This window comes from Cryptomeria japonica, chromosome 2 (assembly GCF_030272615.1).
Source record: "Cryptomeria japonica chromosome 2, Sugi_1.0, whole genome shotgun sequence".
In the NCBI taxonomy this organism is placed as follows: domain Eukaryota; kingdom Viridiplantae; phylum Streptophyta; class Pinopsida; order Cupressales; family Cupressaceae; genus Cryptomeria; species Cryptomeria japonica.
Window position 1 is genome coordinate 54,760,694 of NC_081406.1, and position 72,089 is coordinate 54,832,782.

The 72,089-nt window shown below is 34.6% G+C and overlaps 5 protein-coding genes and 1 long non-coding RNA gene across 6 annotated transcripts; 5 read left to right on the forward strand and 1 right to left on the reverse strand.

Moving 5' to 3' along the window:
• Positions 1-13,543: 13,543 nt before the first annotated feature.
• Positions 13,544-13,990, reverse strand: LOC131073687 (uncharacterized). The gene has a single exon (XM_058010189.2). It carries the CDS (start codon positions 13,988-13,990, stop codon positions 13,544-13,546), a length of 447 nt encoding a protein of 148 aa, XP_057866172.2.
• An 11,575-nt stretch (positions 13,991-25,565) lies between these two features.
• LOC131037203 (replication protein A 70 kDa DNA-binding subunit A-like) lies at positions 25,566-27,902 on the forward strand. Its single transcript, XM_059212674.1, has 4 exons — positions 25,566-25,610; positions 26,014-26,291; positions 26,393-27,129; positions 27,181-27,902. Exons 1-4 carry the CDS (start codon positions 25,566-25,568, stop codon positions 27,900-27,902), a joined length of 1,782 nt encoding a protein of 593 aa, XP_059068657.1.
• Positions 27,903-30,476: 2,574 nt separating this feature from the next.
• LOC131073689 (uncharacterized) lies at positions 30,477-33,623 on the forward strand. The gene has a single exon (XM_058010191.2). The coding sequence runs from the start codon at positions 30,477-30,479 to the stop codon at positions 33,621-33,623; it is 3,147 nt and encodes a 1,048-aa protein (XP_057866174.2).
• Positions 33,624-33,776: 153 nt separating this feature from the next.
• Positions 33,777-35,069, forward strand: LOC131073690 (uncharacterized). Its single transcript, XM_058010192.2, has one exon. It carries the CDS (start codon positions 33,777-33,779, stop codon positions 35,067-35,069), a length of 1,293 nt encoding a protein of 430 aa, XP_057866175.2.
• A 2,062-nt stretch (positions 35,070-37,131) lies between these two features.
• LOC131873680 (uncharacterized) lies at positions 37,132-37,915 on the forward strand. The gene is made up of 5 exons (XR_009371609.1): positions 37,132-37,190; positions 37,350-37,437; positions 37,544-37,613; positions 37,694-37,771; positions 37,878-37,915. It is a non-coding gene; the product is annotated as an uncharacterized LOC131873680 (long non-coding RNA).
• A 1,465-nt stretch (positions 37,916-39,380) lies between these two features.
• Positions 39,381-41,384, forward strand: LOC131073672 (rac-like GTP-binding protein 3). Its single transcript, XM_058010177.2, has 5 exons — positions 39,381-40,074; positions 40,298-40,385; positions 40,806-40,915; positions 41,046-41,109; positions 41,255-41,384. Exons 1-5 carry the CDS (start codon positions 39,970-39,972, stop codon positions 41,335-41,337), a joined length of 450 nt encoding a protein of 149 aa, XP_057866160.2. The 5' UTR covers positions 39,381-39,969; the 3' UTR covers positions 41,338-41,384.
• Positions 41,385-72,089: the final 30,705 nt, after the last annotated feature.

Genomic DNA, 72,089 nt, shown 5'->3' on the forward strand with positions numbered 1-72,089 from the left:
TAATTAATGAAGGATATTGACAAAATATAAAACAAAGTAAATTAATAACAAATATTTTAAACATTTGTTAATTTTATTTAAATAAGAGATAATAGTAATTAATATAATATTTAATCATAATATGACTTTTTGTTAGTCACATCATCATAATATTGATAATAAACATTCAAGACACTTGTCATTTTTATATTATATTGTAAATAAATCAATTAATACTTTCTTTGTCGATATGTAAAATGTAATGAAAAATCAACTTTATAATGTAATAGTCTTTAAGATAAATAATATTTTGATTGTTTTTCATTAAAAAATGTTTGAGTTTTATGTTTCTTCTTGGATTTATTGTTTTCTTCTTTCCTTTTGTCCTCTCTTCAACATATTACTCTTCTCTTTTCTCTTATCTTGTCCCATTTTCTTATTTTTTTCTCATTCTCATATTTAAAAATTTAAAAATTAATTATTCTATAATGAAAATTCATTATAATACTTAAACTTATTTTATAGACATTTATAATATTTTTTCTATTTTGACATCCTTATATCATAACTTTAATAATTTTAAGACTTCCAATAATTTCTCATAAATTTATCAATCTCACATGTCTCTTAACATTTATACTTATCAATTGTGGAAGGAATGCAAGGCTTTGATGTTGATCTCTCTGAAAATTTTGCTCAATTGTGGGAAAAGGGTGAGGTGAAAATTGGTGGAGTGGCCTTTAAAGTCTCTCTGGACATGAACACTATTGTTGCTAGGTCATCGCTAGAATGAATAACTTTTCCTAAAAAAGCCAAAAAGGTCCTACAAAGATGAATTCAGGAGATTCTTCAAGCTTGGAGAAGGGGTTTCGAGATTGGAGAGTGGATGTAACAGAGAAGACCTCCTTAGGGTCTAGAAGGATGCAACCTTTTTGCTCATGGAATACTTCACTTTGGATGAAAGTATAATGTCTCACCCTGGGTGGATTAATAGAATTTGCAATTGAGTAACATGCTAAACTATATTTTCCTATTTTGATGGTCTTTTAGAGATAGACAAAAGTTGTAGTTTTTTTTTTTTTGTGTGTGTGTTTGAAGTTTTGAAAGAGAATAGATTAATACTTTCTTCGAATAATAAAGAAGTAAAATAAAAACTAATTTGGAAATTACATTTGAGATTAATATTTTTATCTGATTTCTATTGAAGATGTGTACACAAATCTTCTGATAAGAGTGCTATTATAGAGCAAATTAAATCCTTAAAATCACTACCAATATACCCGATAGCTTGAGTAGTTACAAAGTTGAACTTTGGAGGTCGCATACAACCAAGGTGCACACTCAGAAAATGATTCAGAGGTATCTAAAATCTGCTTCATTTCTCTCTAAATTGTTATCAAAAGGAGGGTTGCTAAAGGCGATAGTGATGGAGTGCATAGAAGATAGTTACCCCTTGAGTTGGGTTTGTCATAAAATCCACAATCATTAGTTAGTATAGCCTAATCAAGGTCTGATTTTATAAATTTTGATACCCCTTTTAACTTCTATGCCCTTTCTAAACTTGTTTATTGTGTTGGAGATGATAGTTTGACAGTAGTGAACTAATTAAAATGAAGTTTGTGATAAAGATGATCACCCAAGGTGTTGTAGAAGAGGTCATCCTGCCAAGTAGCCAATACACTTCAGCCACTATTGTGAACTCCTCAATTGGTCCAAAAGATTCTTTAAAACTTGTTGCCTAGTCTTCAGATAAATTGTTCTCATGTGCCAATATAACTCTTTTGCAAAGATGATCCAAAAAACGTATTGCCAAGCCCTCCAAACCAAGAAAGTACGACCACACACACAAGAAAGGAGGAGGCTCCAGATTGCATACCAAAACTGATTCACCTTTATGCTCAATGGAAACCTCTGATGAATGGAGTTCCTCTTCACACCCTTGGTTTCTCTCTCACAGCTATAGATGTGCAAAACCTAAGGAGGTTTCCATCTCCAAAGTCCTCAAAACCACAAGGTCCTAAAGGGAGGTGAGAAATATCCAACATAATGCCTTGGCTTCCAAGTTTGCCTTTTTATGAATATCTAAGCCACACCCTAATTAGGGCTAAAACCCTAACACTCCAATCAAATTTTATGAATTAAATAATGATTAGGTTTTCCCACATAGCAATCTTCCCTTTAGGATAACTCACCTTATGTTATATTGTTTTTTACTTAAACCAACCTTTTATCTCTCACTTCCCCTTTCACTCTCTCATGAGGAATAAGAACCTAGGAAAGACAAAAACTTTAATATTATTATTAATGTGTTTTTAGCAACTCAAGGAGAGATTATGAAATTCAATGTGGCTTAACTAGAGCAATTAGCTTAATGCTTTAGCAAATCAAGAGAGAACCCTCCTGACACATTTTTGTGTGGACCAACCTGCTTGAGTCATCTATCCAATGTGTTAGTCTATAGACTAACCTTATAAGAAAAAATAGCTAAGGAGGGGACATTACAGTTCATTGTCACCAATATTTCTTGTCCTCAATCAATCTCAACTTAGGATGCTAGAGTATTTGATCATTCTCCCATTTGGCATCTTCTAAAGGCAAGTTTTGTCCATTTTACGAAGTATTCTCTGATGATCATCTTTTGCAAGGCGTGTTCTCTGGTATCAATGGAGGTTTTTGGTAATAAAATAATTTTTTCTTACTCTTTTAGAGGGGGAAGCTCCATAGGAGAAACAACATGGCGTCATAGTGCCTTCTTAAGTTGAGATACATGGGAAACATTATGAACTCTACTCTTTGTCGGTAGTTACAACTCATAAGCCACTTCTCCCACTTTTCGAATGATCTTGAAAGGTCCATAGTAACATTGGTTAAGTTTCTTCGCATTGCTCTTCTTGAGAGAGGACTAGCTATATGACTGCAACATCAAATGCACCATATCTCCTACCTTAAAAGAATGTTCAACTCTATGATGATAAACATACTGTTTCTGTTGATTCTAGGCTTTCTTAATGTTTTCTTTCAAGGTCTTTAGTATGTCCTGACCTTCTTGAAGAAAATCCTTGGCCTTAGGCACTCTGCTATCTCCAAGTAATAGATCCAACAATTTGGGTGCCTTGTAACTATAAAGAGATATGAATGGTGTCATTTTAATAGACATATGGTATGTGGTGTTATAACAATACTCCCCTAAAAGTAACCACTTAATCCAAGCCTTATATTGCCTAGCTATATAATTCCAAATATTACCTTCCGCCCATTTATTCATAATTTTTGTCTGACCATTTGTCTATGGGTGATAGTTGGTACTAGGAGTGAGCTCAGTGCCACTCAATTTGAACAGTTCTAGAGAAAAAGGTAGAGAAAGTGATAGAGAGAGAGGTAGAGAAAGTGGGAGAAAGATATTAGTAGAGGTGAGATAGGTAAATGTAGAGATGGAAAGAGAGAGGGGGGAGGGAGGGAGGGAGGTATAGAGAAATAGGTCTAGAGATAAGGGGAGGGAGGGATGGAGGTATAGAGAAATAGGTCTAGAGATAAGGGGAGAGAGATAGAGGGAGATATAGAGAGGTCTAGAGAGATAGAGAGATCTAGGGGTCAAGGGAGAGAGAGAGAGAGAGAGAGAGAGAGAGAGAGAGAGAGAGAGAGAGAGAGAGAGAGAGAGAGAGAGAGAGAGAGAGAGAGAGAGAGAGAGAGAGAGAGAGAGTGAGATAGAGAGAGGTCTAGAAAGATATATATATCTAAAGAGGGAGTAAGAGAGAGAGAAGGTGGGGGAGGGAGGGGAGGGAGAGGTAGAGAGATTGGTAAATTGATATATTTATACAATCTCCTCAAATAAATGATAAGTGCAATCTTCCTTATCATTAATTTTTACATTAGCATTTTTTTTTAAATTATTGTATTTGAACTAAATACAATCTAGCCTAGCTTTTTCTAATTATCCATGCATTTTATTTTATTTTGATAATTAAATAAATATTAAATAACCCTACAAGTGTGTATTACTTTAATTGCAATCACATTAATTTTCCTTATGAATGAAAATACATAAATAAAATTAGTGAATACAAACTAATAAAGTTTATTTTTTAATCTTTTCTTCTTAGAAAAATAATTGTTTAAGATCTATAAGAGAGTTCATGTTAAGTAAAGAAAATTCTTATAAGATAAAGAAGGTATATTAAAGTATCCTTGATTTTGATGATTGATAGTTTGGATGTTAAATTTTAATCAGAAATAAGCATATATGAAATTGTATAAGAAAATAGATAAGATATTAGTAAAATATGCTACATATTATCTAATTGTGATTATTTTCTTTATAGCTATAGACAAATAATTTCATGTATAATGAAGAATATATTTTTGAGTGCATAAATGATGATCAATAACTTAAGATTGGAATAGAGGGAAAAATGAAGACTACAACGGAGCCTATGCAAATGGTCCAAGCCATTTGGAGGCTTTTAACATCCAGAAAAAAATAGTAATTTCAATTTTTGTGTTTGTTCTTATCCTAATATACTTTATGCTAGGAACTAAGCAAACATTACTAGAATTAAATAATAGTAAAAGAAATCTAGATGATTTCTATTGTGTCAAGTGTTTTGTAAATAAGAGGAAGATAGAAATGTAATCATTAATATTACTAAGGAAAGGAACAATAGAGTTTTCAAAATATAGAGAAGATCTAAAGAAAGTTCATAATAGTTATCAGAAGAAGATAAATTTGTATAGAAATGAGAGACATTAAATATAATGTTAACAATTTTAAAAATGGAAGAAATAATAATATAGAAATTCTAAAAGATTATTAAAGAGATAATAATATTTGTAAAGAGAATAAGTTCACATAGAGAAATAGTCAAAGAAGAAAATGATTACTCTCATTAAAAGGGAAAGAAAAATAACACATAATTGAGAAATACCAAAGAACTTGCAAGAGTTATATAACAAGATAAATATAAAATAGCTGTAGATAATAATATGATACAAATTATACATGAATCAAAATAAAGACATATTTATTGTTTTAAATGAATATTTAAGAAGGAATTAAGACACACGTTACTGAAAGTTTTGCAAGGAACCAAAAGGGAGAGCTTTGCAAAGAAAGAGTTGTATAGTAGAAAAGTATAGAAAAGCATTAATATATTTTCATGAAATAATAGAGAGTTGTCTATTTTAAAAGAATAGAATATTGTTCAAAACAAAAAAAAAAATTGTATTTAATGTTTGTAAATATTTATTTGAAGATGGTGTTTAGAAGATCAGTTTGTGAAAAGAAAAAAGAAAAAAATAATGTTTAGATTCTATTTGTTGGGAAGATAAAGGTTGAGTTTTGATGGTTATAAGATATTTTAAATGTCAAATCTGTAAGATTGTTTTCACAATTATAATTAAGTTCAATTATTGATAACATAGAAAATAGATTTAAAATAAAATAAAAATGTTGTTTGATAAATGATTAATATAAAAAATCATAAAAGCATGCTTTTATGTATTTGAATTTGCAAATAATAATCAATAAATTAAGTTTGAAGTAAAGGAAAAAAGGACAACTACATAAGAACCTAGCATAGTGGCCCAAGCGCCTTTAAACCTGTTGAATTCTGGATAAATAATAAAAGAATTTGTGTGTTTCCTTATCCTAATAGACTTTTTGCTCTTATGATAAATTGTGGAGAAACATATCCACATTACTCCACGCCATAAGCAAATCAACACTGAGTGAGGTGCCTACGCAACGGTGGGCCTAGTACTCATTAAACACCACTGCAAAATCCCGGTTACCTGAGAAATAGTGGAGTAATAATCAGAATGCATATTTTGGAGAGGGAGAGTGCCTTCAATTTTGGACGATGTTAATTTTAAATAGCCTTCGGTCATGTGCATTGGGAATGTGTGAAGACAAATAATTACTTTGAGACCATCTTGTCATAGTCAACTGAAAAAACTGACTATTTTAAGCTTACATTAGATTTAGGTGAGATTCTTGGTTACCTGCCTGCCATGTGATGCCATGTTCAATCTCTTAAGTCGCATATAATGCCATAACCGATCGCCATAGCATACAAGGGTTTACATAGACTAGCTATTACACTCTAGTGTGTAATGGGTACGTGGAAAAGTTGAGGAAGATTAATTAGGGAAAAAATTGGTCTGTTAGTTGTATATATTTATGTAGTACATGAGTTCAATTGGTAGACCATTTAACAAATGATATATTTTGTGTAACAAAGGTCTCAATTGAGAAGTGATAACTTCAAATAGACTATGCATCCTTCTGAACATGATCTAAACAAAACTTCTAAATCTAGAAGATAATGAGACTCCACTACCAATAAGCTCATGTTATTTTTGCAATATGGAGAGAGGGATAGAGATATGGATAGAAAGAGGGAGAGATAGAGGGGGGAAGAGCTAGAGAGATAGGTGTAAAGAGATATTGGAGATATATATTGAGACCTGAAGATAGAGATGGAGATGGAGATGGAGGAGAAGGAAAGATAAAGAGAGAGGATAGATGGATAGATAGAGATGGAAGAGATAAATATATAGACAGAGAGGAAGAGAGGTATAGAGGAAGAGGAAGATATAGAGGGAAATATTAATAGAGATAAAGTGATAAAGAGATAACAACACAAGAAGATATATAGAGAGAGGGAGAGAGATAGAGAGACATATAGAGTGATAGAGATGGAGAAATAAATCAGGGGAGAGAGAAAGAGGGAGAGATTATCTCCACTACATTTGAGGATGCATTAGACACACTTAGAGGAGATATGGAGTTTTGGAGGAAAGGCGTCTCATGTGCAACACTAGAGGAGGCATTAGACACACTCAGAGGAGATGTGGAATTTTGGAGGAAATGTGTCTCATTGTGCAAGGAGGTTGGAAACACTTTATGTTCTTTCATGTTGTGTAGGTGGTTGTAGGTTCTATAGATAGGAGGTCCACTGATGTAATTAGTTTTGCGTTTCTTGGGTGATTGAGCAGGATTGGTAAAGGCATGTCATTAAAGTCTCTAGAAGGGTTGTGTTCAACCCTTGGAATATTCCACTTTTGTTTGGAATAAGGGGAGAATATTGGAACATATTACATTTATAGTTAGTTTTAGATAGGTTAATAAATAAATATTTAGTTGATAAGAGTTATTTGTTGAAAATTTATTCTCGTATGTTAGTTGTGTGCTGGAAAATAAGGCTTTATAAAGCCATTTTGAAATCAATGTAAAACCATCTCGTTGAATTCAAATATGAACTTTATGTTTTGTTTTTGATGTGTGTTCACATGGACATGGTAGAAATTGTTATCACTAGGATGCACACCCTTATTGAACCTAATTCAAACATTTAGTAAAGAATTGGAATGGACTCAAGGTGTGGGACCTTGTTATTTAAAGGCAAACCTCCAATTTTACAACCTGTTCTCTATTTGAGATAACTTCTAGGAGACAAAATAACCTATCATTCTAATGTTTATATGTAAAAGGGATAAAAATAATCTTGAAATAGAAAACTAAGTGTGAAAAGGAGGTGATACACCAAACAGTTTTACTGACCAATATTTGCTCTAGTACACATAATATGATCAAAAGGCTAACTGCTTATGTATAAATCAAGTTTTGACATTTTTATATAAATGTTTCATGGAGAGGTTTTGAAGTTTATGATATTATTTAGGAGGGATCTATCAATTATAGTTGATATTAAACATGAAATTTTAATGGAAATAAAAACTGTCAAATGTAGAAAGATCACTAGTGCATAATTTACATTAATCAAGAAAAATGAGAGAATCAATCATCCATGACATGCATAGAAATAAACTATGAGTAGGGAAAAATATGCATTTTATTGATCAAGTGGTATTTTAAAACTAAGTACAAGTTTGCTACAAAATTTTATCTCAAATGAGCTAAAAAGCTTGATAGATGATAATAATAATTTACAATGAAGTTCTTCCTTGTAAGACAATAATAATTTTCCTTTACTAGGCATACATTTTTTCCTATCAAACCAACAAGAGAGAAATTAGGGAACATATCCTTGGAATAAGACATATTTCTACTTTGAGAGTTAGTAACTTAACTTTCTTGGGCGCTTGGGAGGTCAAATTTCTTGTTTGACTACTAGAAATACTCCAAGTTGGCATTGGATGAGATTAGATGCTTGCACTTTTAACATCTTTCTTCTTTTCATACATTTTTATATTTGCTCCACAACCTCCTCAATTCTTGCATAATGATCAAACTTATGTTATAGTAGGTGCCTAAATTACTCCAAACCACTCCTTTATCTTCTCAATTGAGCTTTACTACCTTTTTACTACCACTTGTGCACAAATAGGAAATGTTTTGAATGAGTTTGAAGGAAAAGGTATCTTTTTGGACATTGAAATTTAAGTCTTCCCTGCATCACAAACCTTAAATAAATGCTAATAAATTTCTTTATCATTTTTAACTTCTCCACCACATTGGATACTTGTAGATATAAATCTAATCATGCTTTCATGTTGGTCATGCATCACTCATTAAGTTGTCCCTAAAAGGACTATCATTTGTAGACTGTTAGCATGCTTGATCATATAATCTCTTTGATAATATATCTCATAGGGTTTATAGACTAGAAATTCAATACCCTCTTCCATGAAACACTAATTTTTCTCATGATGAATAACAATACTCATTGGTCTCTAGTCATATATGTTAAATAGCATAGAAACATTTGTTAGATTGTTCCTTTTGTAGAATAGTTTCATGTATTTTATTTTCATTGTTATAGTTCCTATATTATTTGTTGACACCATTTACTATCACCAAATTCCAACAATGACTTAAATGGCATTATTATGTTGTCCATAATAGTATTTATGGCTATTACAGAGAAATGGCTATTTAGGGTATATTATTGTTCAATACATTCAAGGAATGATGATATTCTTTGTTCATTTTTATTCCTACTTGATTTTCCTATCCTTCATTTTTTATTATGTAGGTATATTTGGACTCATCTCTTTTTCTTCTTGACCCACTTATTTATTTTGAATAGTGATGATATGTTTTTTATGACTATCTTTTCTTTGAATGTGTTGCCATTTTCAAGGATTCATTTTCATTTCAAGATTCTCATATACTCACTATTTTAAACTTAAAGATTAACCTCCAATGTCTGATTTGTTTACATAATCTAATTAAGGTCTCGGATTTACTTTACCACTTATCAATATTACACACATATCAACAACATGAGTTAGTTTCTTACCTATTGACCAATATGGGTGTTTCTAGTAATCATAAACTTGAATGGGGATGAAGTGATGATTTGGTGGTCTATGATAGGATCCACATAAGAACTATTAATCCCCTACTATTTCATGATGACTAGAGTTGTGTTTTTTGTGTTTGCCTTGTTGTTGGCATGTTTTATGGGCATTTTTTTGGTCCTCATCAAGAGAGAGGGGTTTATTTGAGGGTCCCCTATTTCTCGATACTTCTAGTTCTAGGGATCTTAGAGCATCCCTCTTTTTTTTCGTAGTGGTGTTGAGCTATGGGCGGAGATAGGAATAGACTTGAGCCCCTGAATTGTGAGAAAATCAAGAAAAACAACACTATATGGAGAATTTTGGAGAGAAGCAGGGTTACGTCTTACCTTGAAAGGCTTCATGGCTGTAATCATAATCTTTCTAGGGTTTTTGCTAAAGGGTGCCAGAAAGGACAGGTTACAGTTTATGGGCATAATTTTAAACTGATAGAGGAGCTCATTGTTGAAGTTACTAGGCTGAGCATAGAGGGGAAGAAGTTTTTTAAAGACATAAAGCTTGCTGATGAAGAGGTCCAGAATTTGATCAAGGGTAAAGAGGGCAAGTGGCTAGTCAAGTACAGAGGTAGTTACAAGATTAAATCTCTAACCCTTGTGGTTTGAAGTCCTAAAGGTAATTATGCAAGTCTTTATTCTCGATGGTCGCTACTCGCTTGTGTATAACTATCATTTTTCTCTCCTCAATCATTTTAGGCATAAGGATAGGGTTTTTTTTCCCTTTTTTCCTGCTATCTTCTTTAGATTGGGCATTAGGGTACATAAAAAGGATCAAGAAAACCTAACTCTGCATGACGATTTGATCTCACGATTAATGGAGCATTTAAAAAAATTCCTTGGGGAAAGGTAAATCTATTAAAGATGGGGATTGTTCTGATCCAGAAGGTAATGATTCCCCTTTCTTCGATGGTAGTGGATGGAATACTGAGGAGTTGGATGATTTTGATGAGGGATGGGAAGAGGATAAGGGGAAGAAGGCTTGTGAAAGAAACCTTCAAGGTAGAAAGGCTTCCCTTGTTTTATTTTCACAAGATAGTTTTTATGAAGGTGAAGAGGGGACATGTATTAAGAAAAGGAAAAATAATGATGGTGCTAATAGAGATTCTTCTTTGGATTCTTCCCTTAAGGTGGGCAATCAGAAGGGTTTGAGGGTTTTAGAGTAATCTCATCTTGAGATAGGCTGTGATGGGAGACCCCCTTTCCATCATGACCTAAACCATGACTTCCCCATGTTAAATCTTGATAAAGAGCACCCTTGAGACCTCCTTATAGTGGCTATGAACGTTTTTGTTAATAATTTTTGAATGCAAAAGTTTTTATTTCATGAGATTAATGAGATTAATGTTTCTATCCGTGGGGTCAAGAATAAACTAGGTAACTTGAAGGACCCAATTCGAATTGATTGGAGAAGGAAGTAACATAGTTGTTTCTCTATCAAAAATAATTAAGGATATAGAACACATGAAGGAAGATTTCAAAGGGATAATCATGAGATTTGAGTCAAAGTATAAAAGGATCAATGATAATTTAATTATCCTAGTCAACTTCAGGTACAAGGTTATGAAGTCTAGTGTAGAGACTGTTAGAGTTATGACAGAGAAGTTTGAGAGGGGTAAAAAATTTAATTTTTCCTTCATTTAAATTGATGCTATTGAGAAAGGAAAGTAGGCTACTCAGGAGGAGGGTAGAGGCCCTTGTACTCATACTAGGGCGAGCAATAAGAAGATGGTGGATTAAGTGGTGCAAGATGTGAGAGATATGAAAAAGTTGCTCATGAAACTTTCTTATCTTGAAGTGGAAGTAGTAGAAGCTCTAAATAATTTGACTTAGTTGTTTTTTCTTGTTTTGTTGTGTTGTGTTATGTTTTAGGTTTTGTGCGAATTAGCTACCTATTTGCTAATGGTATACTAATGGTTATCTAATGGTATCTTCATGTAAATAGGGTTTTGGTTCCCTTCAAAACCTGCTTGATCCCTTTAATAAAAAACATGAGTTAGTTTCTTTATTTTTGTTTCAAGACCTATATCATTTCTTTTTCCTTTTTATAGGTCTTATAGCCTTGTAACCTACTAATTGATCACTGACCTCTTATGAATTGTCATACATGTATATGGTACAAATATCCTCCTAAGCATTGTAAAATATAATCTTGATACCTTATTATCATTGAATAATATCATGTACTTCAAATATCATCATTCAAAACCCTTAACATGAATACTTTGTAATCTTCATAGATAGTATTATGAATACACGTCTTTTAAAAATTGTGTGGAGTCTGGTTGTAAATTTTAAACTATCATTTCATGTTGATTCATTGTCGTCATTGTTTAATTTCTATCAAGTGAAATTTGAACAAGTTCTTTGTACTGTTATTCAATTTTCCATACACTTAAAACATTGTCTTATATATCCCTTTATAATTTTTTGACTATGTACTATTATCAACCTTTATCACTATTGATAAGCTCCTAGAGACATAATCATTGTTTGTTCTCTTCAATATTAAACACTTTCATGCCTAATTTAAGACTACCACCATACCCTTGAAACACTTAAAACCATTATTATCATGCATACATAGGTTGTTAGGGCTTCCAATACTGAATGGGATAAAAAATAGATATTTTTTATGTTTTAAGATAAAACTAGCATTACATGGATATAATTTTCATAATATATAGAATGAATCATCATTCCCTTCTTATAAAACTATCCATGGATTCTTAATATATCTTCCAAATTGGTTAACCAAACACCATACAATCTCTTGCATGTTTTAATGAGATTTTCGATAACATAGGTAACCAAAAGTAGTCATTTGAAATAAAATTGTTAACATTAATGTTCAAGATAACACAAAATACTATAGTCTTCACAACTAAATTGGATTTCGGTTTTTCTTGTATTATAAATGATACATATAGGCTTTCATAAACACTCAAAATATAGATGACTTGAATTTTAAACTTCAAAGAGACTTATCCTACACTAGTTTGGTCTAGGATTTCATTAAACTTGTAAATATTGAACTAAACTTTACAACTATAAACTTTGGGCAAGCTTCTGAAGAGATTCAACAATGATCAAAATTATTGAAAACACAAGAGATGTTTCAAGATATACCTAGAAAAATATATAAGAAAAATATATAAACCTTGCAACATGCGTTAAAATTATGAACAACTAAAACTCCTCCAATACCAAGCTAATGTCAAATATTTTTCTAGATCTTAAAATGTGAATGATACCAAGATAGAAAGGTGATGCTTCCATGCCAAACATGGGGACTCCTTCAATACCAACAAATTAGATTTACTAGAGGATTTCTAATGAAATATGGATAAGAAATCAAATCTTTCAAAAGAAGACAAAGCTCAAGTTTTCCCTCCCTAGATATGGGACTTAGTGCGATATTGAAGTTTAATTTGTATTTTTCATTCATTGGCAGCTATGACCTTTTCCGTTAAAGCTTTTAGAAACATGACCTAGGGCTCTAAAGCCTTAGAAAACAAACAATGATGACCTTGGTAGACCTTTTAATTCAAGATTGATGAAATAGTTAGACCAAGGTGTACAAAAATATCAACATCAAAAGTTTACAATTCACCAAATCAAATCCATGAACTACAAGATAGATATGCACAATGTGAAAGTGATGCTCAGATATGAAATTTCTCCATATAGATGAACTAAGTTTGCACAAAATATATATACAATTTACATCCCAATACTATCATTTTCCAGGATAGGTCAATCAAGACTTGACAAGAAATCAATATTAATGCTCTATCCTAAAACTAAAAACTAATTACATTGTACCTCGTACTCCTTGTGAGAGGTACCTAACTGCACTACAAACAAGGCATACATACCTTACCTCCTTGTGGAATTTGAACTTGTGACCTATCTTTCAAGAGCACAAGTTCTCCACCACTAGACCAACTCAGGCTATACGACAAATACTAAATGAAATGCTACCACTTTTAAAATGAAAATAAATAATAATATAAAAAATTCTGAAATATTATTAAAAAAAGGGTAATCTTTGGAAAGAAAATAATTATTCTAATAAGAAGAGAAAGCAAGAAAAAAAAATCCAAATTTATTGTTTTTAATGAGTTTTTAAGAAAAATACAATCTTTGGCTAATTGCAAGCTCTTTGCAAGTCATTAATATACACAAATCCAACAAATAAGACATCTGGTACCCCAGAGTTCATAACCACATTGACAGAAAGAAACCCAATTTCATAAATTGTGGAGAAACATATCCACATTACTCCACGCCATAAGCAAGCCAACACTGAGTGAGGTGCCCATGCCCATTAACACCAAACTCAAAGTAGCCAAAGCGATGCTGGGCCTCGTACTCATTAAACATGACTGCAAAATTCCGGTTGCTTGAGAAATAGTGGAGTAATAATCAGAAAGCATGTTTTTCTCCCATTCCATCCATTCTTTGGGTGGAATGTAAAAGCTTTCCTGCAACTTGAGCTCATACATTCGTCTTCTCAGAACGGACATATTTCGGTCTACCAAGTTCGGCCCTTCATTACAGTCATAATCTCCATACCATGCTTTGATGCAGCTCTCCATATACTTTTTCCTCAAATTCACTCTTTTCTTTTGGGTCTTCAAGCTCAACAAGCCACAAGCATTGGGCTTAACTACAGATACAGCTCTCATAACCTCCATAGCTATGGTGAATATATGACTTGTTCTTGGCCTAAGAAAAACAAGATTGAAAACTTTGCAGATATCAGCAGATTTGCAAACAAGGGAAAAGAAAGAACAAGTGGATTGAAGATTGTATACGTGATCATCCTGTATTTAAAGGGTGATGCCCATTAGAAAATTTCCTCGCCGACCACGCGGAAATTGTGAAAATGTCCTTGCCATTTCCGCGTCCCTTGGAGCTTCTTTACAGCCATTAATTCCATATTAAACAAATTTAATCAGACTTCTCCATTATCTCGCCTTTCGCGTTTTTTCCTTGGTCAACTGTTTCATTTGAGTTTGTATAAGAGAAATACAAGCTAAAAAGGAAATGGAGAGTAGCATTCCATGCCTTAAAACTTCGACGAATATTTTTAGTGTGATTCACCATCCAAAGGATCAGCATAAACTAGCTCACGAATCACATGAGTTTATTTATTCTTTTCTTTCAAAGTTTGAACAATATAATAATAATAATAATAATAATAATAATAATAATAAATAATTAAGAAATATATTTATTATATATTTCAGCTGCTTACTACAAACTGATAATTTGTTATTTTAATGTATTTGGTAGGTTGTTTAATGTTATTGGAGATGTTTAAGTTCATCTCTTCCATGCTATATCCATCTAGTAAATTTTTTGAAGAGTTTCATATCTAAAGAACTTGACATGTTGTTGATGAATTTTGATTGACATATTGTTGATGAATTTCAAAGCCTATATGCACTACCATAGACCTTATAAAATTTCAATACATTCATTTATAATTGTTTTCCTAATATGATAGCCATGTAAAGTTTTGTTGATCGCTATTGGACATATTTATAGATTAGAATATATTGAGCTCTCATTATATTACACATTTGCACCTTTCTACAACTTATAACCCACTATAGTAGAAAATTTATAGCCTCAAATAGGCTCCTTTATCACTATTGGTGCATATACAAGCATTATCAAATGTCTAGACTTGCCATTTACATAAACACTTCTTATTAACTATATGATGGAAACTCATTATTTCGATAAATTCACCCTCTTTTCCATATTTCTCATGACTCATAGATCTTAACAAAAATGTTTGTGAATCCCAAAGCATAGACCTTACAAGGTCTTACACGATTAAATATGAGAGAGAGATATAAGTGCTTAGTGATAGAAAACACTTAGAGAAAGAGATGAATATTTAGATATAAAAATGCTAGCAAAGAATCATATTTTGATCACTTCAACAAGAAAAATATGTTAATGTTTGAAGTGAGCATTAAAACCATTTAAAACTTTATGGTCACTCTCAATAATAAATAAAACAAATAAAACTATTTAAGCCATCAATATAAAGACACACACACGCACCTATGTGTATGTGACAAATGTCTAAATATATATCAATCTCAATAAGACCATAAAGATATACATAATCATAATATAAATTCTTGTTAGTCACATCACCATAATGTCAATAATAAACATTCAAGGCGCTTGTCATTTTTATATTATATTGTAAATAAATTAACTAATACTTTCTTAGTCTACATGTATGTTGTAATGAAAAATCAAATTTATAATGTAATAGTCTTTAAGATTTAAACAATATTTTGATTTTTTCATTTTAAAAAAATGTATTTCATTTATTCTTGGATTTTTTTCTATCTTCTTTACTTTTGTCTTCTTTTTTATCTTATCTTGTCTTATTTTCTTATTTTTTCTCATTCTCATATTTTAAGAATTTAAGATAACTATTATACTTTTATGAAAAATTATTATAATACTTCAACTTATATTATAAATATTTATAAACTACCATGCTCAAGAAAACATTTTGTATGATGTTGTATGATGTACTCTTTTCTGGTTTTCAATGAAAGGGACTACCCCATTATGGTAGGTGCTTACCAAAAAAAATATATTATAAATATTTATAATAATTAAATAATAATATTTTTTCTTCTTTAACATGCCTACATCATAAATTTTATAATTTTAAAAATCTCTATAATTTCTCATAACTCTTTTCATCTCTCAAGTCTCTTAACATTTATACTTACAATATTAGTATTGAACAACACTCCTGAGATGTCTTCTGATCCTTTCCACTCACTGCATTTTTTAAATCCTTCCTTCTAGCCCCTCCCTAGGATGATGTTCTCTAATGTAGATCTACCCCAACTTGATTTGGTGGTGGATCTTTCATCACCTAGTCTAGAGTTTTCTCTTAGCTTGATGTTGGTCTTGCAATGGTTATGGTTGGGGCTCCTTCTTTGGGGGCTCTTAAACTTGTCACTTTGATTTTTGGTCCCTTTGCCTCTCCTACAAAGTTGAGTGTCGCTACTTTGCATCGGTTCTCTATCTCTAGTCAATATTCTTCCTATGTAGATCTACTTACAAAAACACTTCATATTGCTTTTGGGGCTATGATTGCCACTTCTAGGAAAAATAAGGGTTGCGTTATGCCAACACCTTGTGTTGATACTACTCCCATGATTCCTCTGAGGAAAGTAGTGCTGGATCGTGAGGAATATTTTTTTCAAGAATGGCTTAGTTTGTATTTTTTTGTGTTTCTAGCCCTCTTTTCTTGATTTGCACCACTAGCTTTAGGAGGTTCGGTGTCCTTTGGTTGAGGGTGAAATAGAGCTTTACTCTTGTCCTAGAATTTTTTTTTGGTGGTGTGCTATGATTCTGCAGATGATAGGTAGACTATACTTGATAAAGGTCCTTGAAGGTGGGATTCTCATCCCCTCTCCATGTGAGAATGGGTCTCTTCTTTCAACCTTTTGAAAGATTCAATTATTATTTTGTCAATGGGTAAGGTTTCCTTATCTTCCTTTTCATTATTGGTGTGATGAAGCCTATGAGGCTATTGATATCCTTTTAGGAAGATTCTAAATTAGAATACTTAGATCATTAAGAGTGGGAAGGGGGGTGAATGAGTGATCTATAAAACAAGTACTTTTTGCAAGCACAATCTTATCAAGTAATAAAAACAAACATATATCTTATCACTGCATAACACCCAATAAACATACAAGAACATGTCACTCTATAAATCAGTTGAATTACACATGTACACCTTAACAAAAAATATATATGAGTGGAAAACCCTTGAAGGGTAAAACAAACCACTTTGAATAAGAACATTATTATGGGCCTCACTAGTTATAGTTTCATGGCGTCAACCCTAGGAATACTAACCCCTTACAAATTTAGGAGCACCAACCCCTTTATATAATTCAAAATAGTTATAGGGGGTTACTCTGTTTCACTGCAAATCATTGATCATATTGCCTTTGTCTACAACACAAAATTGAATAGGAAAAAAAAATTATGCAAAAATTGATACTAGTGAATACAAAATTTTCATACATACTCCTATCATATCACCTTTTTCTTTACTAAGGCTTCTCAAATGACATCATCAAAACACCAGTCAACTCCTTATCTCCACAATTAATAGATATACAACCTACATTCTACTGTATTATAATATTAACAGTCTATAAAGATCTTCATACAATCTGCAGAGGAGTGATTCTTACTTTCATTGCACATTCCAACCAACCAACCTCAAGAAAAAATTCATCAGTTTTTAGTAACTAACCGTTAGTATTTGAGACTTTGAATACTCAAATATCATACCAGGAAAACATCAACCTTCGAAATTACCATAATTATTAATATTCTTAATATTCAATACTATTCTACTTAAACCAAACCATAAAGTTTTGATTGTCATGAATATGAAGTTCCTATTTCTATAACCATTTTTTGTGATAGGTTCTTGGTGCCAAAATGATAGGATACAAAAACTACCATTGCAAGACTTTTGCTACAAGATTCAATTGTCATACCTGCACTGAGATTTCAAGAGAACACAATACTAAGGTATATAATGCAACTTGACGACCATTCATTAAATTTTATTTTGATGATGTGAAGACATTCAAAACCTAGGTAGTTGTCCAATGTAAGAAAAAGTCATATAAGGATAGGGTGGTTGATAAGCAATGTCAAAGTTCAATTTCAAATTAAGTTGTAACCTGTTTGACTCTAGCTCTACTATTTGGTTATTTGCCCCATTTTTTTGTCTGTCTTAGGTTGTTCCAGTTTTGGTTTTGATGGTTAGTGTTTAATCTATAATGGGTTGAGGCCCTTCCCCACTTAATTTAATAAGAAATATTTATACTTATCATAATATTTTACATAATTTTAATGTAAGGGCATGTGCATAGAAATGGGGGAATAAAAGGAGGTAAAAAGTGATCACTTTTTAAAAAATGAATAAAAATTGTTTTTGGATGATAAATTGATAATAACTATACTCGAATTTTGAAAATTTAAGTTTCTTGTAAGTAATTCCTTTATATATGAATCATGAACTAAACATAATCTCTATCCTTAAAAGTATTGAAAGTAATAAAAATATTTCAAAGAGTAAAATGAGGAGAAGCAAAATGTGAATCAAGCGGATAATACTTTTATTTTTCCTTTTAAAAAAGAAGCTCACTAATATTCAAGAATCTAATGATGATGTGCTTCAAAATCTATTGAATCGCAATATAATTACACTTAATCTAGTTCATCCATTAGATACTTCTAAACCACTTCTTTGATCTTTTTTCAATTACACAATCTTCTTTCATCTTTAAACGTGTGATACTTGAGATCTTATTGACAATATGATTATTTATAACATAAATCCATCAATTGCACCCCTAATAGTAGTAGATTAAAATCAAATTCGTTGCTCCAAAATCTTTCGCTGTCTTTGTCTACCACGCGGCGTCTCCAAATGAATTGTGAAAATGTCGTCGTCATTTATGCGACCCTTCTTTTTAGCCATTAATTCCAAATTAAACAAATTTAATCAGACTTTCGCATCCTCTTGTTTCTTTGGTCAACTTTTTCATTAGAGTTTGGGACAAGAGAAATACAAGTAGCGCCGCATTCCATGCCTTAAAATTTGGACCAATATTTTTAGTGTGACATATGCATAGCAAATGATTAGAAATGCACATTAACTATAGTCCACGTTCCCAGAGTGAGTACGTACGATTCTTTCCCTTAATATATGAATTTGCAAGCTCAGCATCCATGTTACTCTATGTATTGGAGCACGTGTTTAGCCAAAATAAACTAGCGCACGAATCACACGAGTTTATCTATTATTTCTTTCAAAGTTTGAACAATATTCTAATAAATAGTTAAGAGAAATATTTATTATATATTTGAGTTATTTACAAAACATAATTTATTATTTTATAAATTATCTTTTGTGGGTTGTTTAATGTTAATGGTGATGTTAAAGGCTGTCTATATATTTCAATCCTTTCATGTTATATTCGTCTAGTAAAATCTCTTAGGAAGTTCATATTTAAAGAAGTTGACAATGACTTACAAGGTCTATATGCACTACCATATACCTTATAAGGTTGGAAATGCATTCATTCTTAACAATTCTCTTATTAAGCCGATAGGCTTTTTGTATGGGGGTTTCCTTGCCGGGAAAGTGTCAGCCATCCGGAAAAGGCATCGGGAAAAAAGGCGGTTTATAGTTCACTTGTCGGAAAGTTGTCACTTGCTTGGCAATGACATTTATTTGACCGGACACACATTTATAATTACCATTTATTACTGCCAGTTGGAAACATTACTTCGCATGTTGCAAACTTGAAGGGTTTTTTGGAAACTAGCGTTGCGTTAAACGAGCTGTTGCTTTACCTTCTCCACTACTGCGTTCGTAATCTTCTGTTGGACACTTCTTTGCAGTTTGCAGGTGAGTGAGATGTTTTTCTTTGTGGGATCTAAGCCTGGTTTTTTTCCCTGTTGTTTTCTTGAGTTTTCTCATGTAATGTTTGCTGCCTGTTTCGGTTTTTGCAAGACGGTGGTGATTTCTTTGCCCTGTTTACGTTTGCTGAATCAAAGGAGAAAAGGACAGAAGCTCTGAAGATTTGTTTCAAGTTTGCAGGTGAGTTCACGTTGTGTTTGAATGACTGTAAACTCTCGAATGTCAAAGATTTGCAGAATGAACAAGGAACAAAACCCTAAGCCTTTTTCCGTCCGAATTTTAGAGCGAATTAAACCGATGTTTTTGGGTTTTCTTTAGGTTTGCTGAGTTCACGTTCTGTTTGAACGACTGTAAACTCTCGAATGTCAAAGATTTGCAGAACGAACAAAAAACAAAACCCTAAGCGTTTTTCCGTCCGAATTTTAGAGCGAATTAAACCGATGTTTTTGGGTTTTCTTTAGGTTTGCTGCAATTTCACCTAGTGATACGACATGGGTTTTAACCATAGCAAGCAGTATTTTGGAAGTGATTGTTTTTGAAGCTATTGTTGCTTGAAGTGATTAGGGTTTTCTTTGCCAGGAGAAGATTGTGAATAGAAAGAATTGTTTCGTCATAAGAAGAACCACAACGACTCTGCCAGGTTTTCCTTGTGCCATTCAAGTTTTCAAGTATTTTTAGGTATTCAGCAATTTTCATCGCAATTTAACATAACTGAAGGAAGCCGCTACGTTCATTGTCCATGTTTTGCTTTAGATTTTTCTTGTTAATTTCTGAGGGCTTTCTTTGCCAGGAGAAGATTGTGAACAGAAAGAACTGTTTCGTCATAAGAAGAACCACAACGACTCTGCCAGGGTTTTCCTTGCGCCATTCAAGTTTTCAGGTATTTTTAGGTATTCAGCAATTTTCATCGCGATTTAAGATAACTGAAGGAAGCCGCTACGTTCATTATCCATGTTTCTACTTTAGATTTTTGCTGTTAATTTCTTAGGCTTTAAATTGTTGTCAAAATAATGCAAGGAAGCAGACGCTGTCAATCTGTATTTATTTTGCCCTGGATTTGTCTATTTTTTATGAAGGGTTCATATTTAAAGATTCATCAATTGTACTAATCCCAACCTGCTCAGTCAAAGACCTATCATGAAACCCATCTGGTCCACAACCTTCAGACGCTTTGTTGACCCCCCCTCCGAACTCATTGGCATGGGCTTGGACCTGTGTAAATGCTGAGGAACTCTTATTCCATTGCTACAAGCTCTCATCCAGTCCAATGGATTTGAATTCAAATCAACACTCAAATTAAGCCCATCTTTATTATACACAAAGAATTGAAAACTACAAGACCTAGATGATTCAGACCCGTCCTCAATACGTGCACTGTATTGGGTCTTCATTGCATTAGGCTCAGACAAATTTTGCGTTAAACCTCCATTACCCAATGCAGAAATATTTGCATCAATTTTATCCATGTCACCATCTGGGGCCATCGTTACAAATCTGGTCTATTTCAAAAGGGCTAAACCAATACAGCGTAGCTAATACAAAGGTGAAGGATCAGACATTCGCAGAAGATTCGAAATACGTCAGAAAAGAAATCGGTTTTATAGAAAACTGAAAGGAGTTTTCAATAAAGAAAAAACCGATGATTGCGGGACATTTTAGGGTTTTCCAAAAAGGTTTGCAGTGCTAAAATAATGATGTTTGGATTCTTGGCAGTAGAAAATAGCAGAAATATGATGATTTTGTGGCATTCTGTTAAACAGCTCATTTGCCTTACAAAACCGTGGAGAAATACGATTGGCACTATATAAATTTTGTGAAGAAAGTGCATCATTACATTTACAGCAGCAGTGAAATAATGGTTTGCCCTCTTCTACGCCAAAATAAATTATTATATTAAGATAAAATAAATACGGATCTAAATATATTTTATAATATGTGGAATATAAAGCTAGGGATTATGGATTTAACGTCTATATTATGGAAATTATATAAATCTCTTGATTGTATTTGAAATATCTCTGATCAATCAAGAGACAAGGATCCCAATTAGTGGTGTACTTCTTCTAGGGGAAACTAGTCACTGATATTTGAAGATGATAAAGTCTTCACTCTAGACTAACTCAACAATCAGCGGAGGGTATTTAATATCAAATGGATTTTTATCGATGATAGGGTTGCAGTTAACATAGTCCCTTTAAAAATTCTTCAAACAATGGCTATAAGACTTTAAATTAAATGCTACCACACTTGAAAAAATTGTAATTCTTATCATTATTGGTCATAAGATTTTACTCATTGAGTTCTTTGTATTTGAAAGAGATCTTGGGCTACAACATGATTCTAAGACACCCACGATTTCATAGGATGAATGTATTTCCTTCCCCATAACTAAGAAATATGTTTCTGTTGCTTTGGATGAATTCATAATGGTAAAGAGAGATCTCAATCCATCCAAAGCTTACTAAGAAACATTAGAATGATAGTCCAAGTCCATACACGAACACACCACGTACATCTAGACCTAAGTCCAAAATAAAGAAAGTTGAGGTTTCTAATGAAAAATCCAATGAAACAACAACCAAAATAATTAAATATTCTTATAATGAAAAATCTAATGAAATAAAAAACAACCATAACAATTAAATATTTTTATGTATAAATGCATGAATAGCCTTGATTCTATATTCCCACTCAAGATAACTTAGACAATAGTATAGTAGAAACTTCAACCTTTGAAATCCCATCTTGTTAGGGGATCAATCAAGCTCTCCATTTTGACTAATGCTAAACTAAACAAAGGACTTGATAAGACAATTTTCTCTATTTAGGGAATGGTTATGCAAGTGTTGGTCCAAGTTATGAACCATTAAAATTGGTTGATCACATTGTTACAATACCTAACAACTAGTTCTTGTGATGTAAAATTTGTATATATACACATAAAGAAAAAAATAATGAACCTATATTCAATGCATACTACATAGCTATCTTTATATACACGAATATGTTTCTTTCTTAACATTATTTAAAGATTACATATTTATATTATCAAAATCTATGATATACCTAGATCAATCCACTAGATAGGTATTGGTAAATCTATTGATTTGAGACTAATCTCACTCTAATTTCACTTTCTCCATTAGGACTTTAGGCCTACAACCTATATAGTGAGCTTCTTAACATGTCTCCCAATATTAACTTAATATGAGTTGACATTTTCCCCTGGCAGCCATGTAAAGTTGAATTAATTAAAACCCCAAAAGTCTATTTATCAGAACCAGATTTAAATTTGAAGATTATGGCAACTTTTGTCTTGATTATTGAACCACTGAACAACATAAATCACACAATCTACAGTCTCCAAATATTTTTCCAAAACAAATTCCACAAGGTCCAAATTGTGAAGCAAATAAACTGGAAAAATCATTCACCTGGATCTCACGAAGGCCACCCTTTTCTTGTGTATAAGCCATACGGTACACTCTTTCAACATTCACAAAAATCATTTATGAAAAATCATGCGAGAATAACTAAAGAAGATCTGTAGCTTTCTTCCTTTCTGTGGGGCTTAAATCGCTGAGTTCAAAGCTCCTTAGGACTAAAAAGAATTAGTAAACTTCAAGATTGGTATGGCGGTTGCACATGGCGGGCTACAGATTTCCAGATCTGGTGACTACAAACCCTAAAGTGCAATACGTCTGATAATTACTACTACATAATTTAAGTGTTTCAGATTCAGGAAAAAGCAAAATAAAAATGCAAACGAGCGAATTAAACCGATGTTTTTGGGTTTTCTTTAGGTTTGCTGCAATTTCACCCAGTGATACGACATGGGTTTTAACCATAGCAAGCAAAATGGCATTGTGCAGTTATCTTCTCTTCTGTAAACTGCAACAAAATAACCAACAGGGATGTACCCCAATGTTATTAACAAGTTTTAATACAGGGTCTCCATGAAGGCAACAGACTTCCATGAACTATTCTATCACCCAAAAAATTAATATACTCTACTGTGATAATAAAATCTATATAGTTCTGTTTAACATCGCTGTATAAGAGGCAAATTTAAAACATGCATGTTTAGTATGTTTTTGAAGTTGCATAACTTGCAGATACCTTTGTTCTTACGGTTTTATCAATGGCTAAATCCGCCACTATTGCCCTGTGGTTTAACTTCTATGCCAATTTTCTTGTAGTTTGATTATTATTTTATTTTGTTTGACGATGGTTATCTTGATACTTATGACTGTTAAGCTCACTAAATTTTAGAGAAACACTCAGTACCACAGAACTTAAACATGATAATGGGTCACTAAGATGGTAAGATGACATCATATTTCAATTCTTCTACATTGTTTTAACATAAGCTTTTTAATGGTTATTCAAGTCGGTTACGCCCCTCTCACCTAAAAAAGTAAAGCTTGCGAGAAACCAATCTGATAAAACATCCAATGCAGAGTCAATTCATTGTTTGTGAAACCCAAAGCTCATACACAATTTTTTTTGAAATATTTGTGTATTTTTTTTTTGCAAATTGACAGTTTACATTGAGGTGGTGTATACATTTCTTACCTTACAATGTAACAGCTATTAGAAAGTGCCCTTAAGAGTGATATCTCCCTTAGTGTGCTGACAGAAACTCCCTCATCATTATTCTCGATCTTGAGCTTCTTAAGCGCAAAAAACTGACCTGTGTTAATGTCCTTCACTTTGTATACCTTATCATAAGTTCCTTCTCCAATTGCTCAATCTTCTCCAAGTTCTCGTAAACTTCCATTTTCTTTTCCTTCTTAGAAATGGCCATAACTCCGAAGATTGCAGGTTTTAAATTGTGAAAATCTGCTTAAGTTAAAGCATGAAGGAATATTTCTATAGAAGAAGAATGGACAAGGAATTAAGAGTTTTAGGATTTGCCACTTAGACCTCTGTAGTGTTGAACCGTATGTCTTCCAGTGAAAAAAAAAATACAAAATATCAAAAGACGCATTTATTGACCATTTAATTTTAAATTCGGACAGCATAGCATGTCTTAAGATTTGTGAATTAATTATACCCATCAACCGCTATGAAACTGGCCCTCCAACTAAATACTCTAAACATCGTACATTTAGGAAGCTATGAAATAAATTTAACTTTGTTCGCATTTAATGTATAGCCTTAAATAGCTCGCAAAACCAAATACAAAATTCATTCTATTTCATTAATTCCATCTAATGTAGCTTGTCACGTCGGAATATAATTGTTTTTTTCACGCATATTTAGAGAATTCACCAAATCAAAAAACACACTTAAGACAAATATGCTATACTAATGTATCATAAATAAATCACAAAATAACCAACACGGATGTAGTCAACTAAACCTAAATATTGAACATTTGTGCATATATAAGTAATTAGAAATTTACTGGAGTCTAAAAAGCATTTATTGTATCTATGCAGCACTTGTTTTATCACTGATTAGAGCGTTTTCTATTTTTCCTTTCACTAAAACTCTTTGAAAGCAGACAAAGATATTCCAAGTATTCTTGATAAGTGCTTGTATTCTAACTATACATATACATTGCTGATTGTAACTTTGAAATTTCATTGCGATCTCGTTGGACTGAAGATTTTCTCTTGATCCCAAGTGCAATATGAGTTGTGCTTACCGTTAAAATATATTCACTTGTTTTTATTGTTGTGACATAGACTCACTATTTCACCGTTCAAAACCCCATTCCTCATCTCTCAAACACAGTGGCCACCATGTCATCTTCGATGGCCTCTCCTGCTGCCTCGCAACAACCTTCTACAGAAACTTCGGTGAGCTTGTTTATACATTTGTTTTCTCTTATTCATATTATTTACAAAGATTATATCTCTATTTGTTCTTTAGTTTTCCGTAGACTTCTCATCCATCAATGCAAGTGCATATACCAACATATGTCGCTACTTGAACTATTTTTTTGCATCTGTTTACGTATTTATATATATAAATAAATTGAAACAGATGTTCTCTACATTGTCCTTGTGCATTTGTATGCTTCAATACATCAATCTATAATCTGTCCATGCACACAAAAAAAACACCTGTAAACAAAAACACACATAGCTAGTAATACAAATTGGAAGCTTAAAAAGAAAAAGGGCTGTCGTGCCCATGCCAATGCGTATGAATGTACATGACCTTGTGTATCTATTTGGTTGTCTTCTATTATCCTTGTAGGAAGTGGAACAACATCTACAATTGACCCCACATGCACTGCTCTGCATCAACGCTGGGGATGATGTCCCCTCTCCACTGCTTCAGCTTTTGTCTTTTGAAAAATTGATAGACGATGAAAATGACAATGCCCGGTATAAGGTTGTTTTGTCTGATGCCACACACATGCAATTGGCGATCCTCCCACCTGAGTATAGTGGTTTGCTGCTTTCAGAGACATTAAAGATTGGCACTATCCTATCATTGACAGCCTATGCTTGTAGAAATGTTTGGAACTCAAGGTATGGCCCTCTATATGTTATGTTGGTTTGTTCTTGCCTTTTCAAATCCCCCTTTCCACACTATCCAGATTATTCAACCTCTTATTTTGCTCATTTTACAGGACTATAATAATATTCAGCCTTGCTGTCAAATTTACCAATTCTCCATTGCTTGGGAAACCTAGATATCTGTTTAAAGAGCAAGAACAACAAATGTTGGGTCGAGACACACCTGCCACAACTAGACGATCCCTTAAATTTGGAATTCACCTCCCACCTGTGCAGCACGAATCTTCTGTTAATATCAGCTCGATTAAAGCCTTGAACCCCTTCCAAAATAAATGGACAATAAAGGGGCGTGTGACAAACAAGAGGAAGATGCATCAATACAGTACACCAAAGTCCACTGGCCAAGTATTTAGCTTTGACATGATAGATAGTGAAGGTACTGAAATTAGAATAACTTGCTTTGGCGATGTAGCAGAAATGCATTATCATAGGGTTGAACCAGGAACATATTATACTGTGTCAAAAGGTTGCGTTAAAGAAGCTAACACTAAATGGAATAAGCTTAACAACCATCTTGAGATAACTTTGGACAACAATTCAATATTGAAGCGTTGTGATGATGTTGTTGAATGTGAAGCAAATAATTCTCAATTCACACCAATCAATGAAATTACATACTGCACCAACAACACTTTAGTTGATGTTATTGGTATTGTAGTTGCTGTTGGAGAACCCTCATTAATTCGCAAGAAGGATGGAAGCGAAGTAACAAAGAGAATTGTAAAAATAAATGATGCCTCAACTTTTACTATCGATGTTAACTTATGGGGAGAAACATGGCAAGGGCTAGGTGAAGATTTGAAGAGCATGCACACAACCTAAACAGCTGTTGTCCTTGCAGTCAGAAATGCTCATGTTGGTTATTTCAATGGAAAGGTGGTCAACACAACCACAGCAACAACCCTAAATATAAACCCTTCTATACCTGAAATAGAGACACTTATGTCAAGAGGAAAGATTTCAGATGCCCTTTTACCGCTATCATGTGTTGCTGGCCAGCTTAACTCACAATACAGTAGGATGACAATCACAGCTGTTTTAGAGCGTACAAGTGTTCTCTCTGAAACAGTTGAAAGTACTATTAGGGCTGTTGTGAGAATCATTAAAACTGATTCTTTTTGCTATCCAGCCTGCCCTTTGAAATTTAATGGAAAAGAATGTAAAAAGAAATGCACCCAACAAAGTGATAATCAATGGTTTTGTTCAAGATGTCAAACTGCTGTGCCAGAATGCAATTACAAATACTTATTGCAGATGAAGCTCCAAGATCATACAAGAGCTCTTTGGGCTACTGCCTTTGATGAGGTTGGCACAAATATACTGCAAATATCTGCCAAGGAGCTTTACATGCTGCAGTACGATTTGACTACACAAAAAACCCCTCAGTCCATTATCAAGCATGTCCTTTTGTCTTCCTTTGTTTTCACACTCTCTATTACAACAGACATGTACAATTCAGAACCCAGGCTCAAAGCAATGATAACCAAAGTTGCCAAAATTGATTACCAGGCTGAAAGTGCTCTTCTGCTTGCAGAGATTGCTCGGATGACTACAACTGCATAGTTCCAAACCAATTGGATAGTGATGCTTTCCATGTGCCTTTTGATCTTCATACAATATATAGCTTGTTCCTAGTTTTTAGTGGTCATTGACAAACAGAACTAAATTATCGGTCGTTGTCTATATCAACACTATCTAAAGTGTTTTTTGGGCTGCCTAGGACTTTTGGTTTTTGACATTGCTTTTGTTCTGTCATGCTTCCAATCATACAAAAAAAAATCAAATGCAGTTTGCCTTCTTTCCAGCTTATTATCTTAGATCCTTTTGTACCTTTTTATGTTATGTAATTATTGAACAACCATGTTTTCCAAAAACACTTATTTTTTATAACTATATTTATACTATGCTGTACAAATATGATAAGAAACAAACCATACAGATTACACATTGACGCAAACATTAAAACAAGAACCAATAGCTCCAACCTATGTTGTTTTAACACATTTCCTGATCTCAAAATCATGATTTCAATATTGTACTATTTCACTACGCTTTCCCTGCCCATTTCAAATTATAATCTGCAATGTCAATATCTTGTACAATGTTGTTATATGTTTATTGTTATTATATATTCAAAGCATTTTGTTGACCTGTCTCTTTCTTTTATTGTAATATTTTGAATCCTTTTAGATACGTTTTGATACTTGGTCCAGACACACTTATGCTTCTCATTAATGTTGAACTGTAAAATAAAATGCAAGTTTTGAGCTTCCAATAGCTTTCATATTCTTCTTTGTATTCATTCAATTTATGTAAATGTTTGTTGCCTTATATGTTCTCTCCAATATTTACCGCCATGCATAAAGATAAATATCTCCATTTATGTATCGCGATATACAAAGATACCTATAGATTTCTATGTGCATTTACATATATTTCCATACACATACATGCATACATATGGTCCTCCACAGCTGCATACTCACATACATACAACCATATATGCATCTCTATACATGTACATACAAAGGAAGGCATTCACAACAGATATATATACACATGAACAATCTTATATATCTTGAAAGTTATGTGCCTGCATACATAAGTAAATCCATCTGCAACATCTTTTTTATGTGCATGTATGCACCACTGCATAAATGATTGTATGTATGTGCTTGTGCTTCTGTATAGAAATACGTACACATGTATGTGTATATCATGAAAATTGGTATATACATTTATAAAGAAAAACCATACAAGCACATTGTGACATAGCTGCAAAGTACCACACACCTATAAACATGCTCACACAAAGGAAGCCACTCACGGTACATAGATATGAACATACACAACATTGTGTCTCTTGAAAGTTATGTACCTACATATGTAAGTAACCTTGTCTCTAGCCATATTCTTTTATGTGCATACATGTCTCAATGCATGCATAGTTATCTGTATGGTCATGTGCTTAAACTTTGTGCAAAAATATTTAACATGTACAATTCAAAGATTGCATCAAACAGAAGTTTCAAATGTAACTATATAGATTACAACATAGACACTAACTTTACCGGTTGTTTCTTGCACACTCAATATCTTGTACAATGTTCTTTTATGTTTATTGTTATTATATATTCAAAGCATTTTGTTGACCTGTCTCTTTCTTTTATTGTAATATTTTGAATGCTTTTAGATACGTTTTGATACTTGGTCCAGACACACTTATGCTTCTCATTAATGTTGAACTGTAAAATAAAATGCAAGTTTTGAGCTTCCAACAGCTTTCATATTCTTCTTTGTATTCATTCAATTTATGTAAATGTTTGTTGCCTTATATGTTCTCTCCAATATTTACCGCCATGCATAAAGATAAATATCTCCATTTATGTATCGCGATATACAAAGATACCTATAGATTTCTATGTGCATTTACATATATTTCCATACACATACATGCATACATATGGTCCTCCACAGCTGCATACTCACATACATACAACCATATATGCATCTCTATACATGTACATACAAAGGAAGGCATTCACAACAGATATATATACACATGAACAATCTTATATATCTTGAAAGTTATGTGCCTGCATACATAAGTAAATCCATCTGCAACATCTTTTTTATGTGCATGTATGCACCACTGCATAAATGATTGTATGTATGTGCTTGTGCTTCTGTATAGAAATACGTACACATGTATGTGTATATCATGAAAATTGGTATATACATTTATAAAGAAAAACCATACAAGCACATTGTGACATAGCTGCAAAGTACCACACACCTATAAACATGCTCACACAAAGGAAGCCACTCACGGTACATAGATATGAACATACACAACATTGTGTCTCTTGAAAGTTATGTACCTACATATGTAAGTAACCTTGTCTCTAGCCATATTCTTTTATGTGCATACATGTCTCAATGCATGTATAGTTATCTGTATGGTCATGTGCTTAATCTTTGTGCAAAAGTATTTAACATGTGCAATTAAAAGATTGCATCAAACAGAAGTTTCAAATGTAACTATATAGATTACAACATAGAGACTATCTTTACCGGTTGTTTCTTCCACACTCAACATCTTATATGCTCTGTTCATTTAAATTCTCTTAAATATTAATGCAGAACACACCACAAGGATGCAATCTTAGGAAAGCGAAAAAAAGAGAACAAAATTGTCGCTATTATGCACAACATAGAGAACAAATCTCTAAAAAGCGTCGCCTGGAGCGAATGAAACACAAAATGCTCTTGCCTACACCTCCACCATGCGACACCCCACAGATGATCGATTCAGATTCGCCTATTTTGAATCAAAGCCTTCCTTTCTCATCTGGCCAGACCAGTATTGTATCACAGCAAATACAACAACCTTCATTGCATAGTAGCAAACTACAACAGAAACATGTAACACAAAACAGGCAACCTCTATACCATCAGACAATATTGCAGCCTACAACAACACAACAATGCACAACAAATTGTTTCTCTTCTGTGCAGTACATTCAAACATTGCAAGCCTTCCACCATTGCATTGATTCGCTGTCCATGCTTCAAACATGTAGTATTTGTAAGGAAAGATATATTGGAATGCTGCTATGTGGGAACCAACAACATATTATTTGTTCAAGATGCTTTTCTGAAAATGGTGTTCATCGTTTCTCCTTAGCAAATAACTTAGACCCAGGCGAGCAACCTGTTGTGTTAAAAAAACTTACACAAGTAGAAGAGATGATTATAGCTAGGGTTGCTCCTGTTTTGCAAGTCAGACATGGAAAAGGTGGCCAATACAAATATTCTGGTCACACAATAAGTTTTCCCCAAGATATTTCAGAAATTGCAAAGCTTTTGCCACGAAGACTAAAAGACCTTGAAGTTCTTATTGTCCACCGAAGTAATATACAAGGCACAAAATATGATTGTTATGTGAATAAATTCCATGTTATGGATGCATTGAGCTATAAAATACAACATGACCAATACTATAATGATGTTGTCATAGACTTTGATGCTGTCAACCTGCTTCCTAATACTACAACAGATATATCAAATATGCTACGCTCTTTAGAAGAACATACTGATGTAACAGGTATTCCACCAACAGAAGACCTTCTGGACAATTGCAATGAATATGATGCAAATATGTCATCATCTTTTGTTCCAAAACTGCCTACTCCACCCCGTGAACTAGATACAGTTAAGAGAACCTTGCAGTTAGATGCTAATACTAATAATAATATCCCTTGGCCTGAAATAAACTTGTCTCCGATAAATGAATATAATACAATAGGCTTGTTAAGCATGGCATTCCCAACCCTTTTCCCATCTGGAGTTGCACTTCCACTACAGCCACGTATCAAGCATGTTCATTTACATGAATATGCTCTCCACTTACTTAGATATGCTGATCAAAGATTTGGGCAGCATGTTAGATTCCGATATTATATTTACAATCTAATTATGAGACATCGTTCGCAACAATCTGCAACTATCTTCATTAAAACTAATTTGGGAGAGTCTATCCCAACCACTATCGAAGCACTCCATGGACGATTGCAAAACACTCCTGATGATCAGCTGCCTAGCCAATTGTTGCGCTTTGGTGCAACGCTTCGAGGCACCAGTGCATATTGGCGTAAATCTAGAAAAGAGCTTACTGCAATGATCTCCCAATTGGGGCCCCCAACACTGTTCTTTACATTAAGTTCAGCTGATACCAAATGGCCTGATTTGCATAGGGTTTTCTCTGAAAATGATGGCCAAACCACACAGTTTACAAGAAAACAACTTACAGACCATGTGATCTGCAATCCACATATAACAACATTATACCTTCACAACAGATTTACAATATTTCATGAAGAAATTATTCAAAAGTTGTTCCAAGCAAAGGATCATTGGTATAGGTATGAATGGCAACATCGAGGCTCAGGCCATATTCATGGCTTCTTATGGCTCCCTGGAGCACCAAATATGGAGACCATTAATTGGACAGATGATAATGAGGTGCAAATGGCAAAAACTTTCTTCGACCAATATGTTTCTGCTTGGAATCCTCGCATTGTAGCAGACCGCATGAATGCAATGCACTACTTAATACTGGATGACCCTCGCCTAGCTGATACAAAAAAAATCTTCGCCATGGATGCTGCATTGGATTATGAAGCATTGCTTAATACTTTACAGAGACACACAAAATGTACAGAACAAACATGCCTCAAGAAAAAAGGTCCCACATTTGAATGTCGTTACAAAGCTCCATGGGTTCAACAAGAGATGTCTACATTGACAGTTGACAATGACAACAACCCATGTTATAAACCTGCAAGGAATGATGATCGTTTAAATATTCATAATCCTTGGATGCTTTCACTATGGAGAGCTAATATCGATTGTCAACCAGTCACTTCAAAAAAAGTTGTCCTCCAATACATTTCAAAGTATGCTTCAAAATCAGAAAACAAATCGCAATCCTATATTGAAATGCTGAAAACAATACTAAATACAAGTAAATCTGAAGATAGCATTTTATTAACATATCAAAAATTTATGATGGGCATAGTAGTAGACCGTGATATCAGTGCACAAGAAACTTGCCATATGTTACAGAAATTGCCTCTTCTAAGTTGTAGCCGACAATTTGTCTCTCTGAATGTTGGCAGAAAAATACTGCACTGTGTCATAAAATCAGATAATGGAGCTGACCTTTCCACAACTTATATCCATGCTTATATGCAGCGCCCTTTTGAATTAAATGCAACAAATTTGCTACAATCAGCACAAGGGTTTTCCTATAATTCTCAACGCAAAAAAACAAAATGGCACATCAGGGATAAAAAAGCAATTGTGACTGTATATCCTCAGTTTACAGAGCCTCCAAATGAAGATACCAATCAGTTTGAGATTTTTTGTTTGTCTGAATTGCTGCTATACAAACCATTCCGTGACATCCCAACTGAAATAGGAGCTTCAAAGGAACAAATTATAAAAAATTGGAAAAACTTTAAAAAGACAAATTACAACCGTTTGGGAAATCAACAGATTATAGATGATTGCACCCTTCCAAATGAAGATGACAATGACAATAATGGTTCCCAACATCAAGATGATACAAATCTGTACGAGTGGGAGCAACTCTCACAAATGGGAGCTTCAAATAACTTTGTCCAGAATGATCTACAAATGCTAGGCCGTCGTGATTACGATATTAGCCACTTTTGGGAAGCAACTGTTGTGGTTGATCAACTAGACTCCACTGCCCTTTAGTTCATAGCTACAAGCAAGCTAAAATCCCAACACACTAGCATGCAAATCTCCAGCCAAGACACAAAAAAAAACCAGCTATCACCTCAGCAAAAAGTTGCGCTCAACATCATTCTACAACATCATAATAATCAATCTGCAACAACACCTTTACGAATGATTGTTCAAGGCACTGCTGGCACTGGTAAATCATTTTTAATAGATTGTATTAGAAAAGAATTAAACATATCTCCACCTATGACGGCAAACCCATTGCTTGTTTTAGCACCAACAGGAGTTGCTGCATTTAATATACAAGCGACAACAATCCATGCAGGGTTGCGCATACCTATAAGAGAAATGCATCCTTTGACAGGGCAATCATTAATGACATTGCAAGAGCAATTGAAACATATCAAATATATTCTGATAGACGAAATGAGCTTTTTGGGCCCGAAACTACTACTTAAGATAGATAACCGTTTACGCCAAGCATTCCCTAACAAACAACATGACAACTTTGGTGGCGTGTCCATGATTCTTGTTGGTGATCTTGCTCAGCTTCCCCCTGTTATGGATAAACCTATATATGCTTCACACTCTACAGCCCTCAGTTTATGGCATTCTTTTACTATTGTCATAACATTGGACACTATTTTCCGCCAGCAAGGTGCATCTATAAGACAACAACAATTCAGAGCACTTCTTCACAACTTAAGAAATGCTCAAGCACTCCAACATGATTGGCAGTTTCTAATGTGCCAGACAAATGCAACATTAACTATTCAACAAAAGAAAGATTTTGACTCTTCAATCCACCTGTTTGCAACAAATGAATCTGCACGCTTGCATAACAGGAAAATGCTCAAAGAATTAAATTTGCCTGTCGCTCTAAGTTTAGCTAAAATTGCTAAGCAAACAAATACTGAATATGACACCAATGAACAGCTACCATTGGAAGTATTACTTTCTATTGATCAGCAAGTGATGTTAATAGCTAACTTGTGGATCAAAGTTGGCCTTGTTAATGGTGCTATTGGTCTCATAAAACAAATTGTATATGAAAACAATACAAAACCACCAGACTTGCCAAAATATGTGGTTGTCCAATTCAATGATTATAATGGACCTCCATGGGATATAGCACATCCAAAAGACATACCCATTTTGCCAATAACGCGAGGTAGGCGTACGCAAGTGCCTTTAACAATGTCTTGGGCCATCACTATTCACAAATCCCAAGGTCTTACATTAGATACAACTACCATTGACATAGGTAATACTGAAAAGCAAGGCCTCACATTCACAGCTATTTCCAGAGTGAAGACAATTGATGGAATACGGATCGAACCACCATTCTCTTTTGAAAGGTTTTCCAAACTACAAAATAATCCTTATACAACCATTAGAAAGAAAGAAGAAACTCGTTTGCAGCTACTCTCTGCGCAAACAGACATCTATTCACCTTAAAAACTTTTGCTCCAAAACCATCTTTCTTACATTCCTCTACTTTCAACAAGGTAATTACAATTTTACATTGTCATAACTCTTCACAACATGCACTTTCTTAATCATCCCTCATACTAACTCTTTTTCCCTCGCTGTTCATTTTAGATTCCATTCATTCTAAGACATCCTCCATGCTGCATTGAACACCACACACAAGTCTTCCTATCTATACACTCTTCAATGATTGTCTACAGATATATCAGGTATAATACAGCTGCAATGCATTGCGCATTCACATCGCTCACTGCTCCAACATATATAGCTATCTCAGGTATGATATGTCACTTTTATTGCTTAGAATGTACTCTGTTAACAAACTTTTATACTAATCAATGTCAATTATACAAAGTTATACACAATAAAAACAATGCTATGCTTAGTACGTTCTTTTTGACTGCAAAACATCTATTCCTCACCCCATAATTAAATTTCTAAGTATTTTAACACTAAAATGAGTATATTTCTAATCAGTTTAAAACTTTATACAACTCGAACATTTGTAACAGCTTTTATCAATCTCATTGTTAGACGAACTGTGTATTATACCTCTGATTAGTTTTGTTACAAAAGTGTCTCTTCATTTCAAAAGTTACTGCTACAACATAAACAACTCCCCCAGGTATGATATTTACATTTTTTTGGCTTCAAGCATACTTTATTGACACCTTTTACTGCTCTAACATTGCTCTCTGTCACTTTTAACTAACTTCCCTCCTTGTACGCCAGCTACAGTACATTGCCTCTCCAGTGCAAACCTTCTCAATCAACCATTCAGTCTACTTTTCCTACTGCAAATTGAAGGTATGCATACCTACCCAACACATATAGTTTACATTCTCTTCTTTTTATGTGGCCATGTAATTCTTTCAAGGCATATTCTAACAAATCTTCGAATAAAATCAATTAATAAACAAACTTCTCTTTACCATGCCACTTCAGTTGTTTTGGCACATAAATTGTATATATGTTGAATTTAATAAACTAATTCTATTGCTTCTTTTTGTTGTAGAGATACATATTAACAAAGAACAACATACCCATGCTTGCACACTTCTCACTTTTCAAGTTAGCACTGGTTGTAGCTAAAAAGTCTTCTCAATGTCAATTATACAAAGTTATACACAAAAAAAACAATGCTATGCTTACTCTGTTCTTTTTCCCTACAAAACATCAACTTTCTAACTCTTTTAAAACTAAAATGAATATATTTCTAATCAGTTTTAAACTTTACACTACTCAAACATTTCTAACAGCTTTTATTAATCTCGTTGTTAGAGCATCTGTGTATTATCCTCTGATAAATTTTGTTACAAAAATGTTTCTTCCATTCAAAACTGACTGCTGCAACATAAACAACTCACCCAGGTATGACATAACAATGCTATGCTTAGTCTGTTTTTTTTCTTTGTTTTTTTTATATGCAAAGATAGAAGAGAGAGAAATAATAGTATCTAAGTTTCTATATATGCTATGAAACATTTGTTTCAATGTATACCACTATTAAGCTCCATCTCACAATATCAGAAATATCTATCTATACAATTTCACAGTTAAATAGAAGACGACATAAAACTTGTGGATGACTGCATCTTTCCCTCTCATCTGAAACTTTTGTTTTACAAATACTTTCCACATGTGATTTCAAAGGAAGGATGCAAGGCCTGCAACACACTAGGCAACCTGAGCCAATCTCAAAGCCTCCAATTTCCATATACCAGTTTTCAGCATTAGGCCATAGCAGGTAACGGCTTATAATAGAAAACCATAGCCCAATTTTCTATTTGCAATGCAAATGCATTATTGTAACTTCTTAATTATTAAAACCTCCTCGTACATTATTTGATTAGAATTTATGTTTCGTAATGTACATTGCTACTTTTTGAATGATAAAAGATTCTTTTCCTGCTAATGCATATCAACATACAAAGTTATTATTACAAGATTCACATATGTTATTTTATTACAAATTATGTTTCATACTGTACATTGGCACTTTTCGAGTAATTAAATATTCTTTCCCTGCCAGAGCATATCAAGATATGAAGGTGACTTGCTGGCAAAATGCTACTTTACAAAGCACAAGTTAGTACCGGATGCATTCCATGCAGCCCTGAAGAGAAAGATACAGATACAATTAGCTTTCTAACTCTTTTAACACTAAAATGAATATATTTCTAATCAGTTTTAAACTTTACACTGCTTAAACATTTCTAACAGCTTTTATTATTCTCATTCTTACAGCACCTGTGTATTATCCTCTAGTGACTTTAGTTACAAAAGTCTCTGTTCCATTCAAAAGTCACTACTGCAACATTAACAACTCACCCAGGTATGACATTAACTTCCCTTTGTCACGCCACTTCAGTTCTTTTAGCACATGAATTGTATATATGTTGAATTTAAGAAACTAACCATATTTCTTCTTTTTGTTGTAGAGATACATATTAACAGACAACAACATACCCATGATTGCACTCCATCTCGATTACAACCAAACATTTTCTGGTCATATCTAAATTTATACTTTATATCTGCTTTCCAACTTTACCAAATTAAACCTTCTGACATGCCTTTCTTCAATGCAGGCAAAACCTTTGACCAACCACACTAAATCACCTTTCCTATTTCACCAATATCCATTCATTTTGTTCCCCATATTTCAGGTCATATTCCTTTTGGTTTCTTAAAATAATTCACATTTGACCATTATAGCTATTGACCACTTCTCCCATTCTTTATTCTAATGTTTTATCTCCTCATTGCAAACAGATTTAAATATCTCAAATCTATGACTGTGTTGCCCTTGCAAAAATTCCAGACAACAAACAAAAAAATTTGGGGTGTTTTCAACCTTCACTGCATTCCAGATTTATGACACTAATCAGGTCAGTTACAAATTTCAATCCTTCTTTTTGTTGTACACAAACATATTAACAAATAACAACATACCCATGCTTGCACACTTCTAACTTTTCAAGTTAGCACTGGTTGTAGCTAAAAACTCTTGTCAATGTCGATTATACAAAGTTATACACACAAAAAAAAATGCTATACTTACTTTGTACTTTTTCTTTGCAAAACATCAACTTTCTAACTCTTTTAACACTAAAATGAATATATTTCTAATCAGTTTTAAACTTTACACTGTTCAAACATTTCTAACAACTTTTATTGATCTCATTGTTACAGCATCTGTGTATTATCCTCTGATAACTTTTGTTACAAAACTATTTGTTCCATTCAAAACTCGCTGCTGCAACATAAACAACTCACCCAGGTATGACATAACAATGCTATGCTTAGTCTGTTCTTTTTCTTTGTTTTTTTTAATATGCATAGATAGAAAAGAAAGAAATAATACTATCTAAGTTTCTGTATATGCTATAAAAAATTTCTTTCAATGTACACCAATATTAAGCTCCATCTCACAGTATCAGAAATATTTATCTGTACAATTTCACAGTTAAATAGAAGACAACATAAAACCTGTGCATCACTGCATCTTTCCCTCTCATATGAAACTTCTGTTTTGCAAATACTTTCCAGCTGTGATTTCAAAGGAAGGATCCAAGGCCTGCAACACACCAGGCAACTTGAGCCAATCTCAAAGCCTCCAATTTCCATATGCCAGTTTTGAGGATTGCGGCATGGCAGGTAACGGCTTATAATATAAAACCATAGCCCAATTTTCTATTTGCAATGCAAATGCATTATTGTAACTTGTTAATTATTAAAAGCTTCTCATACGTTAATGCCCTATTTTTAAAAACATTAACTTGTTTCTTCATTTGGAATCATATTTGTATGAAAAAAAGTCTAGCTTGCTTCTTTTATGTTGAACAAAATTTAGCTTGCTTCTTCTAAGTTTGAAGGATCGGAGGGTTGTTGAAAGTTTAATTAATTGTTGTGATTTTGTGTGTAACACGTATATTTGTAACTAAGGGTTCAGTATACTTTTACATTATCATACATGCCGACTGTTTTCTCCCATTTTTTTGTTGCAAATATGTGTGGCGAACAAGAAAGTGGTCAGAGGATCAACATCCATTCACCCATTTCAGGTCTGTATACCTCAATCATCTTAATTTTTCAACATTGTTATTTGCCAATCATTTATTCTATGTATAATCAGTGACCTGTAGATTTATGGTTCATATTTACAGTAGAGTGATTTAGAATGATTATGATAATTGAAGATAGATATAATCATTTACTTATTTGAGAAAGGCATAGGATAAACGTAGTCATTATAAGCTTGGACCCCTTACAATGATCACAAGTTTGAAAATTAGCAACCATTAGAATTACATTGAGAAAATGCTATTAGCTTTGATGGCAACGCCTAGGATTTTATGGAGAATAAGCACAACATATACAAAGCACATTGCGAGAAGGCCATGCATGCAAAAATCGGTTGTATTTTCACCTAACGAAAGTTTAGTTTCAACAGTATTTTAACTTCAAATTTTATTTCTGTGACAAAAACAAACGTTTGTGATTCCTTTGATGTTACCATTTGTTTCAACATTTCTTAACTTTTCATAGATTTCCGTAATTTTGGGTCGAACACTCGTACTCTGATTGTGCCATTCTTTTCCATATCCTCATTTATGTCATGTTTTACTATTTTCCTTGTTTAACTCGGTGCGTTGTGGTACAAAATGTGTCTTTCTGCAATACAGTCCGGTATATTTCAATAAATAGTTAAAACCTTTTTAAACTAGAGAAATACCTCGAATTAAAGCTGATTTTAGGCTTCAGTTCTCCGGTTAACTCAAGCAATGAAGACTTGAGCTTGTTTGAACAAAGACAGAGAAGGAAAATTTTCACATTTCGTGGTGGTACTTGGGACTAGTGTACAATGGCAATGAACCTTTCTAGGTTTATAAAATGTGTGCCAGTGGGAGATGGAGTTGTTGGGAAAAGTTGCATGCTTATTTGCTACACCAGCAACAATTTCCCTGCTGTGAGTTCGTTGAATTACCGCTTACTGTTTATTGTACCGTTTTTACTTAGTTTTATCTTGTGGCCACATTTTGGGGTTCTTTATGTTGCTTATACTGGTTGTACTCTCAAGTCCTGTTAATCCATTTAAGGCATCTATAGATTTTAATATAATTTCTCCTTTTCTTCTTTCAATACTTTCAGCTTGTAAACATGGATTTTTATTTGTCTTTGCATCCTTGTAGGACTATATACCAACAGTATTTGATAACTTCAGTGCAAATGTAGTTATTGATGGAAACACTGTAAATTTGGGTTTATGGGACACGACAGGTAATATTTTTCCCAACGAGTGGATAACTCTATTAATTGTTTAGTTGGCTTATTCTATTCTTGTAGATGTTTTTTCAATGGTTTGAGATGCATTTATTAAACTAGGCATGCTTGAGAAACTATTTTTTGGGCTACAAAAAATTTGAAGCACATTCTTGAGATTTGTGAAAATAGCTCATAGTTAACTATTCCCTAGGATCTTTACACCACAAAATCACCACGTGTACTGTGGATTTAGTAGCCACCTTATTGTCATGGGATAATTTGGTCCTGGGTCACATACTTATGAATGGCCTCCTTTACGATTACACCAGAATCTCCTGTGTACTATGCATGAGAATGTTTTGGTTTATTTATTTTTTTGCCTTTGCGGGGATGCATTTAATTTTACTAAGGAGGTTTCTGGCTTTATCTCTCTAGTTCAGGAAGACTACAATAGGCTGAGGCCGCTCAGTTATAGAAGAGAAGATGTGTTTGTCCTAGCATTCTCTTTAGTAAGCAGGGCTAGCTATGAAAATGTTTCTAAAAAGGTATAGCTATTTATTTGTGTCAGGATGTACTTTCTGGTTATGCAAGCATTAAATGAATTTTAGTTTACTCTTATTTTCAACTGTAAGAAATAGTTTAATAGAAAAAGTTCGTGATTACTTTTTCCTGCAGTGGGTAACTGAGTTGCGGCATTATGCTCCTGGTGTGCCAGTTGTTTTGGTCGGAGCAAAATTAGGTATATAAAATTTTGAACTTTTTTTGGCTATAAAGATGCTATATCAATTATTGTAATCTCTACAAGTAGTGTAAGTATATTCCTTGGTGTTTTATTCAGATCCAAAAATGTTCGTTTAATATCTCGACTCTTATTTGATATGCAGATCTTCGTGAGGATAAACATTACTTATCTGACCATCCTGGTTCAGTACCTGCAACAACTGCAGAAGCATGTTTCTTACTTTGAAAAGTTATTTTCTTATTTTTACCTTGTATTATGCATTCAAGTTTTGAGTATCATTGCTACATTTCATTCAATGTTCCCCTTTGCTGAAATCCACTATGTTTAACAACTGAATTCAATGAATGAGCATAACTTGCTGCTTTCTCTTCACCCTTGTGCAAATTTGTCACTCAAATATTAATATTTTCTATACAAAGTTTCGTTTCTGCTATGATGCATTTTTTTGGCGGTAATTTGGTAAAACATAGATAAAATAAATTTGGAAAATTCACACTTTCAAAAAAATACTGCACATATTTCTGCTTCATTAACAAAACCAGTTCCCCAAACCATTTTACCTATCGGCTTCCCGTTGCACGCACACTAGCGTGCAACTGCTAGTTATGATAGTCATATATACTTTCAGACACGTTTATAGCTCTGAATGCAATGAACTCTCATTATATTACACACTTGCACCTTCTACAACTTATAACTCACCATAGTAGAGAATTTATAGCCTCACATAGCCCCCTTTATCATTGTCCACACACATACAAGCATTATCCAAGGTCTAGACCTGCCATTTACATAAACATTTTTTATTAGCTATATGATGGAAACTCATTATTTAGACACATTTACTCTCTTTGCATATTTCTCATCACTCATGGATCGTGATACAAATATACGTTAATCCTAAAGCATAAACCTTAAAACGTCTTACATGATTAAATATGAGGGAGGGATGTAAGTGCTAAATGATATAGAAAATACTTAGAGAGAGAGAGAGAGACATGAATCCTTAAATGTATAAATGCTAGCAAAGAATCATATTTTGATCACTTCAACATTAAAAATAAGCAAAAGTTTGAGTGAGCATTAAAACTATTTAAAACATTTATGGTCACTCTTAATAATAAATATTCTTATGCTTTATTATTTAAACAATTTAAACAATTTATGTCATTAATACACATTATACATATATATAGACCTCAATAAGGTCATAATAGTATAAATAATGTGAGAATTTCATATAATTTAATAAAGCCTACAATACATTATAGGTATATGATAAATGTCTTAATAAAGCCATATAGGCATATGATGATATGCATTAGAAAAATACAAATAAACACCTACATGACATAAATACATATACCATAATGTCAAGAAATAAATACATGTGGGCCTCATTAAACAATTGGTGACTCTCACTCTACTAGGAAGACGTAGAAGCAACATGCCACAACTGATAACTCTCTCCACCAATTAAGTCTCCTAGACTCAATACTTCTTTGTAACTCCACCTATCAATTTACAATTAATCAATATACATATTAGCATAGAAAACTGGATTAAAAAAATGACATATAAGCAAAAAAATCATTTACCACAGGTTTATGATTCTCAATCATTAATCATTATTGGCATAACTACCTTTGAGGCATAGAAGAGAAAACTATTGTTGTGATGCCCATCTCAATTTACCTATGACCATTATAAACTAAACTCGTCAATTCAAAATAATAAAAAGGCTATCTAATCATAACATTATTTGCATATATGATTAAAATAGAAAAGCTTATTTCACTGCAAATAGAGAATTGAATACTAGCACCAATGTGCTCCAACACAGAGGTCCCATATCCATCTATTCATCTTAAATTATCATTTTAAGATTAACTAATATATAAAAATAATTCACAAGTGGTATATTTGATATTTTAGTATAATTTATATGCTTGATGAGTTCTAACATGCCCACATACTTGTATGTGATGAAATGCTAACAAGTGTAGGATGGATACTTTAACTCAAGAGTCTTTATACACACTTTTTTTCACATTATTTTTTAATTCATAATCTATCAATAAAGTGAATCGTAAATTTCACCAAAAAGTATATTGGATTACACAAGGGTGAGAGCATGATCACGTGTAGCAACTGCATCTCTAAGTGAATGAAAATAAAAAAGATTAGAGTTGAGAAAATTCACATAAAAAAGGAATAGGTTGTTAAAACTAATTGGAAAATATGTTGGAATAAAATTTGTAGAAAGTTGAATGAAATTTTTAGGTTACTATTTTTTTGAAAAATAAAAATAAAAAATTATTTGGCAATATTTCAATAAAGTACTACTATAATTTCTAAAAATATAAAAACTACATGTGATTTTAACCAACTTAAGTATTTGAAAAAAACACTATATTTGATTTTGGATGAGAAATTGATGATAAATATAGTCAAAATTAAGTTTCTTGTAAGCATTGCCTTTATATGTGAATGCTCAACTAAACATAATTTCTATCCTTATAGATATCAAAAGTACAATAATAATATTTCAAAGATTAAAACGATGAGAAAGAAAATGTGAATCAAGTGTATAATACTTTTCTTTTTCCCTTCTTTAAAAGCAATGGTCATAAGAAGTTCACTAATCTTCAAGGATCTATGGATGATGTTCTTCAAAGTGTTTTTGAGTTCCAATATAATTACACCTAATCTTATTCATCCATTAGATGCTTCTAAATCACTTCTTAATTCAAAACAATGATTAAACACTTTTTTAAATATCATATAGTTGAAGAGAATTAGACAAAAAAATAAAATTGCATGGAAGAATAATTATTTAATAATTATATTGTTTATAAAGAATATGCACATTGAAAATGTCAGATGACATGCTACTTAATGCATTGGATACAATATTTATTCATTTGATAGTTGGACCTAAAGAATTAATTATTTTATATCATGTGATATGATATTGCAATAGATCTAATTTTATAATTGTCTACATGCAACTTTTGGACTATCATTTCATTTGATTCATTGTCATCCTCATTTTATTTCTATCATTTGACATTTGAATACTATTCACATTGTTATTCACTTTTTCATACACTTAAAACACTGTCTTATATTGCATTTACTATTTCATGACTATGTCCTATCATGAACCTTTATCACTATTAATAAGCTCCTAGTGACACAATCATTAATTGTTCTCTTCAACACTAAACACTTTGATGCACACCTTAAGATTGTCATGCTACCCTTGAAACACTCAAAACCATTATTCTCATGCATAGACATGTTCTTTGGGCTTCCAATATTAAATAAGATCAAGAATAGATATTTTTATATTTCATGATAAAACTAAAAATACATGGATATACTTCTCATAATATATGACATAAATACTCATTTCATTCTTATAAAACTATTATTGTGCATGCTTAATATCTCTTTTAAATTGTTGAATCAAATATCATACAATCTCTTTCATATTTTAATGAGGTTCTTAATAGTAGAAGTAAAAGAAGGTAGTAATTTGACATGACATTGTTAACATTAACATTTAGGATAGTACATAGACCACTAGAGTCTTCACAACTAAATGAGATTTTTTTTTCTTGTATTATCAATGATACTTATAGGCTTTCATAAACAATCAAAATATAGAAAAAAAAATTCTATCATCAAGGAGACTTATCCTACATTAGTTTAGTCTACGATTTCTTTAAACTTGTGAATATTGAATCAAAATTTGTAAGTATAAACTTCACACATGCTTTTGAAGAGTTTTAACAATGATCAAATGCTTGAAAATAGAAGGAATGTTTCAAGATATACCTAATAGAATATATAAGGATGTATATAAGCCTTGCAACATGTGTGAAAATTATGAACACTTGGAACTCCTCTAATGCTAAGCTACATGTCAAATATTTTTCCAAATATTGCAATATGAGTGATACCAAGATCAACAGAGTGATGCTTCCATGCCAAATGTGGAGACACCTTCAATACCAACAAATTAGAAACTGATGCCCTCCTAAATGGACAAGGTTAGCAAATGACAAACAACACAAAAAACCAGAAAATTGTTAGTGTTAGTCAATCAAAAACTAATCTAAAAAGGCATATCAAGAGAGATACTAAAAACATGAAAGCATATTTAACTAAGGAAGCAAATATGATGAGGCATCTCCAAATACCTCCTAACATGCTCTTAGATTCTTTCTCCCTTGTTCCTCTCCTCTCTAAGTTCCAAAATAGTGTAGCTTTCAGCAGCTTTTTGCACTATGGATGCTTATGGAGGATTGAGATTGTAATATTGCTCTAAATGTGAATAAAGAAGCTAATATTAAGCTATTGATACTAAAATGATTTATTTTAACCAAAATGACAATACATGAGTTTGCTATGCTAAATGCTCTCTTAAAATGCCTATAGGTTAAATGCATACAAGTTTTCAGTATCTGGATTATGAAGAAATGGGCTCTATTTATAGGAAAAATGGAGCAATGGATGGTTGAGATTGAGCAATCTCAACAAGGGTCAGGATTGAATGATTTCAAATCCATGTGAGGGCTTTCAACCCAATCCTAGGATGACAAGTGTCAATGTGAGATAGGTTGAGAGGAGGGGGAATAAGCATTTAATGCTTGACATGACCTTGGGAGTTAAAGTCAAGGTTGGTTGAATGAATAAACTCTTTATTCAAAGAATAAAGCTTTTATCCAATGGATAAACTCCTGTGCAAATGTGAAATGGATGAATATGGTCAAAACAATAAATGTTTGGGGAGACAAGTTTGAAATAACCATAAATAGTTATGTAAGAGCCATAAATGGTCATGTAAGAGCCATTAGTGGTCTTGGAAGACTTTGGGGGTTAATTTGTTGAACACACAAAGCATTAAATGCTTTTCAAAGACTTTTGAAGTCTTTGAGAAGTGACTCCATTTTGCTTAGGATTGTGACAACAATTAGGGGATGGATTAGGCTAATTAGGAAGGGGTTAGAAGAATCTAGAAGGGGATTAGATTTTGCAAGTGGATTTGGTGGGTGAGGAAAAGTAGGATTTTATTAAAATAAAAATTCATTTATTTCAATAAATGTGTGCAAGTTGCATTTGTAGGAAAATGCAAGTGGGGGGGGATAATGATTTAAATAAATGCTTTTATTTAATTTATTTAAAAGAGGAAAAGGGGATTTTAATTAAATAAATAGATTTTATTTATTTAATTGATTTGTAATTTGATTTAATGAATTAATTAAAATAAATTGAATAATTTATTTAATTAATAGGAGAATGTTTGGAGATGAATTAATTAAATATTAATTTAATTAACTGATGGCTATTGGATTTTTAATCAAATAAATAGCGAATATTCATTTAATTAAGCTAGACAGATTTATGTGACTACATTTGCCCCTCTTTGAGATGGTGCAGTTTATCGCGTCTTTTCAAAGAAAGAAAAATAGGTGTAAAGAAATGCCCCATAAAATGTAAATTTAATGGGTGGTATGCCCCCTCGAGAGATGGGCCGATTTTTTTTGAAAAATCGGGCGATCTCTCGAAAAAGAATGAAAATTGGCAGGGTGTTAGAGGAGAAGAAGTTAGCCATACTGGTGAAAAATAGAAGAAAACAGGGGAAAAATGGAGAAATGGGGGGCTCAAGAAGTTCACGGAGACCACAACGATGAGCGGGGGGAACTTACGGTGACAGCGAAGGGTATAAATGGGGTGAAAGGGGTGAAAACAGGATCATTTGTGACCACGGCCGGTGTGAAAGAAGAGCTCTGATAGGGACATTTAGAGGAGCGAGCAGTAGTTAGGATGCCGATACCGATTGCAGAGCGCAGATTTGAGCGAGTCTGACGATTCCAGCGCCTAGACGACTACGGACCAGCGGTACGCAAATTTGAATTTTTAATTTTTAGGCTTGTTTGATACGTTTTTAGCTGAGTCCAAGTCGGGTCAGAGCAAGAGCGCTGGAACTACAGTTTTGGCGCTTTTGCTCCATGAACTAGTGCTATGGTGTTACAATGGCGCTATTGCCCTTTGGTTTGAGCGCTTTTGTTAGGGTTGTAGCGCTATTGTTGGGAAACTAGTGCTTTTGATGGTAAAATAGCACTTTTGCTTTAGGATAAAGATATGCCCCAGTTTGGATGAAGAGAATCTCCTGATGCCAATGATGGGTGGATGGCGAGGTGAAGTGGGAGTTGTTTTGAACCATAGCAACCTGATGAGACTTAGGTCATTTGTTAGGATAAATGCCCGTTGAAGTCTAGGTGGCCATGATTGCTTAGCTATTGAGACCCGAAGATACTTGATCAAAATATCTGATGATAGTCTAAGCTTAAACTTAAGAAAGTTTGAAAATAAAACAACTGATGGTGATTGATGAATGTCCACGTGCAGGAGGAGCTAGGCGTGTTGCAGTTACGCAAGCACCATCCTGCGACATAGGGGTTGCGGGATCGATTGACAGAGGCGGAGATTGATTGCATTACTGCGACAGGACTATATGAGGTGATGCACATGCCCGTGATTCATATGAATCACGGTTTGATCACAACACTAGCAGAGCAGTGGCACAGTGAGACGTGCACCTTCCATCTGGCTCAGGGGGAGATGATAGTGACCCTAGAGGATGTGTGGCGCATCCTATGGATTCCGATTCGAGGGGAGCTGGTCACATATGACAGATCATGGGGGACTCTTGTAGTGCAGAGGATTTTTGATGAGGATGTTTTCATTGACGATGGCTCCATTACTTGGGAGGAGATAGCGGCGTTATATGAGCCTCTACCAATAGTTTTAGTAGGTATCGAGGGGGAGAGGTTCCTTAGCAGTGGGCATGATGCTGCTACATATTTGGGCTTGAGAGCACCTACCAGTGACTTGATCGGTGAGTCTGAGATTCCGTGCAGTAGACCAGCCATATATGTTCATGTATAGCGGCATGATTAGTCAGCCCCACCTAGGGAAGTTAGAGTGGTGGCGGCGAGCATTAGACGATCTGGATGCAGTTATATGGCGGGCATACTTGGAGTGTGAGCCATGGGATGATGACGCAGAGGCATTGCCATATGTTTTTATGGCTCGATTCCTCATTGGGAGGATCTCATACCATGTAGAGAGACAGGTGCCCAAGAGAGTGCTGAGATAGTTTGGACAGCAGCAGGGACTGCCCAGTGGATCAGGAGAGTATGCTCGGGTTATTAGGGAGAGGTATGCATGGGGTCCAGTGCTACCATATGATCAGACACTGGCAGAGTTCCAGACACTGCAGGCGAGACCATGGGACATACGACCAAGGGTCATGGATGCAGGTGTTACAGATGAGTACACACAGTACCGGGCAGAGCACCTGATCCTATGGATATCGGATCCAGCTGAGTCGATCCCAGATTTTGAGGATGAGAGGGGATAGAGACAGAGGAGAGCAGGAGGTCGAGGACCTAAGGCAGGTGGAGGAGATGGAGGAGGGGGTGGAGGAGGAGGTGGAGGAGGTGGTGGGTTGGGGATGTGGAGTCAGCGGAGAGGGAGAGGTGGACTGCCTCTACATATATCACAGGGACCATTGATATAGGGAGGAGTTCAGCTGAGTGGGAGGGGGATGGAGAGAGAGATCCTGATGGACAGAGGGGAGGGGACTACTGGAGAGGGTGGTACAGGTGAGGTGGCGATGGATACCAAGGAGGGAGTCACTAGAGATCTGCAGGATCATATGATAGTATGCTTGCAGACCCAGATAGAGGATTTGGAGGCGGAGGTGGTAGCTAGGGATGTGCAGCTATTTGCACAGGAGTCAGAGTTGGTGGTGGTGCTGCGGGAGAGGGATAGTGCAGTGGAGAGATTGGCCGAGCTGGAGGAGAGAGTCCGAGTAAAAGTAGGGGCACAGGGTCCTACAAGGGAGGTGATGAGGGAGATGCGACGAGCATAGACAGAGATAGACTACTGGCGGGGTTTGTATGAGCAGGTTGTACCAGTTAGCCAACGAGCTCTCAACTATTCTCAGATGCGGCAGGCCAGATCAGAGCGATCATAGAGGGCGCAGAGCAGTGGGGGTTTGATGGGTCCTCTACGGAGGGAGAGATAAGGGGATGTAGGAGCGAGTGGTGGTTCGATGAGGCCTCCTTGGAGAGATGGATCAGATGGTGCAGGCACCAGTGGGAGAGCAGGTGGCGGTGGTGGTGCTTGTACAGCATCTGGCCAGAGTGGTATTTGAGAGAGCATTTTGCATATATGTATTGTATTATTGTTTATTTATGGACTGTATCTTGGATGGCTCTTGGTAGTCGATTTTGTAGACTTCATTGTACTCGGATATATGAGATGATATATATATGAGGAGATCCCATATTTTGATGATATGCATTTGATTTTTGTATGGATATTTATGCAGGATGATGAGTTATTGCTTAGATGGATATGTGTACATGTATGCATTTGATGAGATGTTTCCTATATGCATGTTTTTATGATGATGTATGATGTGGGATACTGACATATGAATGCAGGTTTATATATGTATGATTTGTTTGAAATGCTTTATGTAATGCCTTATGTATGTAATGCCATGATGATGATGCATGCTTATGATGATTCATGAATAGGATTTTGGTGTTTCCTATGCAATGATAATGATGAGATAAGGTTAATGCAATGTGTGAATGAATGGATTTATGTATGGATATGCATCTAGATGTTTTTAGATGAATGTAATATGGATAAACAAAATGTAAAGTACAAATGTGTATATGATAATGCTTAAACGAATGCATATGTATAATGGATATATAGGATGGTATGAACCAATGTTTTGGGAACAAAGGGGTTTATGATTCTAAATGCTTAAATATGTTTTAAGTAAAAATGATAATATGATGATATTATAACTTATGGTTTTAATAATTGTACCTTAATGCAAGTAAAAACGGATAATGAAATGTAATGTGAATGAATCCTAAAATGTGCATAATAAGATATGTTAATAAATGGATGAATGAATGCACTTTTTCATTAATGAATGGATGCAATGATAAATGATAAAGGATGATGAAATGATGATGGATAATTTTGACACTAAATGAATGCATAGTAAATGATTTAAAACAATCAAAGACAATTTGATCCCATGAATTAAGCTAATTATTTATGATTGATGCAATGATGCAAATGATTAATGAAAACTAATGCCAAAAAATGAACTAGATGCAATATTAAGTTAAAAATGACATGAATGGACTTAATGCAAGATGCACCTAAATGCGATGATGATATGACTATGAGGAATGCAAGGTTTTTAATACTTTGCATGTTGCATTGATGATGTATCAGAGTACTCGGTTGTGACTGTATCCAAGACTAGCTGTTATGGTCACTTTTGCATATAAAGCCTATATATGAATGAATGAATGGATGGGTGATATGCAACAGAATGCAAGATATAAATAGATGACATGAATTGACAATCCATAGTGCTCGATTTTCATCATTGAGCTTTAAAATGTTGGAAGAAAATACAAGCATCTTGACATAATGATTCAAGATGACCTGAGTATTTCTTACATGGATTTGATATAGCAAGTTAATACAAACGACTTGATATAAGGGTCAAGTCGACAAGAGTATTGCTTGCGGAACAGACAAGGATTATCTTCATTCATGCATGACTTGGATCGTCCTCCTTGATCTTAGGCTGATCATATCCTGAGACAAGTGCATACCGTACTAAGAAATAAAAACCTTTATCCAATTTGGATGGGGAGGAACCAAAGAATGAGCATTGTACCTGCAAACAAACAGTATATACATAAAAAATAAAGAATAAGGATCCTTGGTAATGGTTCATGCTCATATGGTTGAGGCATACGCTATAGTCAGCAAGGTGTAATGATCTATGACTACATTTGGCATAAGATCATGTAGCTTACTGAACTTCCCACGTAGACACCATTAGTACATGCCCTAAAACTTCATCAGAAATAATGCGCATATGATACAAAATAATGCTGAAAAGATCCCGATACAGATAAACAAATGATTGTACTCACAAATCAACCAAGTATTTGATAGCTTAATCATAATTTTCTTGTCAAAGAAAACATCACTTTTTGTCTTTGTTTTGATAAAGAAGGATGCATCCTTGTTTAAAGACAGTTTTGAGTGTTGATATTGATTGTGTGGTTTGATTGATAAATGGTCATCATGTGAGTATTGTGTCAATGTTTGTTTTGTATCTGCTCGGATGAACATGTACAAGGTGTTGTCATGTTTTTTTTTTGTTTGATTTTCAATGGTTTTTTGATGTTTTTGGATTCTGTGGAACATTTTTGAATGTTTTTGGATTTTGTGAGACATTTTTGAATGTTTTTGGATTTTTGTGAGACATTTTTTAATGTTTTTGGATTTTTGTGAGACATTTTTGGATTTTTGTGAGACATTTTTGAATGTTTTTGCTAATGAATCATCAGCAATGTAGAATCCACTTCCATCAACTAGTTTTTAAGGGTATTGCCCCCAAGTGTAGACATGACTATGAAAAAAAAGTGGGATGCAAGACACATGAAGTACTATCTCTGATTACAGATCAAATAACAATCCATGGTTTGGATGGATGGATGTGTGTATGTATGAATGTGAGCGCAATGAGCCTGAATGATACTGGAGCCATTGTCTTTATGAGTGGCGCCTGTTTGCCAGGTTTTCACCATCGCACTTACCCAAGGTGCCACCGGAGTGGTTGTTCACCGTTTGGATGCTGAATTTTCTTTTCTTTTTTGAATGTTTTGGTATTTCTTCAGGACATTTTTTGAATGTTTTTGGTATTTTCTGATATGCAGGGGAGCCTGATGCTCTATGCTGCTTAGGTATAAAACCGTTTGAGGTGCATGCTATTGATGGGATCTGTGAGCGGTTCTCCTTCTGATGTAGCCAATTGATATGCCCCAGACCCGAATACAGCAGTGACAACATATGGGCCCAGCCAGTTTGATTCAAACTTGCCCTGATGTTCTTTGTTTGGCTGGTTGTGAGGATTCTCTCGTAGAAAAAGATCACCTACCTCAAATGTACGAGATCTAACTTGGTGATTGTAGCTTCTACTCATGTGTTGCTGATAGGCTTTGAGATGGTTGTATGCAGCTTGTCGCTTCTCATCAAGTAACTCTAAGTCCTGAAGGCGGGATACTCTGTAGGCTACGTCATCAATGAGATTGTGCAAGGAAACCCGTAGTGATGGTATCTCCACCTCAATAGGCAAGATAGCTTCTGCACCATAGACCAATGAATAAGGAGTTGCACCTGTAGGGGTTCGAATGCTAGTTCGATATGCCCATAATATTGGATTCAATTGAACATTCCAATCACGACTGACATCATTGATTGTCTTCTTGAGGATTCTAAATATGTTTTTATTCGATGCTTCAGCCTGACCATTGCCTTGTGGGTAATAGGGAGTGGAAAAGCGGTGTTGGATATGAAATTTCTCACAAAGTTCATGGACATCCTAATTTTTGAAAGGAAGATCGTTATCTGTGATGATGGACATGGGTACACCATATCGGCAGATGATGTAGTTGAGGATGAATGAGGTGATCTGCTTGCCAGTGACTTGGGTAAGTGGAACAACTTCGATCCACTTTGTGAAATATTCGGTGGCGGTAATAATGAATTTATGGCCGTTGGATGAAGATGGATGAATCTTATCCACAAGGTCAAGGCCCCATTGACAAAAAGGCCATGGTGTTGTGATTGGTTGCAGTTCCTGGGCTGGTGCATGTATCAGGTCGCCATGAACTTGACATTTCTTGCATTTTCTAACAAAATAGTAGGAATCTTTTTCCATAGATGGCCAATAGTATCCATTGTGCAGGAGTTTCTTGGCTAGTGACGGACTACTTGAGTGAGTCCCACAAATTCCTTCATGTACCTCTTCCAAAGCCTTTGTTATCTCATCTTGTTCCAGACATAAAAGGAGAGTACCATCAAGACTGCATCGGTATAGGGTTTCGGCAATAATGGTATATCGAGCAGTTTGGCGAATAAAGGTTTTTCATTGGTTATTCGATTGGTTGGGAGGAAGGGTGTTATTGCAAAGATAGGTGTAGAACTCACCATACCATGGGGATTCAGAACCAACAAGGCAACATATTATTTCAGATTCGGGGATATCATAAGCGGGAATCCAAAGCTATTCTACCAAGAACTCGTAGCATGTTGAATTTTGTGGAAGATCTAGGAGAGATGCAATAGTAGCCATAGCATCAGCAGCTCGATTCTGATCTCTTGGTATCTGCTCAAAAGTGATAGTAGTAAATGATGTTTTTAGATTGTCCACCATTTGCTTATATGGCATGAGTTTATCATCCTTGGTCCGATACTCATTGGTTGCTTGTCGAATGATGAGTTGTGAGTCGCCATATACTTGCAGTTCTTGTAATTTCCATTGTACTACTAGCCCGAGTCCTATGATCAAGTCCTCATACTCCGTTATGTTGTTGGTGCATGGAAATGTGAGCCTGTAAGACTTCGAGATGCTATCACCTTGAGGTGTGATAAATAGAATGCCTGCCCCCGAGCCATGCCTAGTGTATGAACCATCAAAGTATAGTTTCCATGGTTGTGCTGTTGTGATCATGAATATCTCTTCATCTAGAAAATTGGAAATGAGAGGGTGATCGCCTATGAGAGGTGCATCGGCCAACTGATCTGCAATGACTTGCCCTTTGATAGCTTTACGGTCTACATACTCGATGTCAAATTCACTTAGAATCATCACCCATTTGGCCAAGCGGCTTGTCAATGCTGCTTTGCTAAGTAAATACTTGAGTGGATCGATCTTCGCAATGATTTGTACCTTGTGTGTTAACAGATAGTGCCTCAGTTTAGTGGCTGCCAGGATTACTGCTAGGCAAGCTTGCTCAATAGGTGTGTAATTGAGTTCATAGCCAACTAGTGTACGAGAAATGTAGTAAACAACACACTCTTTTCCTTCTGTATTATGTTGTGCCAGTAGTACACCCAATGTTGTACTTGTTGCCAAGATATAGAGTAACAACGGTCTACTTGGATCTAGTGGCATCAACAATGGTGGATTCATGAGATAGTCTTTAAGCGTCTGAAATGCTTGCTGGCATTTGGCATCCCACTGAAAGCGGATGTTCTTATGTAGCAGGTGTGTGAATGGGTGACACTTATCAGCCAACTGTGCCATGAATCTACAGATGGATTGAAGCCGCCCTTGTAATGTCCTTAGCTGACTGATATTCTTTGGAGGTGGCATGTCCATGATTGCCTTTACCTTTGCTGGGTCGACCTTAATACCTTTGCTTGAGACAATGTATCCTAGAAGCTTCCTGGAGGTTACTCCAAAGACACATTTCTCTGGGTTGAGTCAAACATGGTATTGTTCCAATCTATCAAAGATTTTACCTAAGATGTGAAGATGTCCTTCTCTGGTAAGTGATTTTGCTAGTAAGTCATCTACATAATCTTCCATCATAGTATGCATCATGTCATGGAAGATGGTGGTCATTGCTCTTTGATAGGTTGCTCCTGCATTCTTTAAACCAAAAGGAATTACATTCCAACAATATGTGCCCCATGGACATGTGAAGGCTGTCTTATGTTGATCTTCTGGTGCGATCTTTATTTGATTGTATCTTGAAAAGCCATCCATGAGTGAAAGCATGGCATGTCCTGCTGTCAGATCCACTATGATGTCGATATTTGGTAGGGGGAAGTCATCCTTAGGACATGCCTTATTCAGATCTCTGAAGTTAGTACAAATGCAGATGCCCCCTTTTGGTTTGCCAACAGGCACAATGTTGGAGATCCATTCTGCATAATCAATGGGTCTAATGAAACCAACATCTAGGAGTTTCTTGAGTTCTGTTTTGACTAGTACTACAATTTGAGGATGCATCTTACGAAGCTTCTGCTTGATAGGTTTAGCTCCTTCTGCGACGGTGAGGTGATGCATGACTAAATCAGGATCAAGCCCAGGCATGTCTGCATATGACCATGCGAAGTTGATTTGATGCTTCTGGAAGAACTCTAAAAACTTAGGTTGTTCCTCTGGAGTGAGAAGAGATGCCAGATGTATGAGATGAGGATTGTCAAGAGTACCCACATTGTATTCTTTGGTTTCCTCGATGAGAATCGTCGATCATTCCTGTTGTGTACTAGTAGGGAGAATGTCAAACCCTTCATCCTCAGGCACCTCAGAGAGGTTTTCACCATTGGATACGCTCTTTCTTTTTACTTTTGTGGGATCAAATAGTGCCACAGTGTGGTTTTCACTGGAAGATCCATGTTTTATAGTTATATTTTTGCAGCTGAAAGGTTTGGCATCCGCCCCGAAGTATGCCACGCTATTAAGTTCAATGGCGAATCCAGCTTTGTGATCCCCGCTTGGTAGATTATCCCTTAGTTCCAAAAAGTCAATGATAGCCTCATCATTTTGGAAGAAGTCAAGACATGGGGGATTTGGTTGGTTCCATTCGATGAGTTCAGGGTGAATAATGGGCATTACTTCATCGATTAGGTTAAGTGCGTTAGATGTATCAGTGAGGGTCAAGATGTTATGGTGAAGGTCATTAATGGTACTCTCCTTGTCAGAATCAGGCGTAGGATGAGACATAGGGTCTGTGGAAGATGTTTCCAGTTCAGGAACCCAAGTGGTTTTTATCTGTGCTTCTCCCTAAACAGGGTTGTCTTTGCGTGGCGGAGGTGGTGATGTGTCTTCCTCATCTGAAGTATTAAGCTATACAAAATCAAATTCCCACTCATGTGAGTCGGTCTTTGAGTCACTTTTCAGCATCCGATTACTATACCATACTGGGATGTCCTTTGAGTTAAATACTGCAGGTGTGATTGGTTGATGTACCTTTATAGTGATTGGTGCTGTAGGAAGTTTAATGGGGATCAAGGAATTGATATAGGGAGTATCAGAAATATTGACTCAGTGGCTTCTGCTAGAACTACTGGTGCCATAGATGTTGTTGCGGGTTCTGATACAGTTGTTGTTGCTAATGGTGTTATTGATGTGATGGTTGTTGCGGATGGGTTTATTGGTGCGACTGGTAGAATGAATGGCATTGGTGATGGTTGCATTGGGGTTGTGAGCCTCGATGGGGCAGTTGGGATGGTGCTTGAGGCTGCTTTAATGATGAAAGGTGTCCTTTTTGTCGTAGGCTGACATAATGGTTTGCTGGGTTTTCCTTTGAATCTGAGTTTAGGAAAGATCTCTTTTTCAAAGCCGAGGCCTATATTACCTTTGGGCTTTATTTTCGTTAGCAGAGGTTCATGTCATCCTTGCTTACAATATCCCAAAGCACTCTAACCATCATATCCCATTCTTTGCATAATGAGGAGACCTTTTTCATATTGATCCATAGGAAGTTTAACTGGCGGGAAATCAATGGTGATGGGAACTTTGTAGATCCATTTCGCTAAGTCCTCATCTTGGGTTTCTTCCTCTTGACTCTTTCCAAGGATGAAAGGCGTCAAAGCACATGCTGGCGTGATTAGTGGTTGCTAGAGTAACTGCTATGGTTTACCATGTGTTCTAGGAGAAGTAGGCATCTGTCCCACACAAAAGAGTTGACTCAAGTTGTATTCCTCGGGACCTTCCTCTGCTATTTTCATCTTAAGCTTTTCTTGCTGGGGTATAGTGGTGTTTGAACTGGCAAGAGAGGCTGGACTTATATATGATGTGGAGGAAATGGCTTCTCTATTATTAGGAATGGTAATCTTTGGTTGATGGCCGATATTATGGGAAAACGCAAAGGGATTTGCATCACCCAGGATTGTGATCTCTACACCATTATGTGGGAACTTGATACATTGATGGTAGGTAGATGGAACGGCTTGCATGGCATGTATCCAAGGTCTTCCTAACAATAGATTGTATGGCAGAGGAAGGTCCAGAACTTGACAGATGATGTGCTTTACCATAGGGCCCACTCGGATTGGTAGTACCACAGCTCCTTTGGATGAATGCTCTGCATCGTCATAGGCTTTGATTGTGATCTTCTTACAAGGATCCACTGGTTCTACCGCATATCCCAATGCTGTGACCAACTGTAGTGTACAAATGTTCAAGCCTGCTCCATTATCTATCAAGACTCTCTTGATCCTGTGTTGGTTGATGAAGCCTTCAATGTGTAGCGAAGCGTTATGAGGTTGCTAGAAGGAAGAGTTATCACTTTCAGAAAAAGTGAGACAAGGTGATGACTTTAGACTTCCAACCATGGCTTGAAATTGGTCTGTATTCAAGTTTGCAGGGACTGATGCCTCTTGGAGTGCTTGATCCAAGATAGTTTTATGAGAAGGCAATAGGCATAAAAGCTCTAAAATGGATATAAGCACAGGCATTTTATCTAATTGTTCCACAAGATTGTACTGCTTTGGGATGGAGGTGGTGCCTTGTGGAGTTGCCTTTATGGTAACTTTGTCACGACACGTAACAACATTGCAATTCGAGGTGGGATTTTTGAAGGTTATAGTTGCAACTTGTTCATTGGCATCATACAAATGATTTACAATGTAATTATATGCAGCCTGTGTATAATCAGTGGTATCAGTGCCTCACTTGGAAGTGGAAGGACCCCTTTGATCTTGTGATGGAAGTGGATTTTTGAACATCAGATGATCATTATTTGTTGTTTTGGGTCATGTCCTTCTATTTCAATTTCTCCTCGGTCAATAAGATCTTGAATAAGATCTTTCAATCGATAACAATTACTTGTCTTGTGTCCTCTTCCTTGATGGAATTCATAGTGTTCAGTATCTCTCCACCATGCTGGTTTGACCTGAGGCTCATAGTTTGATAGTTTAGGTAGAGTGACCAAATTTTGAGAAATGAGTTGTCGCAATACTATTTCAATGGGTTCCCCTAAGGGAGTGTATGTGCGTTTTTGTTTCTGTTGATGAGGTCTAGGTTCATCGTGAGATGTGATGCAACCTTGATTGGAAGGGACATTTGTGTTGTTCTGAGGTGGAGGATTTTGTCCTGCAAACTGAACCACAGGTTGTGCATTTTGGATAGTTCGGGCATCCACAACCCCATCGTTGACGATATTCTTGTTTTTATTCCAGAAGCTTGGTTTATCACTATTGAAGTGCAGGCGAGGACCATCTTTTGGTTCATTAAAGATTTTGATGAGTCCTTTCTTGATGAGTGCCTGTTCACATTTTAAACCCTTGGTGATCATATCATTAAAAGAGTCTGTGTCTTTGACATCTAGGTGAAATTCCATTTCTTCATTTAAGTTGGAAATGAATATTTCCACTAGTTCTTGTTCAGGTAACTGAAGAGAACGTCTGTTAGACATTTGGCACCATCGTTGTAGAAATACTGAGAATAGTTCACCTGGTTTTTGTTTGGTGTTGCACAGATCAACCATGGTAATGTCACGTTCAATGTTATGAGAGTAATGAGCAAGGAACTTCTGGATAAGTTCCTCAAATGTTCTAATGCCACCTGGTAATCGGGAAAACCATGATGTGGTTGTTCCTCCCAAGCTTTGGGTAAAAAGGCGCATTAGGTATGTGTCTTCATATGCCACTTCAAGACAAGCGGAATGAAATTCTCTGACATGATCATGGGGATCCCCCTTTCCTCTATATTTTTCAAATTTGGGTGTTTCGAATCCTCATGGAAAGGGTGGCATATAAAGATTCCTATCAAAAGGATAGGGACAGATGTCATTGAGTGAGAATTGGTTAGTCTTGACACCACTATGAAGCTGTTGGGTGAGATTCTCGACTTGTTGCCACAACATCTCCATTTCATTTGGAGGAGGAGGTGGTGGGTTACCTCAAGGAATGTTATATCTGATGGGATCTCTACCTCTTTCCTCTTTATGGTGACTTTGTCTTTCTGATGCTTGTCTTAATTAGGCAAGATCAAAGTTAGAGGGGAGGTTTTCTCCTTCTTGAGTGAGCTTTAAAAAGTGAGCATCCGCATTGCTCCTGAGTATTTCGTCAAAGAGTCTGTTAAAGAGAGGGTTATGCTGGGCCCTTTCTATTGTTGTAGGAGTAGGAGTACTTGGGTTTTCATCATTCACATTTCCTCCAAGTGCTTCTTGAAATTCATTAAGATTTTCCTCTTCTTCTTCTATTTCGATTTCTCGTTGCCTTGACTGTGATCGGGTTTGAGCCATTTTGCTTACAAACTTTTGTTGAAGTTGAGTGAAAATGATGATGATTTGTTGATGAAATGAAAGATTGATGGTTGGTGATTTGTGTTGCACATAGATATCTAGCCCTTTTATGGTGGATGTAACCGAAATTCCTTCTTTGAATTGCTTGCTTGTTTTGAGGAGTTTTTGATGTGATAAGGTGTAGAGAAATCTGAGATGTGTTACAGATTTAACTACCTAGTAATGAGAGGATTCACTCATGAACTAGTTTTAACCTGTGTAGATGTGTCTCTTAGGATGAGCTTATCCTAGATGTAGAAACAATCTAAAAAGTGATGTGATGTGTTTGATTCAAGCAATATCTAAAAAGGAATCTTGGGACAAGAACCTCTTAATGTTTTGAGAGTTGGGACGGATTGATGATGAAGTGATGATGTATGAATAAGATGATGGATGAAAATGTTTTCAACTTTCAATAAAAACTTTGTGTCACAAATGGGACAAACTCTACCTCTTCTCTTTCGAGTGTTGGTGGTATTTCTCGAGTTGTGTTGTATGTGATACAGACGTTTGGGAAGAAGTTGGGGTTAATCATACCTCCTTGGTTTTTGTGATAACTCAGAGCTCTATATTGCATAAAAGCTCTATGGTTCTAAGTCTCTGAATCAAATTCGTTTGTTTTGCCTTGAAGGTAGAGATGCATGTGATGCAAAAAGACTCTATGTGAGACAAAGATTTGTCTATTTATATAGAAGAATTTCCTCCTTTTGATCAAAGCCTTTGAGCTTAATGGTCTTCTTTTCAAGTTGATATTCTGATGATGCTTCTTCTTTCGCAAGATGTGAAGAATGGTCATAAAATTTGACTCTTTGTTGTTTGCACTTTGTTTTTGGTATTTTTGGTTGTTTTTGAAAGATGTTTGGTTGGATGAATACTTTGTTTTTGGGATTGATTTTCTGATTTTTCTTTGACAAGAAAACAAAGCAAGCACACAAACATAAGAATGTTGCCTCAAAGGCACAAATGAATATGGGTCTAGATCAACCCAATCCTTGGACTTTTATATGACCCTTCCTTTAGATGTATTTTAAGGTGTATTTCCAAAGCCTGGAGTCGGCTCAATTTGCACTTGGTCTTTAAAATGAACACACTTCAAACACTTTTTATCCCTAAGGTCAAATGGCCAGTTGTGATAAATTTAGCCCACATCTTGATATTTCTTCGACTTTGGTACTACATACCTTATGAATCCCGCCTTGGCAGGTAAGGATGTGATATACTACATGAGCATAACAAATAGATGATCCCTATGATGGGGGAGTCACCACTTTTATCAAGCCACAAGTGACTTTTCAAAAAAGCTATGTTTCTACTCAAGGAAATAAGTATGGTGAGTATCTTGGGAGCAAAACCATCTATGCTCTTGCACTAAATTATATCGCAAATATCCTCAATCAATAGAATGGGTGGGCTACTACTTAAAGGTGTTTACTCATGTTCGATGTTTTTGGACATAAGTTCATTCTGCAGTGACTCACTTAAGAGCCTTGTAACTGGTGGTGGGGCCCATTTGTCCTTTCGGCCAGTTACACTGTAGGAATAGCTATACCTAAGGCTACAGCTTTCGCTCTCACTTGATTTCTATAGCGGCTCGAAGGATTTACCACTCGAGGTCATTCCCAAGAGTATCGATCCCTTGGCAGGCCTCTCTTAAAAAGATAAAATTTGAGTGTTACTAACACTTTTATCTTGCACCTAGGACCACGAAAGCCAAGGGAGAGGATAGTGTGTGTTAGAGGTAGGACCACTTGACTGACTTTTTGCATAAGTGTGGCAAGCACAAAAGACACTTGTTCTTTTTAACCCATCATCGCAATGTGATCTAACTATTTGGAGATGTTGCTCCAACAGCCATGGTGTTCTTTTTAACTTCAAAAGCAATGTGTTTTGTAATCTAGAAATTGGAAATCCTGGTCAACTTAATGAAAACATGTTTGCTTGAAGTAAAATTGCTTGCAAAAATTAAAAAAAGTGGATTGTGTATTTTATGTGCACCAAAATTTGAAGTGTGGATTGTAAATTCTTTCGTTTGATGCAAGGAAATCAAATTTGTTTGTTGATTTTAAGCACCAAAATGAAGATGAGTCCTAACTTGCAATGGAAGTAAATGTTTGTTTTTTTTAAATTTTAAAGCACCAAAAGGATGAGTGATCCTAACTAGAAAGCAATGAAAATTTATTTTTGTTCAAGTTTTTAATGCACCAAAAGAAAATTTGTGATTTTTAATGGTGAGTTTTAAACCTGCATAAACAACAAATTGTTAGTAAAATCTATGTCCAAGGGGGGCTTCCACAAGCATAAAATTTTCACTTTTTCGGTTACAAGGTGATTTTTATGACATTTTGTTACAATAGCGCTAGTCTGTGTTTGAATAGAGGCGCTATTTAACACAAAAGCGCTTAAAGAAGGGGAGAGACAGAGAGGCAAAAGCGCTGAAAGATTGTCAATAGCGCCAAAACAATGACAAACGTGCCAAAACAGTTCCAAAAGCCCTGAAATTTGGACAATAGTGCTATTGTAAGAACAATAGCGCTAAAAACATAAGTGTCGGTAGCGCTAGAATGTGTTCAATAGCGCCAAAGCACAACCTATGTGACACTTTCAACATTCAGACATGTTAGTTTGCTAAAAAAATGATATTTCTGGTGTTTCGATTCACGTCGGGTTCACCAAATGATGCCCTCCTAAATGGACAAGGTTAGCAAATGACAAACAACACAAAAAACCAGAAAATCGTTAGTGTTAGTCAATCAAAAACTAATCTAAAAAGGCATATCAAGAGAGATACTAAAAACATGAAAGCATATTTAACTAAGGAAGCAAATATGATGAGGCATCTCCAAATACCTCCTAACATGCTCTTAGATTCTTTCTCCCTTGTTCCTCTCCTCTCCAAGTTCCAAAATAGTGTAGCTCTCAGCAGCTTTTTGCACTATGGATGCTTATGGAGGATTGAGATTGTAATATTGCTCTAAATGTGAATAAAGAAGCTAATATTAAGCTATTGATACTAAAATGATTTATTTTAACCAAAATGACAATACATGAGTTTGCTATGCTAAATGCTCTCTTAAAATGCCTATAGGTTAAATGCATACAAGTTTTCAGTATCTGGATTATGAAGAAATGGGCTCTATTTATAAGAAAAATGGAGCAATGGATGGTTGAGATTGAGCAATCTCAACAAGGGTCAGGATTGAATGATTTCAAATCCATGTGAGGGCTTTCAACCCAATCCCAGGATGACAAGTGTCAATGTGAGATAGGTTGAGAGGAGGGGGAATAAGCATTTAATGCTTGACATGACCTTGGGAGTTAAAATCAAGGTTGGTTGAATGAATAAACTCTTTATTCAAAGAATAAAGCTTTTATCCAATGGATAAACTCTTGTGCAAATGTGAAATGGATGAATATGGTCAAAACAATAAATGTTTGGGGAGACAAGTTTGAAATAACCATAAATGGTTATGTAAGAGCCATAAATGGTCATGTAAGAGCCATTAGTGGTCTTGGAAGACTTTGGGGGTTAATTTGTTGAACACACAAAGCATTAAATGCTTTTCAAAGACTTTTGAAGTCTTTGAGAAGTGACTCCATTTTGCTTAGGATTGTGACAACAATTAGGGGATGGATTAGGCTAATTAGGAAGGGGTTAGAAGAATCTAGAAGGGGATTAGATTTTGCAAGTGGATTTGGTGGGTGTGGAAAAGTAGGATTTTATTAAAATAAAAATTCATTTATTTCAATAAATGTGTGCAAGTTGCATTTGTAGGAAAATGCAAGTGGGGGGGGATAATGATTTAAATAAATGCTTTTATTTAATTTATTTAAAAGAGGAAAAGGGGATTGTAATTTGATTTAATGAATTAATTAAAATAAATTGAATAATTTATTTAATTAATAGGAGAATGTTTGGAGATGAATTAATTAAATATTAATTTAATTAACTGATGGCTATTGGATTTTTAATCAAATAAATAGCGAATATTTATTTAATTAAACAGGACAGATTTATGTGACTACAGAAACAATAGGATTTCTCATGAAATGTGGAAAACACCAATGCTTCCAAAAGAATACAAAACTCAAGTTTTCCCTCCATGTTGGCATGGGACTTAGAAATTAAAGTTTTAATATTATTTTTTCATTCATTGGCACCTATGACCTTTTCCTTACTCCTTAAAGATTTTATAAATGTGACCTAGGACTCTATAGACTTAGAAAATAAGAAATGATGGCCTTGGTAGACCTTTTAATTTAAGATTGATGAATAGCTAGACCAAGGTGTACAAAAACATGAACAACACCAAAAGTGCACAATGTACCAAATCATATCCATGGGCTACAAGATAGATTTGCACATTGTGAAAGTGACGCTGAAGTGTCAAATGAGTCCAATAGATGAATTAGATTTGCACAAAATATATACAATGCACATCCCAATACTATTATTTTTCAAGATTGATGAATCAAGGTTTGTCAAGAAATCGATATTTATGCTCTCTCCTAGAATTAAAAACTAATTACATTATTCTTTTATAATTAATGTTATAAATTAGCATTTATTTCTAAATTATCTAATATGAATTGAAACAAATTTGATAAATGGTTTTAACATTATTTTATAGAAAATCAATTGTCTAAAGCACAAGAGATGTCATCCTAAGGAAATAAAATGTCTATAAGAGATTGTAGAAAACTATTCTTAGATTTGATGGTTGATAGTTTGGATGTCAATTTTTAACTACAAATAATAATAGAAATAATTTTATCAAGAAGTATAACAGTGTTAATATAAATTAGTTAGAGAGTGTCTAATTGTGATTGTATCCTTCAGAGATAGACAAAAATCATTCCATATAACAATTTCTTTACTTAAAGAATATGATTGTGTGCGAAACAAATAATATATATATAAATAGTAAATGATGATTGTCGATTGACGACTTATGTCTAGAATAGAAGGGAAGGTGATGAATACATAAGAGCCTATCAAATTGGCTAAACATATTTAACCCTTTTTTGGCTTCATGTGAATAGTCAAATAAATTTTGTTTGTTATTTATCTTATTATACTACATTCTAGAAAGGTAAATAAACACCTATAAAATTAAACAACAATCAAATAAATATAAAGAGTTTTTATAGTGTGTGAAATGTTTTATTAATAAAAGAAAGAAGGAAAGTGTAATCATTGGTATTATTAAGGAAATAAAAATAGGTTTTATGAAATATAAAGAAGAGCTAAAGAGAGTTTTAGAATACTTATTAAAACAAGAGAGATATGTCGAAAGACGTAAGATAAAAATGAAAGAAATGTGATGACTTTAAAATTAAAAAAAAATAAAAAATATTAAAGTTTTCAAATATTATGAAAGAAAAAGTAGTACTTGAAAAAATAATATTAGATTAACATTGAAAATGATAGAAGAATGAAAATGATTATTCTTTCTTAAACAAGAAAGAAGAATAACACAAATTTTAAAACACTATTGAAAAGTACCATGGAAACCTGGAAGAATTAAAATGGAAAGATAAAAATTGAAGTACATAATAGAATGGAAGAAAAAAAAAGCCAGGTTTATTGTTTTAAATGAATTTTTAATAAGAATACAAGCTTTGGCCAATTAACTATATAGCATGTGTAAAAAACTTGGTGGGTATATGAAGCCCATCAGTCACATGGTTGTTTGTCTTCCCTAGAAGATTCTTCATTTCATATTTGATATGTTTATATAAATGGTTGTGTGTAGCCCATACATGATGTATTGTGTAATTGGATATTGGTTAATAGGAATTCTCCTTGCATTTTTGGTGGACGCAGCCACTTAGTGGTGAACCATGTTAATCTTCTATCTTGAGTTATTTGTTGTGTCTATTATTCTTTCTGTTGTTTTCTGTTCATTATTATCTGTTTTCTTTACTCATTTTAAACTAACAATTGGTATCAGAGCTTAGGTGAAGTGATTGAGCAAAGATGGAAAGGTAGATAGATAAAGGATTGAAAATTCTCGAGAAAATGTAGAATTTTGAAGTTAGAGAAATTAGTTGCTAGTATTGTGGCAAGAGAGGCCATATAAAAGAAATTGTTGGTTTCTTGAGAAAGCTAAAAGGTAGCGAAAAGATGAAGACACCGATTTAGTCGTCGAAGATTTTCTTGCAAATTTAGACTTCGTGGATATTAAAATTGTGCAAGCAAAAGTTAAAACAAAATGCCATGTTCATTGGTGGGATGGTTGGAAAAAGGAGGAGACTTCAGCTGAAGAAAAAGAAGGATTGAAGTATTCATTGTTTGAAGATTTTCTTGATTCAATTAAAGAAGATGCTGAAGAGGAGGACATTGAAGCGAGTGAGGATGAAGTTGAGGAAGTTGAGACCAAGACTCAGGAGGATTATGAAAAAGAAAAATATATGAGGTTGAAGGAAGAGAATCTCCTACTCACCGACAAACTGATTTGTATGGACCAGAAGTTGATGGTTTTGTGTCGCATCATGAATATTGGAAAAGATAACTTTGAGAAAGAATGAGATTTTTCTGAAGAGACCATATTTCAGCAAGAGGAAAGTGATGGGAAGCTCCTAACATAGGACTCTTTCCTCACAAAAATGTATGCCTTGTTGATATGAAAGCCTTTCTTTGGTAAAAAGAATCCACAAGAGGATTTGGGGTGCTTGGAGATCGAATATCCCAGGAGCACGGGGATTATAGAGCTTATGGAGGCGGGAGAGAGCCTCTGGCTCAAGGCTGCGCAAGATCCAAAAGACTTCAGAAAGGCTAAGGATAAGGTCTTTGAGGAAAATGAATTTCAAAAAGAACAAAAGAGTGATGATTTATTGCTCCAGATTGCAGAAATAGAGGCAGAGTGGAATGCATTGATTGCAAGTATTGCACAAAATACAACAAATTCATATGAAATGGAGCTCATTGGTGCAAGGTCTGTAGCTGGAAGCTCAAAATCAGATCTTGTGGCAGCCCACTTGCATAAGAATATTTCATCTGATGTTGGTCAAATGAAGAGAGAACATGGGTTCCAATCTGGCCAGTTTGATGGTAGTAGTAATGATTCATTTGATTTGTTTATGTTGGATGTCATGGGGTCGAATGAGAGTCAGTGTGTTCTAGATGTGGGCAGTGAGGAAATTGTGAGAATTGGGAGTGATGTTTGTAGGCTATTCACACCTGTACAAGAGTTTTGTATTTGGGTATTAAAATTTGATAATGGTGATCTTCTAGATATTCTATTACGGGGGAGCACAAAAGAAAGAGACTTTGATGGAGGAGTGTATTCTGCATCTGTTGATAGTAGTGTTCTTGATTATGGATTACCGAATGAAGTAGTTAGAGAATGTGTTTTTAACTTTGATCTGACTTGGAGAAGATTAATTTGCACTGTTCATGAACGGAGTTTGGCAATATTAAAATCTTCTCAAGAGTTGGTTGTAGTATGAGCCTTGGAATGGAGATGTAGGGAATGTTATAGGCTGTGCCAGTTGGACTTCACGGGGGAGATTGTTGGGTATACGAAGCCCATCAATCACATGGTTGTTTGTCTTTCCCAGAAGACTCTTCATTTCATATTTGATATGTTTATATAAATGGCTGTGTGTAGCCCATACGTGATGTACTTTGTAATTGGATATTGGTTAATAAGAATTCTCCTTGCGTTTTTGGTGGACGTAGCCACTTAGTGGTGAACTGCGTTAATCTTCTGTCTTGAGTTCTTTGTTGTGTCTATTATTCTTTCTGCTATTTTATGTTCATTATTATGTGTTTTCTCTGCTCATTTTAAACTAACAAAACTTGCAATAGAATACTAATTGCAAGCTCTGTGGAACATAATCCAACAAAAATATACAAAAATCCAACAAATAAGACATCTGGTTCCCTAGGGTTCATAATCGTATTCAAAGAATGGAACCCAATATCAGAAATTGTGGAGATAAAAATATCCACATACTCCACGCCATAACAAACTAAAACTGAGTGAGCTGCCTACGCCCATTAGCAGCAAACTCAAAGTAACTCAAAGTAGCCAAGGCAATGCTGGGCCTAGTACTAATTAAACACCACTGCAAAATCCCGGTTGCTTGAGAAATAGTGGAGTAATAATCAGAAAGCATGCTTTTCTCCCATTCCATCCATTCTTTGGGTGGAATGTAAAAGCTTTCCTGCAACTTGAGCTCGTACACTTGTCTTCTCAGAATGGACATATTTGCGTCTACCAAGCTCGGCCCTTCGCTACAGTCATAATCTCCATACCTTTCTTTGATGCACCTCTCCATATGCTTTATCCTGAGATTCACCTTTCTCTTCTGTCTCTGCAACCTCAACAAGCCCCAAGAATTGGACTTAACCGCAGATGAAGCTCTCAAAACCTCCATAGCGATAAACATATGACGTGAAAAGAAAGGGAAAGTGTATTGAAGATTGTATCCGTGATCATGATCCCGTATTTAAAGGCTGATGCCCATTTGAAAATTATATTGTATAACGATAATGGTGATGGGAAAATGGGAAAGAATCTTTTTCTTTCGCTTTCTGTGCCTGCCACCTGGCGTCTCCAAATAAACTGTGAAAATGTCCTCACCATTTCCGTGTCCCTTCGACCTTCTTTCAAGCCATTAATTCCATATTAAAAAAATTTAATCATCCTTTCCCATCCTCTCACCTTTCGCGTTTTTCTTTGGTCAACTTTTTAGTTTGAGTTTGGGATAAGAGAAATCCAAGCATAAAAGGTAAGGGAGAGTAGCATTCTATGCCTTCAAATTTGGACGAATTTTTTTAGTGTTAATAGCAACTGCAAATGATTAGAGATGCACATTAATTTTAGCCCAAATTCTCATAGTTAACTGAAATAACCAACTATATTAGGCTTCTCTTCTGTGTGGTGATCAATCATAGTAACGTACGATTCTTTCTCTTAATATATGCATGTACAGGCTAACTATTCACGTTACTTTCCATATTGTTTATGTATATGAGCACGTGTTTACCCATAGAAAGGATTAACATAAACTAGCTCACGAATCACAAAGAGTTTATTTATTCCCTTCTTTCAAAGTTGAACAATATATTTTTTATCTGTTTGAGTTATTTTTTTAGTATATTTATATTTAAAAAATATATATAAAATATGTTCAAGATATCTTATAATAGAAAAGAGTCATCTTATAAAATAAATGTTTTTCTAAAATATTAAACATCAAGAATACAAATTCATTAAAATCTTATATACAAAAAGACAAGTGGCAAGGGTTCCATTTTATGTGGAATAATAAAATAACACCTCCAAAAAAACTGAAACATGACACATTTCATACATTTACCTGTCATGTCAAATTGTTTCTCAATAGTAAATACCTCTGGGCATAACTCTCCACAAACTTAGAATTGCGTTATAAGAAGATGAGACATCAGAAACAACCAGCGGTAAGGTGGACGGTCGGGAGTGAGAATTAAACAAAAGAAAGTGGGCTGCAAATCCATAAACTACACCCCCAGCAATCGAAGTTGCAAGGATAAGAAAATAAAGATCATCTGTTAAACCAGGACCAGTATTGCATCCATCTTCCTTTGCAAGACATTGCTTAATGGCATCTATCGTGTTCAAAAGGGTTGTTTGGTATTTCTCATGACAATAAACTGATTCCCATAGATGGATTGAAGTTTAATTGACCCAGTATCGAAATTCAAGATATTGGGGGAAGATATATCCTCTTCTATAATCACAGTTCTGTCATCTGGTTGCCACAAGTTCTATGAGAGGCTTCTTTGACGGAGATGGTGATGGACCAGTCCTTGTCAAAACTTTTATCTTCCAGTCCGAGATATCTTGTAGAACCTGTAGATCATTACCAACTTGCACTTTCTTTTATTATATTCAGGATTTAAGGAAACAATGGTTGTGAATGTATTGGTAGTTTGATGTTTTTAGACTTAAGAAGATTTTTTATTTTCATTTTTGTTGAACTTGAGGGGTTTTACTCTGCTCCCTGTAAATAACCTCTGCATGATTTGCTGCATAATTTGCTCCTGCTTTAGCTTTTCCACTTTTTTGGTTAACACTTCAATCTGTTCAATGATACCACGTCCAGCCCATATGCCTTAAATATGTATGGAATTAAATAATATGATCATGGCACTGTTATATACTGTTACAAACTGGTGCAACGCAAAAGTTCTCTTTTTGTATGTACTTGTGTGTGAGAGAATTAATCTATAGGGTCACTTAAATAATTTCGTTTTACATTGCATGCTAGTATCTGTATCAGAATCTTGGCAAAAGCTCTGGCAATATGTCCTGTGTCTTTCATCCCTACCTTTCTCTTCCACAAATCCTCAATGTTGCCTCTTTTATAACAGCTATGCGAGCCCAATTCATATAGTCTGAAATGTCATATGCCTTATCTCCCTAACAAATTTATTTGTGAGCACTTTATAGGCTTCATTGATTTCATTGATTTTTCTCAAAATTCATAATTGTGATTATTTTTAGCCAATAGTCTATTATATGGTAGGAACGTCCATCGGAATCGTCAAGTGTCTTACACCGGTTTTGGCGTTTGCGAAAATTTCATCAGGAAATACTTCATCAGAAACATCATAGCGAGATCTTGCATCCTTGGAGCCTGCAAATCAAGGAAAGTTGCAAAAACTGGAATGAGAGACGGTGGTTCCTGAATTGAGGTCATGCACCAACGCCTAGACACAATTTCCACTGTTAAGTTGAGGAATGTGTGAGACCCCTCATTTTGAAAGCAGCTGTGTTCAAGGTTCATCCTTAGTCACTAGACAGACTTAGGAAATCTCCTTATGGCCTCAAACCAGTCCCTCGAGTTTGGTATGCTAAGCTGGATTATTTCTCAAGTTTCACATGATGTCATTTAAATCCTAATGTGTATCTCCTATGGAAGAATGATTCTTTATTGATACTAGTTCTTCACACATGATTTTTCAATCAATGAGAGCTCTTCATCAGCTATTGCAGTAGTGAAGTCAACTTTACAAGATAGTTTTGATATGATAGACTTGACTTCCTTTGCATTGAGATATAATGGTTTGACTCGGGGATTACTCTTTCATAGCCTAAGAATATTCTTGATTTACTTTCTCAATTTCATATGATTGATTGTAAACTATTTCAAATCCCTTTCTATCTAGAGTCAAGATTGAGGTTAATTGTATTTGGTTGTATTTTACCACTTGTTGATGCTACTTTATATCAACAAATTTTTATTGTTTTCATCTATCTCACTCACACTAGGCCCAACAATTCATTTGCAATTGGCATAGTTTCATGATTTGTGTAGGACCCCTACACTAGAAAGCAGCTAAGAAGATCCTTCAATACTTTCATGGTGTACTCACAATTTTGGGATTAATTACAAAGTTTGTATTGAGATTGACTTGGTTGGTTTCTTAGAGGGAGGGAAGGGGAGAGAGATATACAAATATATATAACTAATTCACTTTAGATATTAATTCACATCCTTGAATTATTCAAAATATTTTCTCTTCAAAGAGAATTCAATTTGAATATTTGAATTGGGAGCATTGAAACATGTACTATACTTTGCATTATTTGAATCAACATATAGAAGATTTCTATGTAATTTGCATGTTATATTTGATCATTTCCATAATAATAAAATTAATCCATTTAAGGGGTCAACTTAGAAGTTTTATGATTAAGGTGCCATTCACCTCGTAATCTTATGTATTCCATAGAGTTCATAATCATATTTACGAAAAGGAATCCAATATCATAAATTATGGCTTGAAGAATGTCAATATCACATTGTAATTTGTTAATTAAATAAATTTGAATTTTGTAGTCACTTACAATTTTTATTATTATTGTAATTTTATATTATTTTAATCAACAAAAAGAATACAATTTGTCAATCTTCCTAAGATATTTTTATTTAGTTCTCCATAATTAATGTATAGTAAAAAATCTAAAAAACTAGACAAGAGTATACAATGAACAAATTCATATTCATGCACCAGAAGATAAATTTACAAAATGTGAAAGTGATCAAGCATGGAATCAACCCATACACTATTGATTTGTAGAAAAGGCATTTTTTAAGATATAAGAGTGTCCATGTTAAGGAGAGGAAATTCATATAAGATAAAAGAAATATAGAAAAGTATTCTTGATTTTGATAATTGAAAGTTTGAATGTTAAAATCATATTAGAAAATACAAATCTAATTATAATTACATCCTTTGCAGATATAAACCAAAAAAAATGTATTCGATATACAACAATCTTTTCTAATAGAATATAATAGAATGTTAAACATAAAAAGTATATTTGAGTTTTTGTGTGTTCTTATCCTAATGCACATCATGCTCTTATAATAAATTGTGGAGAAACATATCCACATTACTGCACGCCATAAGGAAACCAACACCGAGTGAGGTGCCCATGCTCATTAACACCAAACTCAAAGCAGCCAAAGCAATGCTGGGCCTAGTACTCATCAAACATGACTGCAAAATTCCAGTTGCTTGAGAAATAGCGGAGTAATAATGAGGAAGCATGTTTTTCTCCCATTCCATCCATTCTTGGGGAGGAATGTAAAAGCTTTCCTGCAACTTGAGCTCGTACATTCGTCTTCTCAGAATGGACATATTTGCGTCTACCATGTTGGGCCCTTCATTACAGTCATAATCTCCATACCATGCTTTGATGCCCATATACTTTTTCCTCAAATTTACCTTTTTCTTTTGGGTCTTCAAGCTCCACAAGCCGC

What these genes read in the sequence shown, in the direction of transcription:
- LOC131073687 (XM_058010189.2), bottom strand. Translation starts at nt 13,990, where the DNA reads ATGGAGGTTATGAGAGCTGTATCTGTAGTTAAGCCCAATGCTTGTGGC.
- LOC131037203 (XM_059212674.1), top strand. Translation starts at nt 25,566, where the DNA reads ATGGCCTCTCCTGCTGCCTCGCAACAACCTTCTACAGAAACTTCG. An exon ending in AGAAATGTTTGGAACTCAAG is followed by an intron (nt 26,292 to 26,392) that starts GTATGGCCCTCT and finishes CTCATTTTACAG; the next exon opens with GACTATAATAATATTCAGCC. An exon ending in AGAAACATGGCAAGGGCTAG is followed by an intron (nt 27,130 to 27,180) that starts GTGAAGATTTGA and finishes TTGTCCTTGCAG; the next exon opens with TCAGAAATGCTCATGTTGGT.
- LOC131073689 (XM_058010191.2), top strand. Translation starts at nt 30,477, where the DNA reads ATGCAGAACACACCACAAGGATGCAATCTTAGGAAAGCGAAAAAAAGA.
- LOC131073690 (XM_058010192.2), top strand. Translation starts at nt 33,777, where the DNA reads ATGATTGTTCAAGGCACTGCTGGCACTGGTAAATCATTTTTAATAGAT.
- LOC131073672 (XM_058010177.2), top strand. Translation starts at nt 39,970, where the DNA reads ATGGCAATGAACCTTTCTAGGTTTATAAAATGTGTGCCAGTGGGAGAT. An exon ending in CCAGCAACAATTTCCCTGCT is followed by an intron (nt 40,075 to 40,297) that starts GTGAGTTCGTTG and finishes GCATCCTTGTAG; the next exon opens with GACTATATACCAACAGTATT. An exon ending in TTTGGTCGGAGCAAAATTAG is followed by an intron (nt 41,110 to 41,254) that starts GTATATAAAATT and finishes TTTGATATGCAG; the next exon opens with ATCTTCGTGAGGATAAACAT.